At 42.5% G+C, this 72,089-nt stretch overlaps 1 protein-coding gene across 2 annotated transcripts; it reads right to left on the reverse strand.

Annotated features, from left to right (window-relative positions):
• Positions 1-11,067: 11,067 nt before the first annotated feature.
• Positions 11,068-53,633, reverse strand: eno4 (enolase 4). 2 transcript variants are annotated; one of them, XM_055917999.1, is made up of 13 exons: positions 53,340-53,633; positions 52,670-52,798; positions 42,375-42,574; positions 31,383-31,519; positions 30,758-30,927; positions 30,138-30,269; positions 29,644-29,712; positions 26,206-26,370; positions 25,992-26,117; positions 25,688-25,883; positions 15,195-15,256; positions 12,939-13,056; positions 11,068-12,376 (listed from the first exon to the last, which is right to left on the reverse strand). In XM_055917999.1, exons 1-13 carry the CDS (start codon positions 53,514-53,516, stop codon positions 12,312-12,314), a joined length of 1,746 nt encoding a protein of 581 aa, XP_055773974.1. In that variant the 5' UTR covers positions 53,517-53,633; the 3' UTR covers positions 11,068-12,311. The 2 variants fall into 2 exon arrangements, 1 of the variants encoding a protein (XP_055773974.1); XR_008758972.1 differs by lacking the exon at positions 11,068-12,376 and adding an exon at positions 25,069-25,176 and having other exon boundaries at positions 13,034-13,056.
• Between the last annotated feature and the right edge of the window lie 18,456 nt (positions 53,634-72,089).

Below are 72,089 nucleotides of genomic sequence, written 5' to 3' on the forward strand. Positions count from 1 at the left end.
AAGGATTACCATGGTGCAATTGATTTAAGTGAAATGAAATACTTTGTTCCCACAACCTGAGACTTTGTTCAAATTTCCTTAATGGTGAAGGTGAAGCCCAAATTATTGACAGTCTTTGTTTGCACTGAGAGGATCCGCCAGCCAGCTTTTGTAGCCTTGAGCATTTGCCAGAGCAAGTATGTCTTTTAAATTGGTCTGTCTAGACCAGTATTAACCTTGTAGCCTCCCAGTGAGCAATTACAGGGCACTGTGGCAGATTTTGTTTCCACTACTCCCCTCGCTCGTTACTTCCCCAGACCTTCATGGACCAGGATTTTTTTGGCCAATGGGACCTCTTGTATCAGGCTGTGCAGGTGTTATATGAAGTTGTTATTGTAAATATTTTTTATGCAGAATCAATTGGTCACTATTGGCCATTTCAAACGAAAGAATTTCAAGCATGTAATTCAGCGTCGCAGCTGGCAGTGCTGGAGCTTTAGAATTGAGTCAAATGTGAGAACTCAAGATGGCACCGATAGAGATGGCAGCTTCGCTTCAAGTCCTTGGGAAACTGTGCAGTATTTTGTTTTTTTTATGTATTATTTCTTACATTGTCAGCCCAGAAAACCTTAAGTGTTATTACATACAGCTGGGAAGAACTATTGGATATCAGAGAGACGTCAACTTACCAGCACAACCAGAACTACGACCAGGAATACGACTTTCTCAAAGCGGATCCTTTGTCTGCACCTCCCAGGGCATTTGAACTGATTCCAGAGGCCGACCCAAAGCAACGCCATCGGAGGAGACGGTGCCGAAGCGGTCCTCTAGTGAGGCTTCGGCTGCGCGCACACCACCCACCGCTTCAGAGTATATTACTCGCTAATGTCCAGTCCCTAGTTAACAAAGTCGATGAAATTAGGGGAAGCGTTGCTTTCAAAAGAGATATCCAGGATTGTAACATACTCTGTTTCACTGAGACATGGCTAGCTGGGGACATACTGTCAGAGTCCGTTCAGCGAACGGGATTTTCAGTGCATTGCGCCGACGTGAACAAACATCTCTCTGGTAAGAAGAAGGGCGGGTGTGTATGTTTCATGATTAACGACTCATGGTGTAATTGTGACAACATACAATAACTCAAGTCCCTTTGTTCACCTGACATAGAATTCCTCACAATCAAATGCCGACCGTATTATCTCCCAAGAGAACTCTCCCTTCGGTTATCGTCACAGCCGTGTATATCCCCCCGCAAGCAGATACCAAGACGGCCATCAAGGAACTTCACTGGACGTTATGCAAACTGGAAACCATAATTCCTGAGGCTGTATTTATTGTAGTTGGGGTTTTAACTAAGCTTATCTGAGAACAAGGCTACCTATCGATTGCAGTACACGAGCGAGTAACACACTCAAACCACTGCTACTCTAACTACCGTGATGCATACAAGGCCCTCCCCTGCCCTCCTTTTGGCAAATCTGACCATGACTCCATATTGTTGCTCCCCTCCTATAGGCAGAAACTTAAACAGGATGCACCCGTCCTTAGGTCTATCCAATGCTGGTCTGACCAATCGGATTCCACGCTTAAAGATTGCTTCGATCACGTGGACTGGGATATGTTCCGGGTAGCCTCAGACAATGACATTGACGTATACGCGAGTTTATAAGAAAGTGTATAGGAGATGTTGTACCTACTGTGACTATTAAAACCTTTCCTAACCAGAAACCGTGTATTGATGGCAGCATTCGAGCAAAACTGAAAGCACGTACCACCGCATTTAATCATGGAAAGGCGACTGGAAAACATGACCGAATGCAAACAGTGTAGTTATTCCCACCGTAAGGCAATAAAACAAGCAAAGCGTCAGTATAGAGACAGAGTGGAGTCGCAATTCAAAGGCTCAAAGATGAGACGTATGGGGCAGGGTCTACAGACAATTACGGATTACAAAAAGAAAACCAGCCCCGTTGCGAACAACGATGTCTTGCTCCCAGCAAATTAATTGAGGACAATACAGTGCCACCGACACGGCCCGCTACCAAAGACTGTGGGCTCTCCATCTTCGTGGCCGACATGAATAAAACATTTAAACGTATTAACCCTCGCAAGGCTGCCGGCCCAGATGGCATCCCTAGCCGTGTCCTCAGAGCATGCGCAGACCAGCTGGCTGGTGTGTTTACGGACATATTCAATCAATCCCTATCCCAGTCTGCTGTCCCCACATGCTTCAAGATGGCCGCCATTGTTCCTGTTCCCAGGAAAGCAAAGGTAACTGAACTAAATGACTATCGCCCCGTAGCACTCACATCTCTAATCATGAAGTGCATTGAGAGACTAGTCAAGGATCATATCACCTCCACCCTACCTGACACCTTAGACCCACTCCAATTTCCTTACCGCACCAATCGGTCCACAGACGATGCAATCGCTATCACACTGCACACTGCCCTATCCCATCTGAACAAGAGGAATACCTATGTAAGAATGCTGTTCATTGACTACAGCTCAGCATTCAACACCATAGTACCCTCCAAACTCATCATTAAGCTTGAAACCCTGGGTCTCGACCCCACCCTGTGCAACTGGGTCCTGGACTTCCTGACGGACCGCCACCAGGTGGTGAATGTAGAAAACAACATCTCCACTCCGCTGATCAACAACACTGGGGCTCCACAAGGGTGCGTTCTCCTCCCCCTCCTGTACTCCCTGTTCACCCACGACTGCGTGGCCATGCACGCCTCCAACTCAATCATTAAGTTTGCAGATTACACTACAATGGTAAGCTTGATTATCAACAACGACGAGACAGCCTACAGGGAGGAGGTGAGGGCCCTTGGAGTGGGGTGTCCGGAAAACAACCTCTCACTCAATGTCAGCAAAACAAAAGAGATGATCGTGGACTTCAGGAAACAGCAAAGGTAGCACCCAACTATCCACATCGACGGGACAGCAGTGGAGAAGGTGGAAAGTTCCTTGGTGTATATATCACCGACAAACTGAAATGGTCCACGCACACAGAGAGTGTGGTGAAGGCGCAACAGTGCCTCTTCAACCTCAGGAGGATGAAAAAAATGTGGCTTGTCACCAAATCCCTCTCTAACTTTTACAGGTGCACAATCGAGAGCATCCTGTCGGGCTGTATCACCGCGTGCTATGGCAATTGCACCACCCACAACCGCAGGGCTCTCCAGAGGGTGGTGCGGTTTGCACAATGCATCACCGGGGGCAAACTACCTGCCCTCCAGGACACCTACAACACCCGTTATCACAGGAAGGCAAAAAAGATAACCAAGGACAATAACCACCCGCGTCACTACCTATTCACCCTGCTTCCATCCAGAAGGCGAGGTCAGTACAGATGCATCAGAGCTGGGACAGAGAGATTGAAAAACAGCTTCTATCTTGAGGCTAATAAATGGAACTCTAGTCACTTTAATAATTCCAATTTAATAATGTTTACATATCTCGCATTACTTATCTCATATGTATATACTGTATCCTTCACTATCTATTCTTTACTATCTATTGCATCTTAGCCGCTCTGTCACTACTTATCCATATATGTTATACTTATATATTCTCATCCCATTCCTTTACTAGATTGTGTGTATTAGGTTTAGTTGTGGAATTGTTAGATATTACCTGTTAGATACTGCTGCCCTGTCGGACCTAGATGCATAAGCATTTCGCTACACTCACAATAACATCTGCTAACCATGTGTATGTGACCAATAAAAGGTGATTTGATTTGATGTTTGGCACATCAGCTAGAGGTTAAGCTGTTATGCTAGGTGTTTCTTAACGACCAATTGGATTGGGATCAACCTGCCCTCAGAACGCCACAATGACCATCATGCTTAGTTGACCATGAGAATGGGCTTTTTTGTTTCCCCTCACCTGCACAGATTTGTTGGACTATTTTTGAAGTGAGGGGGAAATTTGAGAGCTAGTGTGACGTCCCGTAACCATTGTGTGGGGCAGTAATTGAGGATTTGGGCCTCATTTGCCGCTAAGGCCCAATTTCCACTTGGAGCACAGCTGAGAGAAAGGTGAAATCTCCCAGGATTGTGTAGGAAATTCAATGTAAGTGACTTTTCTTTCTGCCATATTGTTTACATGCATGCAACTTACCCCCAAAAGCCTATATGAGGATAAAGTGTCCTGTGTTAGATTTATCTTGCAGAGGCCTCAAGGGGCTCAGACTTCATCTTAAGACCGATTGGCTCTGCAAATTCATTCCTCAGCTGACTGCCCCTAAATACAGACGACGCTACAACATTGTTGGAAGAGGAAGTCACTTTTTAATTTTATTTAACTGCAGACTTCCCCTCAACAATGGTCTTGCAGAGAGAGGGAGCCGTGGAAAAGGGGACTTTGCATGGACCAAGGACTCGGAATTGTGCAAACTGACATGTTTTCTTATGGCCCTCCATTTTTTGTCATGTTGAAGGAAGAGGAGGTTAACTAAGACTTAACTCAGATAACGCCCAATGAGATGAGTGTCATTGAGCAGCAGACCTTGCTTGAGCAAGCCGCTCTACGTGCTGGACGGAAAGCGAGACAAAGAGAGAGTAGAGGGATGGAAAGAGAGAGAGAAAAAGAGAATTCTTTAGTAATAATAGATATTATAGCAGAGAATGGTGCCACAGGCTGAGATTCAAACAATCTTTGCACTGTGATCCTGAATCAAAAGTGTAAAATATTTCCTTGTTTCCAAGTGTGTTAACTGTCAAAATGCCTATAGAATATGTGTACAACCACTTGATTAATTTATATACAGTTGTAACGGCAGACTAAGTCTTCTCCTCAGACGAGTAGAGGCGAGAAGGATCTGAGGACCAATGTGCAGCGTGGTAATTTTCCATGATTTAATTAACACAAAACAAGACACTATACAAAATGACTAAAAAAAAAAAAAAAAACGTCACAGTCCTAGCTGGTGCAGACAAAACAAAGACAGGAAACAACCACCCACAATCCCCAACACAAAACAAGCCACCTATATATGATTCTCAATCAGGGACAACGATTGACAGCTGTCTCTGATTGAGAACCATATTAGGCTGAACACAGAAACAGACGAACTAGACACACAACATAGAATTCCAACCCAGCTCACGTCCTGACCAACACTAAACAAGCAAAACACATAAGAACTCTGGTCAGGACGTTACAACAGTACTAGTCAAAAGTTTGGAGACAACTACTCATTCAAGGGTTTTTCTTTATTTGTAAAATTTTCTACATTGTAGAATAATAGTGAAGACATAAACACTATGAAATAACACATATGGAATCATATAGTAACAAAAAAGTGTTAAACATAATAAAATATATTTTATTTTGGAGATTCTCCAAAGTAGCCACCCTTTGCCTTGATGACAGCTTTGCACACTCTTGGCATTCTCTCAACCAGTTTCATGAGTGTCACGCCCTGGCCTTAGTTATCTTTGTTTTCTTTATTATTTTAGTTAGATCAGGGTGTGACATGGGGGATGTTTGTGTGTTTTTGTCTCATCTAGGGTGTTTGTATTGTCTAGGGGGTGTTTGTAGAGTTCATGGGGTTGTGTTCATTGTAGGTGTTTATGTAAGTCTATGGTTGCCTAGATTGGTCCTCAATTAGAGACAGCTGTCTATCGTTGTCTCTGATTGGGAGCCATATTTAGGCAGCCATAGTCATTAAGTAGGTTGTGGGTGATTGTCTATGTCTTTACTTAAGTTGCCTGTGTTCTGCACTTGTCGTATTATAGCTTCACGTTTGTTGTTTTGTTTTGTTTGTTTTAGTGTTCTTCGTCTTTCTTAAATAAATACAATATGTAGTTATATCACGCTGCGCCTTGGTCCTCTCTTTCACCCGAAGACGATTGTGACAATGAGGTAATCACTTGCGTGTGTGATCTGTGTAAACGTCTAGATCAAACCCCCTGGTCTGCCACAAGTGATGGAGAATGAAGGAAATCTGACAACGTGGTCAGACCAGGGTTGACGTTTATGCAGTATCATCATGGACAAGTTGATAGCTCAGTTTGTTCGGGCCCAACAAGCGCAACAGACATTCAGGAATGAACGTTGGAAGAACAGCGTCTGCAGAATGTCTGCCTGCTTGAGGAAGTCAGAAAGCTGCGAGAAGAAACACAGACCGAATTGCATCACATTCTTTTTTTATCAAGCTAAAGGAGGATGACAACATTGAGACCTACCTCTGCACGTTCGAACAGATAGCACTCCGGGAAGGATGGCCCAAGGCGAAGTGGGTGAGTCTGCTGGCTGCGTTCCTGTCCGGAGACGCCCAAAAGGTGCATTGTGACCTCAACACTGAACAGGCAGCTAACTACGACTGTCTCAAGAGGGAGGTACTCAGCCGCTACGGTTACAGCCTGGCTCTTCATGCCCAACTGGTCCACGACTGGAGGTTTGTGGCCGATGCGTCCCCCCGAGCCCAGATGAGCGACCTACTGCGCATCACCAGAGCATGGCTCCTAACCGACGTAGCCACCCTCTCTGATATTGACAATGTGGTCATGGATCACTTCTTCCCGACATGAAGAGGGCGGCGAGCCTACGCGTGCCCCAGACCTTGGATGACCTCTTGGGAGCCGTGGAGACGCCCCATTATACCAAGTCCCTGCTGAAGAGGACACAGGCCGAGTCTGAAAGCTGTCGAAGGGGACGGAAGGACGACCCCACCACGTACTCCCCAATCCGACAGTCAGCCAGGCTAAAGGACTGCAGACCCGCGGAGAGACAGCCTGGGGAGAGTTGACCCGCCGCCGCCGACCCCAGGTAAATGGAGACCAAAGGAGGTGTTGAGTGTGGTGCCTGGGGACACATTGCATGGCATTGTCCGGGTTGAGAGGAGTCAAAGCCATCAGCGGGCCCCGGAGATGAGCCGGGCCACGCAGTAAACTATATGACCTCCTGTTGGACCCACAGGAAGGTCATAGTGCGGGACGGGAAGAACTGGGACCGGCTACTACCCCACCTAATGTTCTCGATCCGAGAAGTGCACAGGACTCCACGGTTTTTCCCCTTTTAAACTCCTCTACGGGAGGAGACTACACAGTCTTCTGGATCACACCAAGGAGGTGTGGGAAGCCCAGCCGACCCCCTTTATGCAGCGTGGTGGAACACAGAGACAACGAGGGAGCGGATAACAACCATATGGCTAGTAGTAAGGGAACATATGGAGAAGGCCCAGCGCACCCAAGCCACGGTCTACAATTGGGGTACACAGCCCTGAGAGTTCCATATGGGTGACAAGGTGCTAGTTTAAGTGCGTCCAGGTGGAACTGGACGCACTCAGGCAAGCCGTGTTGACAGCGAATGCCAAGAAATGCAAGCTGGGGTTCGAGGATGTGGAGTACCTAGGGTATTTGATCAGATGGGGGAACGTCAAGCCCCTGGAGAGGAAGGTCCAGGTGGTTTGTGACTGGTCCGTTCCCCGCACCAAGAAATGGCAAGTCCTTCAAAAAACAGTGAAGTGGTCGGATGAGGCCGAAGCGGTGTTCCGGCGCCTGAAGGAAGCCTTGTGCCCCCACCCGATTCTCGTGACACACAATTTCCAGGTACTGATGCTGGTGCAGACGGATGCCTGCGACACGGGACTAGGGGCCATCCTGTCCCAGGTACACAATGGGGAGGAACACCCCATCATGTACGGAAGCCGGAAGTTGATACCTGAGCAAAGAAGTACTTGATTGTCAAGAGAGTGTCTGGTGGTGAAGTGGGCGCTAGATACTCTTAAGTATTACCTATTGGGCACCCACTCACCCTGGTCACAGACCATGCTCCTCCGGCCAGGACTAACCGAGGCTGATTGAGACTGGTGAGTAATCAAGGGGCTGAATGCTCACCAGCCATACGGGGCCCATAAAGGTGCCAGGAGTGCAACATACGGGAGGGTTGGAGGTAGCGAGAGGTTGTGTGGAGGATGAATCAGAATTAGTTGTGTAACATAGATAAATAAGATGTTTTATTTACATAATATGCTTATGTGAGATACTTGTCATTAGAATGTCTCCTTTTGGACTATACTGTTGGCAGTTGCACTTTTCCCTTCTCAGCTAGGGAAAAGTCACTTGGGGCCCAGAGAGGGGAGAGGTCAGGCTTGTCTTTTACATGTCTGGTAATATGCAGAATATCAGAAAGGGAGAGGTCAGAATGGAACATTGTCTTCATATGTGAATGTATCTGTTAAACCATGTGAAGGGATGGCGTGATTAAGGGGGAACCAATTATCTCTTGGCTCCACAATGTCTGTGCGCAAGTCACTCCCCTTAGTGAGCTTGTCCAGGAGTGGGGAGAAGAGGGGGTTTACTTGAGATGGGAGAAAATAGAGTTGACAATTGAGTTATGCCTTGGATGAGGTAATGTTTTGGTACTATGAAGTACCAGGAACGAGATTAGAACCTCGTCTTAGAGACCAAACTGAACAATAATGTACAGCTAATGCTATCTGGCTATGGGATACTCCTTTCTCAAGTAAAAGGCCATTTGTGAAGTTTTTCTAAGATCTGTGGTTTGTCATGTAAGTTGAGAGGGGTGTATCTTGGCTATAAAAGATCTTAGTATTCTTTTATAGGCACTCTCAGAATTCATTATAGACACTGAATTGATCTGAGTCAAAGGGCGTTTTTAAAGCTCACATATTATTAAAGATGAAATTTAAGTATAACTCTGACTGGTGTGTGGTTTGTAACTCTCCTCATTTGGTAATACAGGAAATTGCCACGACAGTTTCTACCAGATAGACGTCCTCACACTCTGCTAGAACCAAGGGGCTAGGTGTTCTACCCCAGGGGAGACAGCATTACCCAGAGCCCAGAAGGCGTTAACCCAGAAGAGGTCTCCTGGAGGAGACAGGTTTCTTTTCTTTTTCTTTATTGTTTTAAATAAACATCCTTGAAACTGAGGTATCACACTTGTGTCCTTGTCTGATCTGTGTAAACATCTAGATTAAACCCCCTGGTCTGCCACACCAGTCATATGAAATCCATAGATTAGGTCCTAATCAATTGACTGATTTCCTTATATGAACTTTAACTCAGTAAAATCTTTGAAATTGTTGCGTTTTTATATTTGTGTTCATTGTAGAAGTCACCGACAGTATCACCGACTATGGCCAGCTGATACTTGCTCTCCTTGGAGCTGTTGTTTTCAGCCCGTGGACAGTTCAACAGTTCAGTGTTGAAACAGAGTTGATGACCTGGTCAATACCTTTCCCTGCTTCCTTTTCAGCCATCTGCAGTCTGACATTGACTAACAAGCAGTAAATATTCTGCCGATCAGGCCGGCCATGTAATTAACCGGAGCCATGCTGTGTCCCTTTTTTCTATTTTGGTGGGAGCCATCTTTACCGCTCTCAATTTCTGTTGCCATCAGCCAATACAATGCAACGTTTTGTTGTTTTTCCCCCCAGTGGGATTGGCATTTAGGAATCCCCTTTTTAGTGTGTTTAGGAAACACTTAATTTAGCCTATTTTGTCTGTCATTTCATTTATTTTCCAAACAGAGTAATTGCCTGGTAGGGAACCATGGCTGCTCAGGGCCAATGTGCAGGACTGCTTTGTCTGGCTAACCACACTCATTGATTAGAGGATGTCTGTAAATATCCCGTGTGCTCACCATCTCTTTCTTTCTCTCCTTCCTTGGTTTGTTTGGAGGTTCAGTAGATGGCTGTATGAACACACAGAATATTCTCAAATGTTTAGCAACAATTTCTACTACATACATACATACCATAGTAGACGAAGCAATGCTGAGCCAAGCACTTTGAGACCAAGTGAAATCCAGTCTATTATGATACTTAAATCGATTTTTTTGTAATTTGATATTTCAATTAAATTAAATTTTACTCACGCTAAAATGTTGCAATTACACAGGTATGCTTGATAATAGGAGTAATTGTGCTTTGTGCAGCTATTACGATAGGCCTACGTAAGCTAAGTTAAATAAAATTATTAATTGAATTATGGAAAAAATATCCCTAAATCATAAATCAAGTAAATTGATAGGTGAAATACAGTAATTAATGGATCATGTCGCTAAATCAACGTTATCTTTCGAGTTGAAAAGAGGCATGAATGAAGGAAAACCCCTTTGACAGGCTCATTGATGCAGGCCATAAGTGCTCCAACACAGTTGTGTGCTGGTTCTCCCTGTCTATTGGTGCACAAAAGCAGCTTTGAACTCTCTACTTCCCACTGGAACAACTTCCCCCTCTGTTACACTGGCGCAGGGGATGCCACAACTGTTTAGACCAGTGGTTTTGTCTTTAAAAAGGTCTTAATTTCCTCTAGAAACTGTATTGTGGGGTCAGATGAGAATATGACAAATTATGAAGGGGCCTTTTCTCAGTGTGTTGTCTTTACTTGGTAGTCCGCATCGAGTTGCTGTATTCTTGAGGAAGTTTAGCATTCCTTTGCGTCGGCTCTTTCAGTCTCATCCGACATCCTCTCAACATTGCTTAAAAACATGTTTCCTCTATAATAACTTATATCAGCACTAACATGTTACATAAAGACATTGAGTAATAGTGAGTGCAACTAATATAAAATATTTTTCTGTCAGTATCAAACTATTCCAGTACTCCTACTCGGGGTCCACCTGCTTTACGCTTAAATGCCCAAAGCAGCTCATTTAAATCTCAATATTAAATCATTTCTCGGTAACAATTGGGTAACCTTATTGTAATAGATCTCCATTCAAATGTGCAAAAGTATCTTTTTAGCAAAAAAAATATTTCTCAAGCAAGAATTTAGCTAGGACTGTTTGGGAGTGGACTGAGTGGGGAGGGGAAACTGAAAATTAGCTGTTTGGAACTCTCTTTATTGATCTATTAACCAATTCACCGCATGGTGTTGTCACTATGGAAAGCCAAAAATCCCACCTACCCAAACCTGCTGATTGGAAAGTCCTGTGGAGATTGTATTTTCAATCAGCAACTATCAGGAATTAACACTGATCACACGTTTACAGTATTCGTTTCATCAGCTGTTGTACAATATATAAAACACTGGGCCGTTAAAAGTGTTGAAATCCATGGTCTTGCTCAGTGTCTCATCTATACTGAGCAAAAACTATACATTTAACAATTTCAAAGACTTTACTGAGTTACAGTTCATATGAGGAAACCAGTCAATTTAAATAAATGCATTAGGCCCTAATCTATGGATTTCACATGACTGGGAATACAGATATATGATATGCATCTGTTGGTCACATAAACCTTTAAAAAAATGTGCATTCAAATTGGCATCGATAAAATGCAATTGTGTTCGTTGTCCGTAGCTTATGCCTGTCCATACCATAACCCCACCCCATACTGCCTAATTCTCTAAATTGACATTGGAGATGGCTTATGGTAGAGAAATTAACATTACATTTTTTGGCAACAGCTCTGGTGGACATTCTTGCAGTCAGCATGCCAATTGCTCTCTGCCCCAAAACTTGAGACATCTGTGGAATAGTGTTACGTGACAAAACTGCACATTTTAGAGTGGCCTTTTACTGTCCCCACCACAATGTCCACCTGTGTAATGATCATGCTGTTTAGTCAGCTTCTTGATATGCCACACCTGTCAGGTGGATGGATTATCTTGGCAAATGAGAAATGATCACTAACAGGGATGTAAAAAAATGTGTACACAAAATCTAAGAGAAAAAAGTTTTTTGTGCGTATGGAAAATGTCTGGGGTATTTTATTTCAGTTCATGAAACTTGTGACAAACACTTGTTGTGTTTATATTTTTGTTTGTATGTGCCTTTCTATCTATTTATCTTCATACAACAGACCTGCATCTGTCAATGCTGCAGTCAGCTCTCTGCTGAAGGAAAGAAGACCTCAGAATACAAAGCCCGTCTGTTGTCCACACTGTATTATACCAATAATGGAAAAATATTAATAAACCACACCAAGAACTATGGTTATTATATGGTGACCACAGCACAGTGCCTTACATTGAATTAGATGTATTTAAAAAATATATGTATATTCTTTGGAATTTGAAAATATATGTTAAAATATAATTTTCAGTTTATTTCAGAGTTTGCAATGCAAACAAATTTTGATCAATTCAGTTTTGTTGCTAAAATACAGTAAAAGACAGTAAAAAAATACAGACCAAGACTTCATTTGGTTAGAGTGAAACCTATTTGCACTAAGTGAAGGCTGAAAATCCATTCAAAAATGTAATGGTGTATCATTTAAATAGATTGTATGAGCTATTCATTTTAAGTCCTGTAATTACATTATATTGATGTGAACATAAATAGAAAATGTAATTTGGAATAAAAACATGGTTTTTGTTTAATCCTTGTTCCCGAGAATATTATGTAGATGACTGCTCCTCCGTTTCTCCAACAAAGAGAGGGGATGTGTGTTGTTTTCTTGAATCTGCAGACAGGAAAAAAAAGTGGAATAAGTTGAATGGACAACAAAGACTTTAAAAAGGCCAGAGAGAAACTATCCCCTATATGACAGTCTATTGAACGAGTTCTGTAGAGGTCTGTGTACATTGAACATGCCCCTCCTTGCTCCAGGCCCCACTATTCTAGGTCTGTGATGTTTTCTACTGCTTTGACAGTACTAAAAATATATATTCCACAGAGCCAGAACCAAACAGTATACAAGAGTCCTGTATATGCAATTGGTGCACAAGTTAATTCTTTATTTTATACAAAGATGAACTTGCTTTTCAGCAATTGTCCAATGTCCCTGTCCCTTTATGGGGGGGGGGCGTAATTATGTGGCCAATTAACAGAACCAAGGTAGATTTTTTTTTGCCAGCTCCTTTCCCCCCCCCCCCCCCCTTCATGATTCCTGACACACAGTTTCCTTTCACGGGCAGGGAGAGATGTGTTCTCACCAGCCAACCCATTACTGCCTCTCCTCCCCATAGCTTTGTCTAGCCTCCTCTTTCTACCGGCTGAAAAGACAAGAGAAGAAAAAGCCATACCCAGTATTCCCTGCTGGGCCAATTCTTCCTCTATAGAAATCAGACGGTTGTATTTAGTCAGCCGCTCTCCACGACTCAGACCTCCCAGTTTGACATACCCAACTCCCAGGCCTACGACCTGAGGGAGAGAGCGAAACGCACAATAACAACAGTTTACAGGCATTAGAGCGCCAACATGCAACTGCTCATCAGCAAGGGAAGGACAAGACGCCGTCAGTTAGCTTTGTTGTAGTGTGAGTACACAATGACAGGCAAACGGTTTATGATATCTCTTCAACAGAGGTTATTTGGCCTTGTAAATACACACACTTGTATTGTCAAACTCGTGCAGAACAGAATACATACATAATTCCTGAGTTACTGCAATTGATTGTGGGTCGTTCTACAAAATGAGTGCATTTTGCGTCCCTTGGATATTTTAAGAAATTGTGTGCAAATATTTAATTTAAAAATCCTGTTATATAAAATGAAATGCCCTTTAATATAGACCATTGAATATTCAATAAATCAGATTTTTTTTATATAATTAGACTTACTAAAGAGCCCAAATATTGACATCTCTGTGACTTCTAGGAAGATTAACCCAATTAACCCAAACACTTCTCCAAGTTTTCACCATCATTCTAAAGTTATTTGGATGGGATAAAAATGTTTCAACAACTTTTTTGTGAAACTTGGATTCAATTGTTCCTGCCAGTTGCACACAACAAGCTTCCATTCGCCATGTTACAAGGGGATTTATGGCTGATTTAAGATAAAGTTGTCAACCCGGTTATGGTCAACCCCGTTATACTTATTAGGCACTTACTATAGTTCGTTTTTTATTTAACCACTTGTGATGGAAAAATGTGTTTTTCAAGAAGTTGAACATGTGCTTTTTATGACAGAAAGTAAAAAATGTGGTATAATAAAATTCCACTACGTAGCCCTTTACACCCGTACAGGTTGAAAATGGAAGATTTGGGCACTGGTAAGCTCCTAAATTGGAACGCAGTGGCTGTACAGTAACATGCTACACATGACGTCAGAGCTCAGGCTCTACACTTCATTCACAGCATTCTTGGGTTTTGACTGACAGCCGTTCTGAACAAGATGTTGCCTCAATCCCTCCGACTAATTGGTCAACTTTTGCACATGTTTTGTAGTCCGAGTCAGGGAACTGCTGTAAATTAAGAGGACTCTATGTATTTTGAAAGACGAGACGTTGAGGATTATAATAAACGCCCCTTTGATGTCATACGAGCAAGCCAAACACCCGTGAGTCCAAATGTGCACTTCACATTTCCATATCATACAACTCATGTCATTTACAGTGTCAACATTTATGATCACTGTTTCATGTACAGTTACAAGATGACATGGTGTCATAACCTCAATGCACTCATGACTCCTTTCTAAACACACAAAAATAACAATCAGTTTTTTAAATTGCCCCATATGATCCTATTTTATAATGTAGGCAATAGAAAAAGCTTGCAAATTATGCCTACCTGACCCAGATTGCGATTTATAATGGGCCGTTTTTGGTAATTGTGTGGTAACAGTATTTGTGTGATGGCGGGGAAGCAGGGTTGTGTTCCAAACAAAACAACTACAAGTGTGCTTCCTCTAGTTCCTCAACGGCACAGCTAGAAGAGCTCAAAAGCACCTTATAGTTGAAGACTTCTTTAAGTCATAAAAGTGCATTGAAATGATTTAGGAACTGTGCACACTTTGGAGAGGTGTGTGTGGCCACTTGGAGACACCAGTTAGTCCTCTCACTCAAACCCTTGTACCTTTTTTGGTCTTATGTCGCACCTAACCCACATTTTCCAGGAATATTCTGATCATGCTACTGAATGTATCCAGTGTATTTTCAGATTTGCTTATTAGCTAAAGCGGTGAAAAGTACAGTAAATGTAAAATGCACATAAAATCAACAGTGTCATGTTTGGATTCAGTTTTGTGTCCCAGGTGAAATGTTGTGTCCTTAACTTTGTTCTAAAACGGTTCCCTTTCAATTGCTACCATGCTTACGCATATTATTAGCATATTTCTTCTGTAAGAAACATTTCAATTGAGCCCTATCCATATATGCCAATTCCCACGAGTGTAAAGGGATAAAAAGGCACCTAATTGGTGGAACGACCCTTGTCAGACTTACAAAAGATTTTCAGTCAAACAGATTGATAGATAAAGACACAGAGAGAGATAGACATGTAAACATATAGATGTAAAGAGACACACAAAGCCAGGGAGTAGATGACTAAACCTCACCACATCTGAGAGGGCGTCGTCACTGCAGGGCTCACCGCACGTCGTTCCAATTATCACTGTACCTGACATACAAAAGGTGACACACACACTCAAGTCATTTACTGTACATGACCAGGTCAATTAATCAACTCTTTACACTATCTGTCAATACAGGGGTTCGTTCCCTCTTGAAATACACTGCATTCCCCAAAATAAACATTGACAAACTAACAAACCTTGGTTTCATATAGAAAAACATTTCATTTGAGTGAGATCGTAAGAACAAAGGCAAATCTCCGAAACCCAGAACTAAAATCTTGCGAAATTGTGTCAGACGCTCGGTTAAATCCTGAGGGGAGACATGTTAGAAAATAGACTAACGAGACTAACGAAGCCTCAACCCCTCTAAGTGGAAACTATCGCGGTGAATCCCAAACAAGCCCCTCGGCCCTACCAGAGATACTGCATATAAAGGTTGCGTTCCTCTGCTCAGACATTGCATGCATCAACCAATGGTTGCATGCCACGTCATTCGACTGTACCGTTGGGCACCAGATTGCTATAACATATGATGTGGTTAGCTGATACTTAAAAATACCTATCCAGACTAGGGTTACGGAGATTTACCAAGAATTACCGCCCAAACCACTCCCTTTTCCCGGGATAAATCACTTAAAGAAACCGGTAAATTATAATAAATTATTTATATGAACAGCATGACGTGAAATGGAACTGTTTAATTATATGCAATGTCTCAATCGCTGCATGATCTCTCTGCATGATCAATCATCAATGCTCAGGGTGGGGACAGACAGTCCATCTCAGTATGGTCCGCAGTTGACAATGCACGTCGACCTATCATCTCATCATGGTAACTTTTTTTCTTGTGACAGGTGGGCCTACGTTTTCTGCAGCATAGCCTATACTACAGTAATATAGGGACCGAATGCGCCTCTAATTTACACATCTCCATCTGGCTTTTGGGGGTCACATTATTTGTTACATTTTAAAGATATATTTTTTTAAGCAGCCCATCACTTGAATATCGTTGCTTTAAAGTAGTGCACGTGCGAGCACTCTTGAAGCATTTCTCTATCCATCAGTAATAGACAATCCTGTTCAATATATTAATATAATATATATATATAAATATAATATATATAAATATTATATATATATATATATATATATTTATATTAAATACAATAAATACATATATACACACACACACACACACAGTACCAGTCAAAAGTTTGGACACACCTACTCACTCCAGGGTTTTTCTATATTTTGTACTATTTTCTACATGTAGAATAATAGTGAAGACATCAAAACTATGAAATAACACACATGGAATCATGTAGTAACCAAAAAAGTGTTATACAAGTCAAAATATATTTTATATTTGAGATTCTTCAAAGTAGCCACCCTTTGCCTTGATGACAACTTTGCACACTCTTGGCATTCTCTCAATCAGCTTCCATTAACAGGTGTACCTTGTTGAAAGTTCATTTGTGGAATTTCTTTCTTTCTTAATGTCTTTTAGCCAATCAGTTGTGTTGTGACAAGGTAGGGGTGGTATACAGAATATAGCCCTATTTGGTAAAATACCAAGTCCATATTCTGGCAAGAACAGCTCAAAAATGCAAAGAAAAACAACAGTCCATCATTAGTTTACGACATGAAGGTCAGTAAATCCAGAATATTTCAAGAGGATAAGTTCATTTGGCTTAACTGCCTCAGAAATTGCAACCCAAATAAATTCTTCACAAAGTTCAAGTAGCAGACACATCTCAACATCAACTGTTCAGAGGAGACTGCGTGAATCAGGCCTTCATGGTCGAATTGCTGCAAAGAAACCACTACTAAAGGACACCAATAAGAAGAAGAGACTGTCATGGGCCAAGACACACGAGCAATGGACATTAGACTGGTGGAAATCTGTCCTTTGGTCTGATGAGTCCAAATGTTAGATTTTTGGTTCCAAAGGCCGTGTCTTTGTGAGAAGCAGAGTAGGTAAACGGATGATCTCCGCATGTGTGGTTCCCACCGTGAAGCATGGAGGAGGTGTGATGGTGCTTTTCTGGTGACACTGTGATTTATTTAGAATTCAAGGGACACTTAACCAGCATGGCTACTACAGCATTCTGCAGCGATACGCCATCCCATCTGGTTTGTGCTCATTTGTTTTTCAACAAGACAATGACCCAACACACCTCCAGGCTGTGTAAGGGCTATTTGACCAAGAAGAAGAGTGATGGAATGCTGCATCAGATGACCTGGCCTCCACTATCCCCTGACCTCAACCCAGGTGAGATGGTTTGGGATGAGTTTGACCGCAGAGTGAAGGAAAAGCAGCCAAAAAGTGCTCAGCAGATGTGGGAACTCCTTCAAAACTGTTGGGAAAGCATTCCAGGTGAAGCTGGTTGAGAGAATGCCAAGTGTGCAAAGCTGTCATCAAGGCAAAGGGTGGCTACTTTGAAAAATCTCCAATATAAAATACATTTTGATTTGTTTAACACTTTGTTGGTTCTACATGATTCCATTTGTGTTATTTCATAGTTTTGATGTCTTCGCTATTATTCTAAAATGTAGAAAATAGTAAAAATAAAGAAGAACCCTGGAATGAGTGGGTGTATCCAAACTGGTACTATATATACTGCTCAAAAAAATAAAGGGAACACTTAAACAACACAATGTAACTCCAAGTCAATCACACTTCTGTGAAATCAAACTGTCCACTTAGGAAGCAACACTGATTGACAATAAATTTCACATGCTGTTGTGCAAATGGAATAGACAAAAGGTGGAAATTAAAGGCAATTAGCAAGACACCCCCAAAAAAGGAGTGATTCTGCAGGTGGTGACCACAGACCACTTCTCAGTTCCTATGCTTCCTGGCTGATGTTTTGGTCACTTTTGAATGCTGGCGGTGCTCTCACTCTAGTGGTAGCATGAGACGGAGTCTACAACCCACACAAGTGGTTCAGGTAGGTGCAGTTCATCCAGGATGGCACATCAATGCGAGCTGTGGCAAAAAGGTTTGCTGTGTCTGTCAGCGTAGTGTCCAGAGCATGGAGGCGCTACCAGGAGACAGGCCAGTACATCAGGAGACGTGGAGGAGGCCGTAGGAGGGCAACAACCCAGCAGCAGGAACGCTACCTCCGCCTTTGTGCAAGGAGGTGCACTCCCAGAGCCCTGCAAAATGACCTCCAGCAGGCCACAAATGTGCAGGTGTCAGCATATGGTCTCACAAGGGGTCTGAGGATCTCATCTCGGTACCAATTGGCAGTCAGGCTACCTCTGGCGAGCACATGGAGGGCTGTGCGGCCCCACAAAGAAATGCCACCCCATGACTGACCCATCGCCAAACCGGTCATGCTGGAGGATGTTGCAGGCAGCAGAACGTTCTCCACGGCGTCTCCAGACTCTGTCACGTCTGTCACATGTGCTCATGTGCTCAGTGTGAACATTTACATTACATTTAAGTCATTTAGCAGACGCTCTTATCCAGAGCGACTTACAAGTACATATATTCAAACTTTTTTTGTACTGGCCCCCCGTGGGAATCGAACCCACAACCCTGGCATTGCAAGCACCATGCTCTACCAACTGAGCTACACGGGAACCTACACAGCGTTCATCTGTGAAGAGCACAGGGCGCCAGTGGCGAATTTACCAATCTTGGTGTTCTCTGGCAAATGCCAAACGTCCTGCACGGTGTTGGGCTGTAAGCACAACCCCCACCTGTGGACGTCGGGCCCTCATACCACCCTCATGGAGTCTGTTTCTGACCGTTTGAGCAGACACATGCACATTTGTGGCCTGCTGGAGGTCATTTTGCAGGGCGCTGGCAGTGCACCTCCTTGCACAAAGGCGGAGGTAGCGGTCCTGCTGCTGGGTTGTTGCCCTCCTACGGCCTCCTCCACGTCTCCTGATGTACTGGCCTGTCTCCTGGTAGCGCCTCCATGCTCTGGACACTACGCTGACAGACACAGCAAACCTTTTTGCCACAGCTCGCATTGATGTGCCATCCTGGATGAACTGCACCTACCTGAACCACTTGTGTGGGTTGTAGACTCCGTCTCATGCTACCACTAGAGTGAGAGCACCGCCAGCATTCAAAAGTGACCAAAACATCAGCCAGGAAGCATAGGAACTGAGAAGTGGTCTGTGGTCACCACCTGCAGAATCACTCCTTTTTTGGGGGTGTCTTGCTAATTGCCTATAATTTCCACCTTTTGTCTATTCCATTTGCACAACAGCATGTGAAATTTATTGTCAATCAGTGTTGCTTCCTAAGTGGACAGTTTGATTTCACAGAAGTGTGATTGACTTGGAGTTACATTGTGTTGTTTAAGTGTTCCCTTTATTTTTTTGAGCAGTGTATATGTATACATATATATCAGATATATACGGTGCATTCGGAAAGTATTCAGACCCCTTGACAGAGATGTTAGTTCGGGTTCAAGTCCGGGCTCTGGCTGGGCCACTCAAGGATATTTAGAGACTTGTCCCGAAACCACTCCTGCATTGTCTTGGCTGTGTGCTTAGAGTCGTTGTCCTGTTGGAAGATTAACCTTCACACCAGTCTGAGGTACCTAAGCGCTTTGGAGTAGGTTTTCATCAAGGATCTCTGTACTTTGCTCCGCTCATCTTTCCCTCAATCCTGACTAGTCTTCCAGTTCCTGTCGCTGAAAAATATCCCCACAGCATGATCCTGCCACCACCATACTTCACCATAGGGATGGTATGGCCAGGTGATGAGTGTGACACTTGGCTATCAGACCAAAGAGTTCAATCTTGGTTTCATCAGACCAGAGAATCTTGTTTCACATGTTCTGAGAGTCCTTTAGGTGCCTTCTGGCAAACTCCTAGCGAGCTGTCATGTGCCTTTTACTGAGGAGTGGCTTACTTCTGGCCACTCTACCATAAAGGCCTGATTGGTGGAGTGCTGCAGAGATGGTTGTCCTTCTGGAAGGTTCTCCCATCTCCACAGAGGAACTCTGGAGCTCTGTCAGAGTGACCATCGGGTTCTTGGTTACCTCCCTGACCAAGGCCCTTCTCCCCTGATTGCTCAGTTTGCCTGGACGTCCAGCTCTAGGAAGAGTCTTGGTGGTTCCAAATGTCTTCCTTTAAGAATGATGGAGGCCACTGTGTTCTTGGGGACCTTCAATGCTGCAGACATTTTTTGGTATCCTTCCCCAGATCGTGCCTCGACACAATCCTGTCTCGGAGCTCTACGGACAATTCCTTTTACCTCATGGCTTGGTTTTTGCTCTGATATGCACTGTCAACTGTGGGACCTTATATAGACCGGTGCCTTTCCAAATCATGTCCAATCAATTGAATTTACCACAGGTGGACTCCAATCAAGTTGTAGAAACATCTCAAGGATGTTGAATGGAAACAAGATGCACCCGAGCTCAATTTTGAGTCTCATAGCAAAGGGTCTGACTACTTATGTAAATAAGGAATTTCAGTTTTTATTTTGAATAGATTTGCACGCATTTCTACAAAAATGTTTTTGCTTTGTCATTATGGGGTATTGTGTGTAGATTGATGATACATTTGTTTTTATTTAATCCATTTCAGAATAAGGCTGTAACCTAACAAAATTTGGAAAAAGGGAAGTTGTCTGAATACTTTCCGAATGCACTGTACATGTATTGGATAACGATACAATCATTTGGGATTTTTTGGGCTTGTGCTCATAAAATGTCTTTAATGTAGGGCTCATAAATGTATTTAATGTATGGCTCATCAGGCTCAGGTAGCATCAGGCTTGAATCTTCATTTAAAGCTCTAATCAAATCCAGACAAAGGCCTATTTATATGCTTAATATGCTTGTGAATGACACTTCCGGTTTTGGAGGGAAATACAAGGTTACCCCTGAGAAAGGCGATTTCTTTTCAGGATGGAACATTTGTAAAATACCGGGAAAATATTCAACCCTAATCCAGATGTTGCAAGATCTGGCGTGTGTCCGCAACGCCTGGGCAAAGGAACACGCCAAATGACGAGATGCTTGTGTCTCCACCCTAACAATGGGATTCGTTGACCACAGAGTATTATTGGTATATTTTTTTGAATATTTGATGAGAGGTGTTGATGTCAACTCCCTGTATTCTATGCTAGCCTCATGAATTTGCATAGACCGTCTCGAATTTCAACAGGACCAACTACGATAGTGTTTTTTCTCAGAGTTGCCGGGACGTCACGTACATCACACTTATATCAGTACACTCGTAACATCTTAAGCATTATGAAACTTCTATTAGATCCAATAAGCCTCACTTAACAAAATAGCCATTTATTTGTATCATGACAAAACTCAACATTATCATTGCCCCGATACAAAACGCCACATTTGTCGTTTTGAAAGTAGTGTTCACGAGCCAAAAGCGGTCCCCACGTTGTATGTACTACGTCATTAAAATTGTGTACTACGTCATCAATTTCGTATGCTATGTTACATCCTGCAAAAATGACAATGATTATTTCTAGTTTTTATTCGTATATGTTACGAATCCAATTCGTACAATATGTTACAAATTTGTTGCGTATAAATTCCTGGAGTGTCTCTAACATGTACAGATTTTGGGCCCTTACCAACTTCGGAACGCACTCGTGATTTGAATGATGCAATTCATGTTCCACATTTAAATAATAACATTTGCATGAAATTCAAATTAACAAATTCCCCCTGTCGTTTTACAATATATAAATCTGTTACAGTGAAATGTTTTACTTGGGATGGATTTATTTTGTTACATGTATCAAGCCTCTAAATCAAACACAAACAAAATGCACGTGGCTCATTAATTAGATTAAATTGCGCAAAACTCCAAACATATCACAGTGCATGTTGGGATAGTATTTGGCTCTGGAGCCAGCTGGCTCAGTCGAAGTGGCTATCAGATGGTCTAATTAACCCCTACAACCTCATAATGTTCACTCCCTCAGCTTTGAGAAACTTGTGCATACGGCAGAGGCGCGCGTGAACAAGGAAATGGAGGGTCGACAGGCGAGGCGAATGGGAAGGGACTGATTTGCGATTCATCCCAATTAGTCGTCGCATCCCAATCTCTTGACAAATGCTAATAGCATTTATGTTACGCACATCTGTCCACGAGAGATTAGAACAAAGGTAAATCGATTGAACATAATCTTTGGTCCCATGACCTATTACGGTATAAAAATATCATGGGGTTGCATCATTTGACAGACAGCTGGCTCTCCCGGATGACATTGATTTGGCTCCCTGTGATCTAAGCTTCAATTCGGCAGCATGCAAACGGGGAAATCTTCCCACTAAGCATTTACCGATGTCTTCATTATCTTTTTTTTTGTGCAAGCCTATTGGCCCAAACAGGCCTTTTTGGCCCAGACTGGCCTTTTTGGCCCAAACATAGATGTCTATAATTCATTCAGATTGGGCCTGGTCTGTACCGGGCCAAATCTGAACCAATCATAGACATCTACAGGTAATTGCCAAAATAAAGGATACACTAACAAAGTGTCTTAATAGGGCGTTGGACCACCATGAGCCAGAACAGCTTCAGTGTACCTTGGCATAGATTCTTCAATAGTGAAGGGCATGAGTTAGAGTACTCGAGTATACAAACGGATGTCAAAACTCAATCTTTAACCAGAGATTACATTTTTGTGCTTTGTGGCTGCCCGAACGAACAAGTGAAATTTGGTCCACATTCTGTGTCTGGAGCTCTATTGGAAGAATGTGACACCATTCTTCCACAATAAATTCCACAATTTGGTTTTATTGATGGAAAACGCCGTCTCCGGCGCCTCTCAAGAATCTCAAGTGTTCAATTGGATTGAGATCTGGTGATTGAGATGGCATATGGTTTACATCATTTTCATGCATCAAACCATTCAGTGACCACTCGTGCCCTGTGGATGTGGGCATTGTCATCCTATGGGGGCATAGCCATGGTAGCAAAAATAATGGCCAACATAATGGCCTGTTCAGCATTTTTATACATGACCCTAAGCATGATGGGATGTAAATTACTTAATTAACTCAGGAACCACACCTGCGTGAAGCACCTGCTTGCAATATGCTTTGTATTCCTCATTTACGCAAGTTTTTCCATTATTTTGGCAGTTACCCGTATGTTTCACAAGTTGACAGCACAGTACAGTACTGTATAGTAAAGAAAAGTAGAGTAAAGTACAATACAGCAGAACAGAGTACAGTAAATAAAATAAAAGTCAAATATAGTGTACTATTGTACCCTACTATACTCTAATGTACTCTACTCTGCTGAACTACACTACTATACTGAATAAAACTCTACTGTCCTATACCGTACCATACCGTATTTTACTCAATAAAACTCTACTGTCCTATACCGTACTGTACTTTACTGAAAAAAAATACTGTCATATACCTTACTGTACTGAATAAAACTCTACTGTCCTATACCGTACCATACCGTACTGCATTGTACTCCACTGTGCTCTACTCTCCTAAACCGTCAGGCACTGTACTGTTCAAACTTGTGAAACATAGCCTAGACGTCTATGATTAGTTCAGATTTGGATCTGGTCTGCACTGACCAAATTTTGTTTGGGGGCAGAGCTCATTGGGATAATAGTGTTAGTTTCCATTCTTAGGCTTGTGTGCGGCTGCTCGGCCATGGAAACCCATTTCAATAAGCTCCCCGACAAAGTTCTTGTGCTGACGTGGCTTCCAGAGGCAGTTTGGAGTGTTGCAACCGAGGATAGGCGATTTCTACCTGCTAGGCTCTTCAGCACTCGGCGGTCCTGTTTTGTGAGCTTGTGTGGCCTACCACTTGTTGCTCCTAGACATTTCCACTTCACAATAACAGCACTTACAGTTGACTAGGGCAGCTCTAGCAGGGCAGACATTTGACAAACTGCCTTGTTGGAAAGGTGGCATCCTGTGATGGTGCCACGTTGAAAGTCACAGAGCTCTTCAGTAAGGCCATTCCACAGCCAATGTTTGTGTATGGAGATTGCATGGCTGTGTGCTCAATTTTATACACCTGTCAGCCATAGGTGTGGCTGAAATAGCCGAATTCACTAATTTGAAGGGGTGTCCACATACTGTACACCAGATATACAAAAGTATGTAACTGTTACTGAGAATGTTATTGTAGTTGAAGTGGTCTGTTGGTTTATTCTGTAGGTTTGACTACTATGAACATCATCGCTGCTTTTGAAAAAGCTAACATAAGTCCATGTGACAGATGTAATACTTAAAAAAATATATATATTCTTTTTTATTTCACCTTTATTTAACCAGGTAAGCTAGTTGAGAACAAGTTCTCATTTACAACTGTGACCTGGCCAAGATAAAGCAAAGTAGTGCGACACAAACAACAACACGGAGTTACACATGGAATAAACAAGCGTACAGTCAATAACACAATAGGGGGGAAAAGAGTCTATATACAGTGTGTGCAAATGGCGTGAGGAGGTAAGGCAATAAATAGGCCATAGTAGCGAAGTAATTACAATTTAGCAGATTAACACTGGAGTGATAGATGAGCAGATGATGATGTGCAAGTAGTGATACTGGTGTGCAAAAGAGCAGAAAAGTCAATAAAAACAATATGGGGATGAGGTAGGTAGATTGGGTGGGCTATTTACAGATGGACTATGTACAGCTGCAGCGATCGGTTAGTTGCTCAAGATAGCTGATGTTTAAAGTAAGTGAGGGAAATGTAAGTCTCCAGCTTCAGCGATTTTTGCAATTCGTTCCAGTCACTGGCAGCAGAGAACTGGAAGGAAAGGCGGCCAAAGGGGGTGTTGGCTTTGGGATGACCAGTGAGATGTACCTGCTGGAGAGCGTGCTACGGGTGGATGTTATGATGACCAGTGAGCTGAGATAAGGCAGAGCTTTACCTAGCATAGACTTATAGATGACCTGGAGCCAGTGGATCTGGCAACGAATATGTAGCGAGGGTCAGCCGACTAGAGCATTCAGGTCGCAGTGGTGGGTGGTATAAGGGGCTTTGGTAACAAAACAAAAAAACAAAAAAATATTCTGTTGCAATCTTCAGCTAGCTCCTCTTTCTTATATTAAGAGGCTTGAAAAAGTATTATTGTGATATAAGGCCATAAAATTAATGACAGAAAAAAAAACGTATTTTCAACATCTGTAAATTACGTATTTTCAACGTCCGGGAAATACGTATTTTCACCTCTCATTCAGCACCTAAAATGCACCGGATTTCAACATCTGGAAAGGACGTCTATAAGATTCATCCAACAGAATCCATCAGAGCAACCATGTTTGTCAGCGTGTCTCTGTGGTATACACCGTGTCTATTCAGTTTTGATGTTATGACGTCAATTAATTTAGGTCAATCTGGCCAATATGTAGGCTAATTCCACTAGCATGGCTTTGATTTCCCTCCATACAACCATGCATACTATACATTTGACTTACAATAGGACAATGAGTCATGTATTAGTAAACAATAGCTCTATGTAAAACTGACTCCATCAGTGGCTCCCTTACCTTTGTTCTCTGTGGTGACGTGGATCAGGTCGGTGACTGTGGTCTCATTGCTCTGATTGAGGATATACCCTCTGACCCCTGGAAGAGATGGGGCGTCTTCCCGTGAGCTGTGACACTGGGGCTTGGAGGAGATGTCAGAGAGCAGGCTACACGAGCCTCCAACCACACTGCTCAGTCTCTCCCACTGCTCCACATCCTTACACAGGGGTCACATACCGTGAGCTTCTACAAGCACCTTTGTACTCACCAACGCATGTCTTTCGTTTACTGCGGTATTGTGTTCAGAGCAGTGTTCCCGTCTTACCTCTTTTCGCAGAGGATCGATCAGAGCTACGACTGCTGGGTATTTACTAATCAAAGCCTCATACATGTCCACTAGTTCATCAGGAGACTTGGGTGTTCCTGTAATAACTTCATACTTTCCTTTTGGCTGTAGAGGAGCAAAGACAGAATTAATACATAGAATTGTACTCATTGTGCAAGGGCACACTGCATGTTTTAACATTCTGTTTACATACATAGTCCATTAGGTTGTGAGCAGCACAGTTTACTGCTAAATGTATCCCCTTTCCAAGTGCCAATCCAAGATTGTTAGATGCTTCAGTAATTAGATCGAGCGGCTGCTCAGGACGCTCATACCCAACAACTAAGGCTCCAGAGTCAGACACTGTTGTCAGTACAGGCTGCAAAGAGAGAAGGAATGTTTAGTCAGCCATCATAAATGTACACAAAGTGTCATTGTTAATAATATACCTATATCTGTGGAAAGAAGTGCTGGATCCTCTATTTGCAGTTTGATAGTGCAACTAGTGCTTAACCATAAACAGACGGCGTTGAATTGATTCAAGCCTTGAAAAATCTACGTTTTCATGTAATATATACAGTACCTTCAGAAAGTATTCATACCCCTTGACTTTGTAACACAACAAAATGTGGAAAAAGTGGGATTCAAATGGATTTAATTGTCATTTTTTTGTCAAGGATTTACACAAAACACTCTGTAATGTCAAAGTGGAATAAAAATTCTAACATTTGTAAAAAATAAAAAAATAAAACACTAATTTATCTTGATTAGATAAGTATTCCACCCCGAGTCAATACATGTTAGAATCACCTTTGGAAGGGATTACAAATGAGTCTTTCTGGATAAGACTTTTTCTAAGAGCATTCCACAGCTGGATTTTGCAACATTAGCCCAAATTCTTCAAGATTTGTCAAATTGGTTGTTGATCATTGCTAGACAACCATTTTCAGGTTTTGTAATAGATTTTCAAGCAGATTTAAGTCAAAACATTAACTCGGCCACTCAGGAACATTCACTGTCTTCTTGGTAAGCAACTCCAGTGTAAATTTGGCCTTGTGTTTTATGTTATTATCCTGTTGAAAGGAGAATTAATCTCCCAGTGTCTGGTAGATAGCAGGCTGAACCAGGTTTTCCTCTAGGATTTTGCCTGTGCTTAGCTCCATTCTTTTTTTTTATCCTGAAAAACTCCCAGTCCTTAACGATTACAAGCATAACATGATGCAGCCACCACTATGGTTGAACATATGGAGTGGTACTCAGTAATGTGTTTTATTGGATTTGCCCCAAACATAACATTTTCTATTCAGGACAAAAAGTGAATTGCTTTACCACATTTTTGCAGTATTACTTTAGTGCCTTGTTGCAAACAGGATGCATGTTTTGGAATATTTGTATTCTGTACAGGCGTCCTTCTTTCACTCTGTCAATTAGGTTAGTATTGTGGAGTAACTACATGTTGTTGATCCATCCACAGTTTTCTACTATCTGTACCGTTGTAGTGACTGGGTGCACACTACCCAAAGTGTAATTAATAACCTCACTATGCTCAAAAGGGATATTCAATGACTGCTTAAAAAAAAATATATATCTACCAATAGGTGCCCTTCTTTGTGAGGCATTGTAAAGCCTCCCTGGTCTTTGTGTTGAATCTGTGTTTGAAATTCACTGTTCGACTGATGGACCTCACAGATAATTGTATGTGTGGGGTACAGAGATGAGGAAGTCATTCAAAAATGTAAAAACTAATATTGCACATAGACTGAGTCCATGTGACTTGTTAAGCAGTTTTACTCCTGAACTTATTTACAGTAGTCTTGCCATTTCAGGTTTTCATTTTTAGTTCATTAGTAAAAAAGGTTAAAATCATAATTCCACTTTGATATTATGGGGTATTGTGTGTAGGCTAGTGACATAAAATCTCAATTTAATCAATTTTCAATTCAGGCTGTAACACAACAAAGTTGGAAAAAGTAACATATTCAGTCTTAGAAATAAATCAAAAGATAACATATTTAAACTCAGCAAAAAAAGAAACGTCCTCTCACTGTCAACTGCGTGAATTTTCAGCAAACTTAACATGTGTAAATATTTGTTTGAACATAACAAGATTCAACAACTGAGACAAATTGAACAAGTTCCACAGACATGTGACTAACAGAAATAGAATAATGTGTCCCTGAACAAAGGGGGGGTCAAAATCAAAAGTAACAGTCAGTATCTGGTGTGGCCACCAGCTGCAATAAGTACTGCAGTGCATCTCCTCCTCATAGACTGCACCAGATTTGCCAGTTCTTGCTGCGAGGTGTTACCCCACTCTTCCACCAAGGCACCTGCAAGTTCCCGGACATTTCTGGGGGGAATGGCCCTAGCCCTCACCCTCCGATCCAACAGGTCCCAGACGTGCTCAATGGGATTGAGATCCGGGCTCTTCGCTGGCCATGGCAGAACATTGACATTCCTGTCTTGCAGGAAATCAAGCACAGAACGGGCAGTATGGCTGGTGGCATTGTCATGCTGGAGGGTCATGTCAGGATGAGCCTGCAGGAAGGGTAACACATGAGGGAGGAGGATGTCTTCCCTGTAAAGCACAGCGTTGAGATTGCCTGCAATGACAACAATCTCAGTCCGATGATGCTGTGACACACCGCCCCAGACCATGACGGACCCTCCACCTCCAAATCGATTCCGCTCCAGAGTACAGGCCCCGGTGTAACGCTCATTCCTTCAACGATAAACGCGAATCCGACCATCACCCCTGGTGAGACAAAACCGCGACTCGTCAGTGAAGAGCACTTTTTGCCAGTCCTGTCTGGTCCAGCGACGGTGGGTTTGTGCCCATTGGCAACGTTGTTGCCGGTCATGTCTGGTGAGGACCTGCCTTACAGCAGGCCTACAAGCCCTCAGTCGAGCCTCTCTCATCCGATTGTGGACAGTCTGAGCACTGATAGAGGGATTGTGCGTTCCTGGTGTAACTTGGGCAGTTGTGGTTGCCATCCTGTACCTGTCCCGCAGGTGTGATGTTCGGATGTACCGACCCTGCGCAGGTGTTGTTACATGTGGTCTGCCACTGCTTGGATGATCAGCGGTCTTTCCTGTATCCCTGTAGCGCTGTCTTACGCGTCTCATAGTACGGACATTGCAATGTATTGCCCTGGCCACATCTGCAGTCCTCATGCCTCCTTGCAACATGCCTAAGGCATGTTCACGCAGATGAGCAGGGACCCTGGGCATCTTTCTTTTGGTGTTTTTCAGAGTCAGTAGAAGGCCTCTTTAGTGTCCTTGACCTTAATTGCCTACCATCTGTTATTTGTTAGTGTCTTAACGACCATTCCACAGGTGCATGTTCATTAATTGTTTATGGTTCATTGAACAAGCATGGGAAACAGTGTTTAAACCCTTTACAATGAAGATCTGTGAAGTTATTTGGATTTTTACTAATTATCTTTGAAAGACAGGGTCCTGAAAAAGGGATGTTTCTTTTTTTGCTGAGTTTATATCCACCAAAATGTATTTGCTTTCTTTTCTAGAAGGTAGAGTAAGAAAGACAACATGTACTGTAGACCCTGACTCAACTGTGAGTTATAATACACAAATAGAGCCCTATACTGTACAGTAGATCCAATATACAAGGATCGGCCGCAATGTTCCTTACCCCTGTTTTTGAAGCAGCGTTCATTATTTTCATCATCTCCTTTTGAAGCTCAAGTACCATTGTAATGATCTGTTGGGAGAGTGCACAGATTGTCTTCGATACATGTTTCTTTAAACTATGTAATACCAAAGCTTGGCAGAGAAAATGTGCTACGTTGGAAAACAATCAGGAACATTGGTTGACTCGACACTCAAGACTAGTATTTAGTAAGTCCTGTATGGTCGTGTGCGGTGTAGTTGCTAGAGCACGGAGCTTGCAACACCAGGGTTGTGTGTTCCATTCAAGCGTGGGATCAGAATGAATGTATGCACTCACTACTGTAAGTCGCTCTGGATAAGAGCGTCTGCTAAATTACTTAAATGTGTAAGTGTCCAGATAGAACACAAAGAATGAACTTGAGTTTTGATGGACTCTCCCAGTAAAACTGGGCAGATCGAGAACAAAGTGTGTAACTTGAAATTGGAGAATAAAGGCTGAAAATATTGTGTCAATACTTGTTTGAGTCTTTGTCCAGCTTTAGGGATGACAATGACTTCCTCCAGTAAATTGAGTTTTCCTGGGGACATCTTGCCACAGCTCAACAAAGTTACCAAGGGCACAGGGATGTGCATCTCATTTGGACACGGCTGTTAAAATAAAGAAAAAGCATAGTAAAGCATTTGGTGTTTTACAAATGTGACCCGTTTCAAGAAGCGAGGCGTATGTCGCACGCCACTACTTCACAAGAGTGGCATTTGAACGTTTTATATTAAAAAAAAAATCTAAATGCGTTTTTTGGCAGAAATGCCTTCTGGAACATAAAAGACTTGGTGAGATATTATTGAACACTTTAGTTACAGAAGCAGATTTTGGACATTATATGCCCAAGTCAAGAGAAGATGGTCAATAATATTACTCAGCACTTCTGACACTTTTTAAAAACTACTCGCTACATGTTTTGTATGACAACTACCGGTAGATGAAATAGCCTCCCTACACCCACACATACTGTATAGTATCTGGTATTGCCTTTAGGCCTATCATTCCTGATCAATGACCTATATCACATTGCATGACATTGCATGGTGTGTTTGTGTGTGTGCAGGTATGTGTGTTGAAGGGGGGGCTCACTGACTTGTTGGTTTCGCAGAGCTTTGATGTACTTGTACAGGGGGATGCATTGCAGTAGAGCCCCAGTCTTGGCCACAGCCAAGGACACTGAACCAATGGCCATGCTGCCAGGCAGGACCAGCTCTGAGGGCTCTGGAGGCGGAATGGGCTTCTCTGTGCTGTTGCCTTTTTTGCCTGGAAAACCAGAAACAAACTTTATCTGCCTCAATGTTGTTACACAACTTGAGAGGAAGAAGAATTTCCCCCCGTGACTGACTGAGAGGCCAGGCCTCCCACAGGGACTCTCGTACAACACACAGTGGGCTTTATCTGTCACTAGAGAGAGGGGAGGAGACGGTTTACCACAGGGGGGGCCACTAGGGAAATAAGCACGAGAGATGAGTGCATTGGACCACTGCTTCAACCGAGACTTCTCTATGGAGCTGGGACCTAATACTGGCAGAGCTCTTAAAATAACACCATCTCAATGTGTCTCCCAGGCGGAAACGTCAGTGTAACATTTAAGGGTCCCCGCTGCTGTATTTGATTGAGAACAAGCTAATGTTTTGAAAGAAAATCATCCAGTCATGGTAATATGATGTGTGATGTCAGATTATCTGGCAGGCTGGCCCAGGGGAGAGGTTCGTTACCTTTGTCTCCACCCTTCTTGTCTTTGGGGGGTGCGGTGGGAGGGGATGGCTCAGGCACAGGCACACTAGGTGGCTGGTTCTCCTTCTCTCTGTTCCGAATGTCCTGGTCCTCCAGGTAGCGGGCCATGAAGAAATCACTGCCACACAAGACAAATACCACTTGGCCTTCCACAGGAGCAGCATAGAGTTATCGAAAGCAGCATGCATGATACTATGGGGTTGATCAGGACAATGGTTTATTTTACCCTTGGATGAGCCATTGTATAATAGGAGAAATGTCAGATATTGACCAAAGAGGTACTGATGGAGAATGGAACACACTCCTTCTGTGACACCAGAATTACCAGAGCATTGTATTTGAGAGAGCACAGCAAACTATGTTCTGTCTCTGCTATTACAAAGCCATCATACATTTTTTTTATTATTTCTGAATTAGGTACAGAGTCAACAAGCTTGCTTGATTGGCTATGTAAAAACAAAGCACTGGGTCTTACTTTCAGTTTATACATTTTAAACGTGTAGGCTAATATTTTTGGAGGCTGTCATGTAAAGTTGGGAAGAACAACCGAAAATGATCGACACCGACAAACTAACCACCTATCGTGGATATTTTTCTGATAGTGTTCATTACGAAAAATAGCCTATTTGAATAAATAACCCTACTAGAGAAATGTGAAGTTTGAAATTAGAAAAAGTTTGCTAATATGGGTGATTGTTAATGGGACAATTGATAGCTACATCGTTCAAAGTAGTAGGTATAGTTTTAAGGGTAATATAAATAAAATAACTATGGTGCACAGTTATTGTTATAGTTCAGTAAATGTATCATGATATGGATTTTTGTCTATATCGTCCAACTCGACTGTCATCCTAATACCACATGGCCTAATGTGGTATGATCATAACTAACAGGAGGCAAAAGGCTCCGGTCCATCCCAAACTATGTGCAAAGGCAACCCTGCTGTTACTTCAATGAAATAGAATAGGTTGGATGACCCTTCTTGGATTTTCCAAGAAAGGTTGGCCAATAGGCCTATGTAATGGCCTTAATAAAAACATCTAGCCATCTAGCTGAATCATTTTACAGCATATTGATTGACTAATGAGAGAAATTTAAATGTTAGACACATTCAATAGCTTTTGTTGAGTTATTGATATACAGCAGGGATCATCAACTAGATTCACAGATTTTTTCTTGAGTGGATGGTTGGGGGGCCGGAACATAATTACAAATAATTAGTAGACTGCAAATTGACCGCAAGAAGCCCAAACAGCAGGGCCGGCCCGCTTAGAGGAAGGATTAGGCGGCCGCCTATGGAGGCACATTGACGAGGGCGACATTTTCTGAGCTAAACTGACCAAGACGCGCCTCCAACAACACATAAAACCTCACATAATACTTCCCAAAACCAGAAAATTTCTCTCAACCAGTGGCATATGGGCTTTTGAGCGCTGAAGCCGCCCTGAGATAAGCAGTGCCCACTTTGTCAAAAGCAGGGATGCAAAATATTTATCATGTCCATTCCCAGCGTGCATTTCCAGGGTGCTGTTGGATAGACACATCACTGCAGCGCTCCACCAACATTCTGTCCAAAAAACAAATCTAACAAATAATATAGCAGATATAGCATATCGTAGAAAGAGTATGGGCCCTTTTCTGTAGCCTACAGGCTGGAGATAAAATGTCTGACAATAGCCTAACCAAATAAAAAATGCGCTGACGTGTTGACAAACAACATATCCTCAAAACAGGACAGGTCAAAGTAAAATGGACAATCAGGCTACTCACAACTGACGTCCTGTCATCCCATGGGCTAAACAGTCATGATCAGTGGTTTCAAGTTTGTCTGTCAAGTTTGTCTCTAAATGTTTGACGAGCTGATCATAGTGAAAAACAAAATCCTTCTGCATTTCCCGCTGTGTAAACACATTGAAAATAGGCCCAGGAAAACTACTCCTTATAAAAGTTGGGTAGCTGATATTCAGAGCTTAAATAGACAAATTAATTAGTCACAGGAATCAGGACTAATAAAGCCAACGCAACAGCCTGTTTCAGAAACCGTGGGCCTAACAGATCCATGGGCATTCAGGCAATTTATTGCCATTCATACAATTCCATTGTGGCCTACATCCCAGTCATTTTTTATTTATTTAACTAGGCAAGTCAGTCAAGAACAAATTCTTATTTTCAATGACGGCCTAGTAACAGTGGGTTAATTGCCTTGTTCAGGGGCAGAACAACTGATTTGTACCTTGTCAGCTCAGGGATTCGATCTTGCAACCTTTCAGTTACTAGTCCAACGTTCTAAGCCCTAGGCTACCTGCCACCCCAAAGCACAGTCAACGTCTTTTTTTGGTGTTTTACAAATGTGACCCATCACAAGAAGCGAAGCATATGTCGCACGTCACTACATCACAGGAGAGGCATTTTAACATTTAAAAAATAAAAATCTAAATGCATTTTTGAGCAGAAATGGCTTCTGGAAAATTTGAACTTTCATGTGCCTGAATAACAAACTTGTATGTCATCTGTAAATACAAATAAAATGGTTAAGTCCCTAGATGGTTTAGCCAAGAAAAAAGACAGGAACCTTCCCGCCAGCCATGATTGGCTGAGATAATGGCTGGGCTGAACATGCCGAAAGATGAGTTCGGATTGGTCTGCATGTAGCATGCCTTCGTCTATAACATGAGATGCTCAGTATGTGTAGATAAGCCTTGCTACCGCGGCTTTTTTGAAAGATATAATGTTAGCCATAGAGAACTGCAGAATTTAGCAGGCGCTACCGACAAAGATCAGTGGGAAAAAAGATGTGAAGGACAAAAGTTATTTTCTGCACACGGTTGACCAGAGTGACTTGACACAACAATGTGCCATACAAGCTGTAACTAGCTACAAACCAAACGGAAAAGACACGCTGCTGTGAAGCGTTCATCCATGTATCCATGTAAGAATCTAGCTACATTTTCAGATATTATACTTTTCCAATTTATCAGAAAGTAGTTTTCATTAGCTAGATAGCGATAACATTATGTGTATGATCTGTGTAGTAATATTATTCGTATCTCAGAAGTTGCATTGCTAGTTATATCCTAATTTTAGCTAACGTTAGCTAGCTAACATAGAATCTAGTTGGTTTGCTTTAGCTACCTGCAGATTCATACTCCAGCATTTCATGGATGGTAGCTACCTAGGCCAATCTGTTTGTACTGTAGCTATGGGTTGGGATTATGGTTAATAGTTTAGCTAGCTAACTAGCTACATGTCTAAACAAATGACTCCACTCCGCAAAAGAATGATTACATGACCCATCAAGTTAGCCAGGTGTGTCTGGGGGTGAATATGGCCATCTATTGTATTTCATGAATATGTGTACATGTCTAGACAATAGTGACACATCCACTTAGCTAGATGTAGCTGTGGGGTGGTTATAGCATTTCACATGACCCATTAATTTAGACACGTGTCTGGGTAAGCATTATCAAATAATTATACAATATTTCTATCTGGACACTTTCAAAGTCATATTAGGAGACAGGCCAAGGACTAGATAAACTGTTTTTACCTGGAGTTTTTCCATATTGTAGGCTACTAGCTTCACCACTTTGAGTCTTGAAGTCTTTGGTTGTTTACCTTAAAGAGATGAGTGTGGCTAAAGCTTAAGAGGGTGTGAACGACTCTGAATAGGTGTAGACAAAGAATCAAATCAAACTTTATCAATCACATGCGCCGAATACAACATGTGTAGACCTTACCGTGTACATGTAGGTAGGGGTGAAGTGACTATGCATAGAAAATAAACAGCAAGTAGCACCAGTGTAAAAAACAAATGGGAGGGGGTGTCAATGTAAATAGTCCGGTAGCCATTTGTTTAATTGTTCAGCACTCTTATGGCTTGGGGGAAGAAGCTGTTAAGGAGCCTTTTGGACCTAGACTTGGTGTTCTGACACCGCTTGCAGTGTGGTGGCAGAGAAAACAGTCTATGACTTGGGTGACTGGTGTCTGACAATTTTGGGGGCTTTCCTCTGAAACGCCTAGTATATATGTCCTGGATGGCAGGAAGCTTGGCCCCAGTGATGTACTGGGCCATACGCATTGCCCTCTGTAGTGCATTACGGTCAGATGCCGAGCAGTTACCATACCAGGCGGTGATGCAACTGGTCAGGATGCTCGATGGTGCAGCTGTAGAACTTTTTGAGGATCTGGGGACCCATGCCAAAACCTTTCAGTCTCCTGAGGGGGAAAAGGTGTTGTCATGCCCTCTTCACGACTGTCTTGGTGTGTTTGGACAATGATAGTTCGTTGGTGATGTGGACACCAAGGAACATGAAACTCTCAACCAGCTCCACAACAGCCCCGTCGATATTAACAGGAGCCTGTTTGGCCCGCCTTTTCCTGTAGTCCACGATCAGCTCATTTGATTTCTCACATTTAGGGAGAGGTTGTTGTCCTGGCACCACACTGCCAGGTCTCTGACCTCCTCCCTATAGGCTGCCTCATCGTTGTTGGTGATTAGGCCTCCCACTGTTGTGTTGTCAGCAAACGTAATGATTATGTTGGAGTTGTATTTGGCCATGCAGTCGTGGGTGAACAGGGAGCACAGGAGGGGACTAGTGTTGAGGATCAGCGTGGCAGAAGTTTTGTTGCCTACCCTTACCACCTGATGGTGGCCCGTCAGGAAGTCCAGGATCCAGTTGCAGAGGGAGGTGTTTAGTCCCAGAGTCCTTAGCTTAGTGATGAGCTTTGTGGGCACTATGGTGCTGTACGCTGAGCTGTAGTCAATGAACAGCATTCTCATATAGGTGTTCCTTTTGTCCAGGTGGGAAAGGGCAGTGTGGAGTGCGATTGAGATTGCGTCATCTGTGGAAAATCTGTTGGGGCAGTATGTGAATTGGAGTGGGTCTCTAAATTATCCGGGAGGATGCTGTTGATGTGAGCCATGACCAGCCTGTCAAAGCACTTCATGGCTACCGACGTGAGTGCTACGGGGCGGTAATCATTTAGGCAGGTTACCTTCGCTTCCTTGGGCACAGGGACGTGGTGGTCTGCTTGAAACATGTAGGTATTACAGACTCGGTCAGGGAGAGATTGAAAATGTCAGTGAAGACACTTGCCAGTTGGCTCACGCATGCTTTATGTACACGTCCTGGTAGTCCATCTGGCCCTGTGGCTTTGTGAATGTTGACCTTTTTAAAGGTCTTGCTCACATCGGCTACCGAGAGTATTATCACACAGTTGTCCAGAACAGCTTGGTGCTTGCCTCGAAGTGAGCATAAAAGGCATTTAGCTCGACTGGTAGGCTCGCGTCACTGGGCAACTCGCGGCTGGGTTCTCTTTGTAGTCCGTAATAGTTTTCAAGCCCTGCCACATCCAACGAGCGTCAGAACCGGTGTTGACGCTTTGCTTGTTTGATGGTTCGTCTGAGGGCTTAGTGGGATTTCTTATAAGCATCCGGATTAGTGTCCCGCTCCTTGAAAGCGGCAGCTCTAGCCTTTAGCTTGATGCGGATGTTACCTGTAATCCATGGCTTAGGGTTGGGATATGTACGTACGATCACTATGGGGACGACGTCGTCAATGCACTTAGTGATGAAGCCGATGACTGAGGTGGTATACTCCTCAATGCCATTTGATGAATCCTGGGAACATATTCCAGTCTGTGCTAGCAAAACAGTCCTGTAGCGTAGCATCCACGTTATCTGACCACTTCCGTATTGAGCGAGTCACTGTTACTTCCTGAATCAATCATAGACTTTAGAGATTTAGCGCACACATAGACGTCTATAAATGACATATTTTCAACATTCATTCAGAACCAAAAATGAACCTGATTTTAACATCCGGGAAAATACGGATTTTAGACGTCTTTTCAACATAATTTTGCTTACTGGGACTATTGGCAATGTTTGGGGTCAGGCCAAGGGATGTAATGGCCAGGACCAGCCCTGCCATGTTTGACTAAAAACATAATAATTTCAAACGTTGTTTACATTCGGGGCAGCAGGTAGCCTAGTGGTTAGAGCATTGGGCCAGTAACCGAAAGGTCGCTAGATTGAATACCGAAAGGTTGCAATAACCGAAAGGTTGCTAGATTGAAAAGGTAAAAATCTATCATTCTGCCCCTGAACAAGGCAGTTCTTAGGCCGTTATTGTAAATAAGAATTTGTTCTTAACTGACTTGCCTAGTTAAATAAAAAAACATTTGTATACAATAACATATGCAGTATTTCTCTATGCGTGGCAATACTTTGGAACAGACTTCCCAAATTAAATCTACTTGGAGCTGATTTCCTGGTGTTTTTAGTCTTTTATGTCCAACAATCAAAATTCAGAAAATGTTCCCCCCAAAACATTTGGCTCAGAAAACTTGGGAGGGTGAAATTAAACCACCCGCGGGACGCCAGTTGGAGAACCCTGATATGCAATATACAGTGCATTCGGGAAGTATTTAGACAACTTGACTTTTTCCACATTTTGATACGTTACAACCTTATTCTAAAATTGATTACATTCTTTTTTTCCCTCAATCTACATACAATACCCCATAATGACAAAGCGAAAACAGGTTTGAGAATTTTTTTTCAAAACAGAAATACCTTATTTACATAACTATTCAGACCCTTTGCTATGAGACTCAACATTTTGCTGTTTCCATTGATCATCCTTGAGATGTTTCTACAACTTGATTGGAGTCCACCTGTGGTAAATTCAATTGATTGAAAATTATTTGGAAAGGCATGCACCTGTCTCTATAAGGTCCCCCAGTTGACAGTGCATATGTCAGAGCAAAAACCAAACCAAGCCATGAGGTAAAAGGAATTGTCCGTAGAGCTCCGAGACAGGATTGTGTCGAGGCACAGATCTTGGGAAGGGACCCAAAACATTTCTGCAGCATTGAAGGTCACCAAGAACACAGTGGTCTCCATTTCTTAAATGGAAGAAGTTTGGAACCACCAAGACTCTTCCTAGAGCTGGCTGCCCGGACAAACTGAGCAATCGGGGGAGAAGGGCCTTGGTCAAGGTGACCAAGAACCTGATGGTCACTCTGACAGAGCTCCAGAGTTCCTCTGTGGAGATGGGAGAACCTTCCAGAAGGACAACCATCTCTGCAGCATTCCACCAATCAGGCCTTTATGGTAGTGTGTCCAAACTGAAGCCACTCTTCAGTAAAAGGCAGCCCGCTTGGAGTTTGCCAAGATTGAACAGAGAAACAAGATTCTCTGCTTTGATGAAATCAAGATTGAAATCTTTGGCCTGAATGCCAAGCGTCACGTCTGGAGGAAACCTGAAAAGCCAGAGCCCAGACTTGAACACGATCTAACATCTCTGGAGAGACCTGAAAAGTAGCTGTGCAGCGACGCTCCCCATCCAAACTGACAGAGTTTGAGAAGGATCTACAGAGAATAATGAGAGAAACTACTAAAATCAGGTGTGCCAAGCTTGTAGCAACATACCCAAGAAGACTTGAGGTTGTAATCACTGCCAAAGGTGCTTCAACAAAGTACTGAGTAAAGGGTCTGAATACTTATGTAACTGTGATATTCATTAAAAAAAAAATATATATATATACACTTTTGCAAACATAGCTGAAAACCTGTTTTTGCTTTGTCATTATGGGATATTGTGTATTGATTGATGAGGGTAAACAATAATTTATTCCATTTTAGAATAAGGCTGTAATGTACAAAATGTGAAAAAAGTCAAGGGTTCTGAATACTTTCCAAATGCACTGTATACGCTGAGTGTACAAAACATTAGGGACACCTGCTCTTTCCATGACATAGACTGACCTGTTGAATCCAGGTTAAAGCTATGATCATTTATTGATGTCACCTGTGTAGATGAAGGGGAGTAGACAGGTTAAAGAAGGATTTTTAAGCCTTGAGACAATTGAGACATGGATTGTTTATTTGTGCCATTCAGTGAATGAAGAAAAAATATTTTAAGTGCCTTTGAACGGGGTATGGTAGTAGGTAGCAGGCGCCGGTTTGAGTGTGTCAAGAACTGCAATGCTGCTGGGCTTTTCACACTCACATTTTGCAGTGTGTATCAAGAATGGTCTACCACCCAAAGGACATCCAGACAACATGACACAACTGTGGGAAGCCTTAGAGTCAACATGAACCAGCATCCCTGTGGAATGCTTTTGACACCTTGTAGAGCATACCCCGACAAATTTAGGCTGTTCTGAGGCCAAAAGGGGTTGCAACTCAATATTAGGAAGGTGTTTCTAACGTTTTGTACACTCAGTGTATACCAAATAAAGACTTTTTCAGAAACAACCCAGCTGAAAATTGTATGATTTCATGTTTGTGTCACTAACGCAATACCCTTTCGGCAAGGGTATCTAATTCGATATTGCAGCTCTGCCAAGAGGAGCGAACGACAGCAGTTCAGCAGAGGACAATACCATGCTAGGCTTTGGCATCTTGGCACAGTATGCGCTGAGGGCAGGGGTAAAGCTAAGCAGTGACCCCTCCTCCCTCTAACCTAGTGCCCTCGTGACTCCCCAGGGATGCCAATCTCTGTGAGATCATATTATGTGATCATTACAGCTAATGCTGTCACTTGGAGAAGTGCCATGCCTTTCAAATAATCTAATATGCATGCACTGCTATACAAGTATTGGCATTACAAGCTATGCCATCCAACTTGAGGAGAAAAATATGAAATATATTCCTCTAAGACAACTGGAATTTGCCTTTATTTTCAGTTATGAACAACTTCTTATTTACAATGAAAGCCTACACCGGCCAAACCCAAACAACGCTGGGCCAATTGTGCGCCGCCCTATGGGACTCCTAATCACAGCCGGTTGTGTTACAGCCTGGAATCGAACCAGGGTGTCTGTAGTGATGCTTCTAGCACTGAGATGCAGTGCCTTAGACCGCTGCGCGACTTGGGAGGCATAAGGATTTGCTGGATGGAGATTCAAGTTCTTTATTATTTAATACATTTGTCTGGGAACATTTATCAGACATTTGATATATTTCACTAGGATTTAGCACAAGCTACTTCTTATCGGCAGTCCCTGGTTCTAGAACAGGCAAACCTGTTTCATTTATTTAATTTTGATTGTTATTGATCTAGTTTTGTCTTTTGGGGCATTCTATAAAATAACTAGAATGATATAGTTAATTAACTAGAAGATACTCTTAAAACGTTGCAGCCCTGACACATCTTTCCCGTGACACGCGCAATGATTTGTGTTGTCAAATCATTTTGGCCCGCTTCCATGTCGCCCCTGATGCTCTACACTACAAGTCACCGCAAGTACTGCCAAAGTACTGCCAATGCGCTGCCAAAAGGCAGTGCCACACACACACCCCACTCCTCCCAGACCCACACAACCTAATCTCCTACCGGACCGAAACTTTAAACATGGTGTAGGCTAAATGTTCATGCCAAGTTTCTGTTCTAACAGGTCATTGCTGAAAATGTCATCTTGATTGTCAAAAAGCTATAAAATAAAGGATTCGCACGCAGACAATAGGACACACAGCGAGTATAAATAAGTAAACAGCTGAGTCATCTACTTTATGGAATTACAGCCTGATGCACTTGCATTGGGTGAATGCAATGTCAATTGCGCTGCTTTCGTGTGTCCTGTTTACAGCACGCAGCGGAAGGAAAGTGTACAGACAGCTTGGATTTTGGCATCTAGGCTACTAAAATGTTGCAGTCTGGCTTCATTCTTTTAAAGCTTGACAAGAAATAACCAATAACCAACCCAGGCCTATTACAGCAACATTTGAGCAGTGGCCTAGGCTGGCTACTCAACTACAAGACATATTGAGCGCACCATACAGCAATGCTGCATTCAACCTATGATTGCTATTATTTATTCAACACTGACCTTGACTTAAATTTAACCCTCCTGTTGTGTTCGTTTCATGTTAATTAATGATGTGTTCCCGGTCCAAAATGATATATAATAATACATATATTATCACCTAATGTTGTGTTAGATCTTTTTATCAATTTAAGTTCTTGTGAACATTACAAGTTTTGAACTTCTATTTGCTATTTATAGCCTGTATGCCTCATTGACCCGAGCTCATACAACTCATTTGAGTAAAAAAAGCATAATGTATGGATTATTTTGACTACAACAGACACTCAGATGAAACATATTGTGCTATTTATCACAGACTATTTTGTGTCAAAGTTTAACAAGGACTCTCTCCTCCTCACCAGTGTCATGATCAAAGATATGATCAAGAGCCTCACATACAGTATATCGTTTGGTCATTGTGGTGTCACAGAATTAATTGTGAGCAAGGCCTCAAAAAAGCTTTATATACCAGAGCTGCGAGAAAAGTTGTATATATTATTGAAACAATGTTGCAATTGTTTGTGAGAATGCAAATAGGTGTGGTTCCCGTGGGGGAAATATTCTATTGGGGAAAGGTTCCCGTGGGGGTTGCCATGGAAGAGTGAGGAGTGAGGTGTGTATGTGTGTGTGCGTGCTCAAACACACATGTATGTGGGGGTTTGGGAGAGGAAGTGTGTCCATCTGATGAATGGGCATGTGCCTGAACTAAATTTTATACACTAATTGTAGTCTCACCCATTAATTTCTAATGACCGGTCCGGGAACACCACAGCTGTACAAAAGTTAAATAAAACACCCAAAATGTTATGAAAATCATCAAAATGTATTTTGTGTGTTCAGATGCCCTGAGTGGACAAAGTCATGGAACCTTATGACAATCAGATCAAATTATCTACATTTTTCAAAACTTGTAAATCGGTCCAAATCTACAGGAACACAGCAGGAGGGTTATTATTAGAGCTGGAGGTATTTCGGAAAGGTAGTTTTTATAGTTATTAGTTACATATCCAACAATACCGGTAAAAAAAAAAGTATTATTTCTACACTCTGCTAATAATATCTGATAATCATTCATCACCAATATCTTGACTTTCAGTATCGACAACTATTGGTTTCGCAAACATGTCTGTGCAAAGAACTTTAGAGAGGATGCGTACCTAAGTACTTTATCCACTCCTGTCTGGTCGCAGGGATCAGAGCCCTTTAGGATTGTGTTCAGTGATTCATGGATCCAGTGGAGAGCGGCCATCACAGAATCCCTCCTCTTATCATTGTTGATATTGGTCACACCACTTGGGTCCTGGAAACTGTTGTCGAGGACCTCACTGTGGCTTGATATCACCGCAGAACATGTCGTCTAACCACAAAGACAAGGGGGAGGAGGGTTTTAGCAAGAAAAAGCAGTGGGTGGACAATGTGAGGCAAAACCTACTATGGTGCCTTTTAGAAGAATGATGATGCTGTCTACTACATAATCTACTATAGTCCTAGGAATACCATGATACAGTGCCTTGCAAAAGTATTCATCCCCCTTGGTGTTTTTCCTATATTGTTGCATTACAACCTGTAATTAAAATTGATTTTTATTTGGATTTCATGTAATGGACATTCACAAAATAGTCCAAATTGGTGAACTGAAATGGAAAAAAATTACTTATTTAAAATTATAAATAAATAAAAACGTAAAAGTGGTGCGTGCATATGTATTCACCCCTTTTGCTACGAAGCCCCTAAATAAGATCTGGTGCTACCAATTACCTTCAGAAGACACATAATTAGTTCAAGTCCACCTGTGTGCAATATAAGTGTCACATGATCTGTCAAATGATCTGTCAAATGATCTCAGTATATATACACCTGTTCTGAAAGGCCCCAGAATCTGCAACACCACTAAACAAGGGGCACCACCAAGCAAGCGGCACCATGAAGACCAAGGATCTCTCCAAACAGGTCAGGGACAAAGTTGTGGAGAAGTAAAGATCAGGGTTGGGTTATAAAAAAATATCAGAAACTTTGAACATCCCTCGGAGCACCATTAAATCCATCATTAAAAAATGTAAAGAATATGGCATCACAACAAACCTGCCAAGACGCCCACCAAAACTCATGGACCAGGCAAGGACGGCATTAATCGGAGACGCAACAAAGAGACCAAAGATAACCCTGAAGGAGCTGCAAAGCTCCACAGCGGAGATTGGAGTATCTGTCCATAGGACCAATTTAAGCAGGACACTCCACAGAGCTGGGCTTTAGGGAAGAGTGGCCAGGAAAAAAAGCCATTGCTTAAAGAAAAACACGTTTGGTGTTTGCCAAAAGGCATGTGGGAGACTCCTCAAACATATGGAAGAAGGTACTCTGATCAGATGAGACTAAAATTGAGCTTTTTGGCCATCAAGGAAAACGCTATGTCTGGCGCAAACCCAACACCTCTCACCACCCTGAGAACAACATCCCCACAGTGAAGCGTGGTGTTGGCAGCGTCATGCTGTGGGGATGTTTTTCATCGGCAGGGACTGGGAAACTGGTCAGAATTGAAGGAATGATGGTTGGTACTAAATACATGGTAATTCTTGAGGGAAACCTGTTTCAGTCTTCCATTGATTTGAGATTGGAGCGGAGGTTCACCTTTCAGCAGGACAATGACCCTAAGCATACTGCAAAAGCAACACTCGAGTGGTTTAAGGTGAAACATTTAAATGTCTTGGAATGGCCTAGTCAAAGCCCAGACCTCAATCCAATTGAGAATATGTGGTATGACTTAAAGATTTCTGTACACCAGCAGAACCCATTCAACTTGAAGGAGCTGGAGCAGTTTTGCCTTGAAGAATGGGCAAAAATCCCAGTGGCTAGATGTGCCAAGCTCTTAGACATTTTTTTTTATTTCACCTTTATTTAAAAACAGGTAGGCCAGTTGAGAACAAGTTATCATTTACAACTGCAACCTGGCCAAGATAAAGCATAGCAGTGCGACAAAAACATCAACACATAGTTACACAGAAACAAACGTACAGTCAATAACACAAAATAAAAGAAAAATAGAAAGATCTATGTACAGTGTGTGCAAATGAAGATGAGTAGAGAGGTAGGCGATAAATAGGCCATAGATGCTAAAACAATTACAATTCAGCATTAATACTAGAGTGATATGCGCAGATGATGATGTGCAAGTAGAGATACTGGAGTGAAAATGAGCAAGAGGGTGAGTAATAATATGGGGATGAGGTAGTCGGGTGTGCTATTTACAGATTGGCTGTGTACAGGTACAGTGATCGGTAAACAGCTCTGACAGCTGATAGTTAGAGAGGGAGATATAAGACTCCAGTTTTAGAGATTTTTGCAATTTGTTCCAGTCATTGGCAGCAGAGAACTGGAAAGAAAGGCGGCCAAAGAAAGTGTTGACTTTGGGCATGACCAGTGCTGGAGCGCATGCTACGGGTGGGTGTTGCTATGGTGACCAGTGAGCTGAGATAAGGCGGGGCTTTACCTAGCAAATCCTTATAGATGACCTGGAGCCAGTGGGTTTGGCGACGGATATGTAGTGAGGGCAGCCAACAAGAGCATAGAGGTCGCAGTGGTGGGTAGTATATGGGGCTTTGGTGACCAAACGGATGGCACTGTGATAGCAAATTGGATGTAGTCTGAGTAGAGTGTTGGAGGCTATTTTGTAAATGACATAGCCAAAGTCAAGGATCGGTAGGATAGTCAGTTTTACGAGGGTATGTTTGGCGGCATGAGTGAAGGAAGCCGATGAAATAGGAAGCCGATTCTAGATGTAATTTGGGATTGGAGATGCTTAATGTGAGTCTGGAAGGAGAGTTTACAGTCTAACCAGACACCTAGGTATTTGTAGTTGTCCACATATTCTAGGTCAGAACCGTCCAGAGTAGTGATGCTAGTCGGGCGGGAAGGTGCGGGCAGCAAATCGGTTGAAGGGCATGCACTTAGTTTTACTAGCATTTAAAAGCAGTTGGAGGACACGGAAGGAGTGTTGTATGGCGTTGAAGCTCGTTTGGAGGTTTGTTAGCGCAGTGTCCAAAGAAGGGCCAGATGTATTCAGAATGGTGTCATCTGCATAGAGGTGGATCAGAGAATCCCCCGCAGCAAGAGCAACATCATTGATATATACAGAGAAAAGAGTCGGCCTGAGAATTGAGCCCTGTGGCACCCCCATAGAGACTGCCAGAGGTCCAGACAACAGGCCCTCCGATTTGACACACTGAATTCTATCTGAGAAGTAGTTGGTGAACCAGGCGAGGCAGTCATTTGAGAAGCCAAGGCTATTGAGTCTGCCGATAAGAATGCGGTGATTGACAGAGTCGAAAGCCTTGGACAGGTCGATAAAGACGGCTGCACAGTACTGTCTTTTATCAATGGGGGTTATGATATCATTTAGGACCTTGAGCGTGGCTGAGGTGCACCCATGACCAGCTCAAAAACCAGATTGCATAGTGGAGAAGGTACGGTGGGATTCAAAATGGTCGGTGATCTGTTTATCAACTTGGCTTTCGAAGATTTTAGAAAAGAAGGGCAGGATGGATATATGTCTATAACAGTTTGGGTATAAGCTGTCTCCCCTTTGAAGAGGTGGATGACCGCGGCAGCTTTCCAATCTTTGGGGATCTCAGATGATACGAAAGAGAGGTTGAGTAGACTAATAATAAGGGTTGCAACAATTTCGGCGGATAATTTTAGAAAGAGATGGTCTAGATTGTCTAGCCCAGCTGCTTTGTAGGGATCCAGATTTTGCAGCTATTTCAGAACATCAGCTGTTTGGATTTGGGTGAAGGGGGGGGGGGGGGGCAAGTTGCTGCAGGGGGTGCTGAGGTGTTGGCCGGGGTGGGGGTATCCAGGTGGAAAGCATGGCCAGCCGTGGAAAAATGCATATTGAAAATATCGATTATTGTAAATTTATCGGTGGTGACAGTGGGAGGAGGTGCTCTTATTCTCCATGGACTTTACAGTGTCCCAAAACCTATTGGAATTAGTGCTACAGGGAGCAAATTTCTGTTTGAAAAAGCTAGCCTTAGCTTTCCTAACTGACTGAGCATATTGGTTCCTGACTTCCCTGAAGAGTTGCATATCGCGGGGACTATTCAATGCTAATGCAGAACGCCACAGGATGTTTTTGTGCTGGTCAAGGCCAGTCAAGTCTGGGGTGAACCAAAGGTTATATATGTTCTTAGTTCTATTTTTTTTTTATGTGGAATGCTTATTTAAGATGGAGAAGAAAGCACTTTTGAAGAGCAACTAGGCATCCTCTTCTGACGGGATGAGGTCAATATCCTTCCAAGATACCCGGGCCAGGTCAGTTAGAAAGGCCTGCTCGCCGAAGTGTTTTAGGGAGCGTTTGACAGTGATGAGGGGTGGTCGTTTAACCGCGGACCCATTATGCACGCAGTCAATGAGGCAATGATCGCTGAGATCCTGGTTGAAGACAGCAGAGGTGTGTTTAGAGGGCAAGTTGGTCAGGATGATATCTAAGAGGGTCCCCATGGTTACGGATTTTCAGTTGTACCTGGTATGTTCCTTGATCATTTGTGTGAGATTGAGGGCATCTAGCTTAGATTGTAGGACGGTTGGGGTGTTAATCATGTCCCAGTTTAGGTCACCTTACAGTATGAACTCTGAAGATAGATGGGGGGGCGATCAATTCACATATGGTGTCCAGGGCACAGCTGGGGGCTGAAGGGGGTCTATAACAAGCGGCAATGGTGAGAGACTTGTTTCTGGAAAGGTAGATTTTTAAAAGAAGAAGCTCGAATTGTTTGGGCACAGACCTGGATAGTATGACAGAACTATGCAGGCTATCTCTGCAGTAGATTGCAACTCTGCCCCCTTTGGCAGTTCTATCTTGTCTGGAAATGTCATAGTTCAGGATTTTTGAAGGCCTTCCTAAGCCAGGATTCAGACACAGCTAGGACATCCGGGTTGGCGGAGTGTGCTAAATCAGTGAATAAAACAAACTTAGGGAGGAGGCTTCTAATGTTAACATGCATGAAACCAATGCTTTTACGGTTACAGAAGTCAACAAATGAGTACGCCTGGGGAATGAGAGTGATGCTGGGGGCTGCAGGGCCTAGGTTAACCTCTGCATCACCAGAAGAACAGAGGAGTAGGATAAGAGTATGGCTAAAAGAACTGGTCGTCAAGTGAGTTCGGGAACAGAGAGTAAAGGGGGCAGGTTTCTGGGCACGGAAGGAAAGATTCAAGGCATAATGTACAGACAAGGGTATGGTTGGATGTGAGTACAGTGGAGGTAAGCCTAGGCATTGAGTGACGAAGAGAGGTTTTGTCTCTGGATGCACCATTTTAGCCAGGTGCGATATGTGTGTGTGTGGGGGCTAGCTAAGGCATATTGAGCAGGGCTGGAGGCTCTACAATGAAATAAGACATATGACTAACCAAAACAGCAATAGACAAGGCATATTGACATTAGGGAGAGACATGTGTAGTCGAGTAATCATAGGGTCCAGTGAGTAGCTAGGCGAGCTGGAGGCACGGAGATTCAGACAGCTAGCAGGCCAGCAGATGGGCCTTAGGGGGACGTCACAACGGGGGAGCCTGTTGAAAGCCCCTCGGAAGGTTACGTTGGCAGACCAGTCGTGATGGATCGGCGGGGCTCCGTGTCGGCAGCAAAGGGTCCAGGCCAATTGGCAAAAGAGGTAATTGAAGCCCAGGAATTGCTTGATAGAACTATTCGGCTAGCCGGGAGATGGGCCTAGATTCGAGGCTAGCTCCAGGCTAACTGGTGCTTGCTTCGGGACAGAGACGTTGGCCAGGAGTAGCCACTCGGATAGCAGCTAGCTAACTGTGATGATTCGGAGTAAAGGTTCAGAGCTTGCGGTAGGAATCTGGAGATATGGTGGAGAAAAGCAGTCCAATATGCTCTGGGTTGATATCGCGCTGTGCAGGCTGGCAGGAGTTGACCAGGCTGAAGCTGGCAGATGTCCCAGTTAATGGTGATGGCTAACTAGCAGTGGCTAACTGACTACTAGCTAGTTAGCTGGCTAGCTTCTGAAGGGGGTTACGGTTCTCAAGTGTAAAAAAATAGCAGATCCATACCGCATTGGGTGAGGCGGGTTGCAGGAAAGTATGTTCAGTCCGTAGATGGAAAAATTAGATTGAAAATATATACGAAGAAATAATCGATATATACAAGGGACGGGACAAGACATATCCCAAGAGACTTGCAGCTGTAATTGCTGAAAAAGGTGGCTCTACAAAGTATTGACTTTGGGGGGGGGGTGAATAGTTATGCACGCTCAAGTTCTTCGTTTTTTTTGTCTTATTTCTTGTTTGTTTCACAATAAAACGTATTTTGCATCTTCAAAGTGGTAGGCATGTTGTGTAAATCAAATGATACCAGCCCCCCCCCCAAATAAATCTATTTTAATTCCAGGTTGTGAGGCAACAAAATAGGAAAAAAAGCCAAGAAGGGTGAATACTCCTCGCAAGCCACTGTATACAGTAACGGTCTGTAACAAGTGTTACCATAATAAACAGAGACGTTACTCAATCCTTGTGCGAACATAACATGGAAACCAGAAAAATCACTATGGTCACACCTCCAATACCAACAAATTATGGGGGGAAATTCCGACCCAAGTTAAGTGTGCATAAATGGAACATAATTAACTTTTTATGCACTTTTATCTCCACGCATATTCTGACCTTGAGTTTAAGCATGTGAATAGCATGCTATCACCATCATATATATTTCATTTTCTGTCCTCTGTCACGTTCGTGTGGTAGTTCCTGAGGACCGCTAGCAACAGTGGATCCTATTAGACTAACGTATTACGAATTGTGCAATAATTTGGGACATGTAGCCTATTTTAATCATTATATAACGCAGACCATACATAGCAGTGTAAACCTGGAGCCTGGGGTACACTGTTCACGACGACTGGACCGTTGTCATCACAGTTCCGTGATTAGGGAGGATTATTAGGGTAGATTTATAGGACTACTGTTCAACTCCTCTTGTCCACTTTTATAATTAAAAGCTACACCAAATTTAAAGGGACGGCTTCAGATAAATGTACTGAAAGCCCTATTGAATGAAAACTCCATGAGAACATCTGTTGTCTGGTAAGCGGGAGGGTTTCAGCAGTTCAATTACATTTATACAGCATGTGCAAGAGAACAATGCCTGAAAAGCCCTTTACGCACCTATAAAAGGTTAGTCTGAATTCCAACTACTAAGAAGTATGAAGGAAAGGCACATGAAAGGCATACATTTCCTACGTCTGAATCGGGCCCAATGTCAACAAACAATAGAGATTTGTTTTGGTTCAATTAGGGGGGAAATATTTAGACATTTAACCAGAGTGTCACAGTGTAATAAGTCAAACAAAAACAGCATCCGTCAAAAGCATTGCCACTGACTGAGTTAACATGGCTCAAGGTGTGAAACAATCCAAATATTGCACTGTGGCGGGACAGTGAAATAAAGGTTTGTTTGGATTTGTGCCTCCCTCTGCCTCGGCTGCCATCTTAGTGTGGTCCCAGACTGTGATGAGCACTAAGGTATGCAGCGCTGACACAGGCATCTCCCACTGACCTGAAGCCAGCAGCATGGTTAGAAGGTGGAATATCTGAGTTAATTATCCACTCTCTTCTCTCTCTCCCCCTTTAGGTTCAACCACTAGCCTCGCTGTTCCCTGTTATGGCAGATTACCATCAGCCATCTCACTGTATCTGCCAAGTGGGCATGGTAATAATCCAAGAGCATCACTTTAAAGGCTGCGTAAGCCACTACTCTGTCCCTTACGCCAACATTTTTCTTTGTCGACTGTGAGACAGGTTTCCTGTGTCGGATCTATACTGAACAAAAATATAAACATGTAAAGTGTTAGTCCCATGTCTCATGAGCTGAAATAAAATATCCCAGAAATGTTCCATACACACAAAAAATCTTATTTCTCTCAAATGTTGCACACAAATGTTGTGCTTGGGACCATAAAAGGTTGCTCTAAAATGTGGAGTTGTGTCACACAACACAATGTGCCAATCATACCCTCCTAAAACTGACTATCCTACCGATCCTTGACTTCGGCGATGTCATTTACAAAATAGCCTCCAACACTCTACTCAGCAAATTGGATATAGTCTATCACAGTGCCATCCGTTTTGTCACCAAAGCCCCATATACTACCCACCACTGCGACCTGTATGCTCTCGTTGGCTGGCCCTTGCTTCATATTCGTCGCCAAACCCACTGGCTTCAGGTCATCTATAAGTCTTTGCTAGGTAAAGCCCCGCCTTATCTCAGCTCACTGGTCACCATAGCAGCACCCACCCGTAGCACGCGCTCCAGCAGGTATATTTCACTGGTCACCCCCAAAGCCAATTCTTCCATTGGCCGCCTTTCCTTCCAGTTCTCTGCTGCCAATGACTGGAACGAACTGCAAAAATCACTGAAGCTGGAGACTCTCCCTCACTAACTATAATTAAGCACCAGCTGTCAGAGCAGCTCACAGATCACTGCACCTGTGCATAGCCCATCTGTAAATAGCCCATCCAACTACCTCATCCCCATACTGTTATTTATTTATTTTGCTCCTTTGCACTCCAGTATCTCTACTTGCACATTCATCTTCTGCACATCTATCACTCCAGTGTTTAATTGCGATATTGTAATTATTTTGCCACTATGGCCTATGTATTGCCTTACCTCCCTTATCCTACCTCATTTACACACACTGTATATAGACTTTTTGTATTGTATTATTGACTGTATGTTTGTTTATTCCATGTGTAACTCTGTTGTTGTTTGTGTCGCATTGCTTTGCTTTATCTTGACCAGGTTGCAGTTGTAAATGAGAACTTGTTCTCAACTAGCCTACCTGGTTAAATAAAGGTGAAATAAAAAATACATGTAAAAAAGTGTGCAATTGGCATGCTGAGTGCAGGGATGTCCAACAGAGCTGTTTCCAGGCAATTTAATGTTAATTTCTCTACCATAAGCCACCTCCAACGTTGTTTTAGAGAATTTGTCAGTACATCAAACCGGCCTCACAATCGCAGACCACGTGTAACCACGCCAGCCCAGAACCTGCGGGATCGTCTGAGGAGGGGGAAGGGGGTGCTGAGGAGTCTCTGTCTGTAATAAAGCCCTTTTGTGGGGAAAAACTACTTCTGAATGGCTGAGGCTGGCTCCCCAGTGGGTGGGCCTATGGCCTCCCAGGCCCACCCATGGCTGCGCCCCCTGCCCAGTCATGTGAAATCCATAGATTAGGGCCTATTCATTTATTTAAATTGACTGATTTCCTTCTATGAACTGTAACTCAGTAAAATCTTTGAAATTGTTGCATGTTGCGTTTATATTTTTGCTCAGTGTAAAACTGCTGGCCTCTGATGACTGCTGGATGTAAATGAATTCCCAGGCGTTGTAGAGGCGACTGTTTAGTAAAAACTGATAGTTCATGATTATGTTTCTTTGCCCAGACTAAAATACTGAAAAACTGAAATGGCAAGGGGCAGGAGTCAGTGGTTGTCCTCTGATGACTACCCTCCTAGCCTGCTTGTTTCCCCAGCTGCATCTTCACATTAGAGCTCCCTGAATGGCCAAAGAGCCCAGATAATGTCATGTCAAACATTACCATACTGGTAATTCCAATTGAAAACCTTAGCAGACATTTTTTTGTCAACAATGCCCCCACTTGATAGCAACAAATACATTTGATTGAATATCCATAATATGACAGATGAACAAACTTTTCCTGGACTAGTGCTAGAAATTAGGTTACATTACGAACCTACTGCCAGTGGTGTAAAGTACTTAAGTAAAAATACTTGGAACTACTACTTCAAGAGTTTTGGGAGGGTATCTGTACTTTATATTTTTGACAACTTTTACTTCACTACATTCCTAATGCCAATGATGTCATTTTTACTCCATACATTTTCCCTGATACCCAAAAGTACTTGTTACATTTTGAATGCTTAGCAGGTCAGAAATGTATCTGCCTGACTGACTAAACATGCTTCATTTGTAAATGATGTCTTGATGCAGCGTGCCTAGAAACTAAAAACTAGAAAATGGTGCCATCTGGTTTGCTTAATATAAGGAATTTGAAATTATTTATACTTTGACTTTTTACTTAAGTATATTTTAGAAATTACATTTACTTTTGATACTTAAGTATATTTAAAACCAAATACTTTTAGACTTTTACTCAAGTAGGATTTTACTGGGTGACTTACTTTTACCTGAGTCATTTTCTATTAAGGTATCTTTACTTTTACTCATGTATGACGATTGGGTACTTTTTCCACCACTGCCTATTGCAACCTCTACAGAAATTGATCACAGATTTGGCTATATGAAATGAACATTTGGGAAGTGAGTGGGCTACTTAAATTTCCAACAAGGAGAAGATGCACAAAACTGGAAAGAACCTCGTACAAGGAAAAAGGAATTCGCTAGCTAGCTTCCTCATGAACTTACCTTTTCTTCGTTTTTGATGATGCAGAGGACCTGTGCCTGCAGGGATAGTTGACCCTTTCCATCATACGTTTCTTTCCCCAATAATCTGCTTATCACAGGTGGCGATGATAATTTTGAGAAGTAATTTGCCTAGAAAATGTTATAAAACGTTTAATAATCACAGCAGAAAGAAACAGCAACCTGGATATTGGGACCACAACAGCCGGTGCACTGCAGTGCCACAGCCCAGCAGGATTACTGATTCAATTAAGCCTAAACAAGGGCATGATTTGGTCATCAGTGCTCAGTAACACTAGTACTCGACTAGAGCCAAAACTAGCTAACGTTAGATAGCTTACCATGTAAACAAAAAACAGCTAAAACTAAATAACGTTACCATTAAGTCAGCTACAGAAGCTAATTTAGCTAGCCGACTAAACTCAACTCTACGATGGAGTTGTGCAGCCACTACTAGGGCGGACTGGAGCTCAGACATCACATACAATTTAGTTTTTATTTAAAAAACTACTAATTTCAGCACCCAAACACTTGCCAGCATTTACACATGACTTCTGGCTCCAGTAAATTAGCGGATTAATTTAACATTGATTTAGCAAACTAGCTAGATAGAAAGCATGATAATATGTTGGTCAGCCGTTTTAAGGAATCAATACATCATTGTCAATCATACCAGGTAACCATAAATATCATCGGGCTTATCAAAGAACATGTCGTTCAGGACACCCTCCATCTTCTGTGGGACGCCGTTTGCCCTATAATATTCAGCAGCTTTAATTTTTAAATCATAAAACTCCTGCTCTTCTTTGGAGACACGACTGTTATAATTTATAAAGCCTTTATAAGACATAGCTATAACGTTCTGTCGGAGTGTTGTAGAGAAAATAAGGCTTGTATTCGCAGTCGCCACATCCAGAGAAACGAGCTACCGACAGTACTGTAGCTACTGCTACTGTTCACTTACATGGATACTACACCAAGCAAACTGTCAACGGAGCCTTGTCTTTGTGTACAATACTGGTTGCTTAGCAACTTAAATATGACATAACTTCCTACATTGAACGATATCATTTAAATGTTTCATCAGAGAGAAAAGAACGTAACAAGATCGTTAGGAAACAGATCTGGTTACACTTTCATCTATAACCTGAACTATAGAAATGTGGAGAGAAATCGCTGGTGTGCATTTAAGCCCGGAACAGGGCCTGACAGGCAGCCTGGTCTCCCAGGCTGCGTGCCGCCCGAAGACCAGCGGAGGAATAACGAGTAAAGACCCTGAGGTGTCAAGGAACAATGCGCTATCAAGCCACATTCAAACAGCCAGAATCCTGAAGCCTAGAGGGGAAAAAAATATTTAGCTAACACCTTTCTAAATTGAGGCAACTTTATACTGATATGTCACAGATATTATATCAGACTGATTTGTTGTAGATTAACCATATTTGTGTGTTTTTCGGTAGCTTGCTTGCTAGCAGGGCTCCTAGTCTTGTGAGCCAGAGTTTCCCAAAATCGGTCCTGCCCCCTCAGGTTTTTGCCTTAGCAGTGCTAAGTTAGCACTACACAGTTGATTCAAATAACCAAAGCTTGATGATGAGTTGGTTATTTGAATCACCTGTCTAGTGCTCGGGAAATAACAAAATGTGCACCCACGGGGTGCCCTAGGACCCAGTTTTTGGAACTAGCTAGGTAGTCTTGTGAGCCATCTAGGTAGTCTTGTTAGCTAATTAGTTATCTATGCTGGTTGTTAGCTTGCATAACTGATCTGTGTATAATTATAACAGACACTTCGTGTTTTGTGGTTAATATTTACATAAACAGTGCTCCATTCCTGACAAGCTGATCAGATTAGCTCTTAGCCTCGGAGCTTGATCAGATTGTAGGCTGTTTAATGAGCAAAGCTCCTTGCAGACATATAAGCAGTCAACGTGCCTTATAGGCTAATGCATATGATCCAGTGGGTGAGTGCTATTCCTGGCAGGCGGATCAGATTCAATAGCAGCCTCAGAGGCTGATAAGTCAATATTCTGCAGGCTGTTTCATGAGCAAAGCTCATTGCAGGTATATTAGCAGTCAAAGTGCCTTTTAGGCCTACTGAAATTACTGATACTTTTAAGAAATACTACGAAGACCTCTACACTTCCCAATCAAGCGATGATCTATCAGAGATCGACTCCTTTCTCTCCACTCTCAACCTCCCATGCCTGTCAGAGGAAGACAGAGAGCGCCTGAGTGAACAGTTCTCAGTTCCTGAATTGTTGGAGGCCATTAAATCCTTACCTTCTAATAAATCTCCCGGGGAGGATGGCTTCCCTACAGAGTTCTATAAAGAATTTAGGGAGCTGTTGGTCCTCTACCTCATGGAGGTACTTAAAAAAGCCGGGGAAGACAACTGCTTTCCAGAGTCTTTCTCTCAAGCAGTGATTACTGTAATCCACAAGAAAGGGAAAAACCCGCTAAAGTGCGCCTCCTATAGACCAATCTACCTCCTTAAACACGGATTGTAAACTGGTCACCAAGATGCTACCTAAGAGACTGGAGTCATGTCTTCCCCTGTTGGTCAACCCAGATCAGACTGGTTTCATAATTAATAGATTGTCCTCCAATAATCTCAGAAGGTTCTTTGATATAATTCACCTTGCTAACAAAAACAACATACCTAGTGTCGCAGGCTCCCTCGATGCTGAAAAGGCCTTTAATAGGGTTGAATGGCCATACCTCTTTCGCGTCATGGAAAAGTTTGGTTTAGGTACCGTGTTTGTAGATTTGATAAAATCACTCTACAAATCTCCTAAAGCTAGGATTGCTACCAATGGGATTACTTCCTCCTCTTTCCCTCTCTATAGGGGAAACAGACAGGGTTGCCCAATTAGCCCCCACCTCTTTGCCCTCGCCATCGAACCGTTGGCTGAGGCTATTAGAATGTGCTTTGACAAACATGGGTTTGAGGTGAGCCCCCATACTCATAAATTGTCACTCTTTGCGTTAATCTTATTTCTAACAAACCCAGAACACTCCCTCTCTCACTTGCAGATCCTACTACAGTGTTATAGTTCTTTCTCTTGATATAAGATCAATTTTGATCAAAGCGAAATCTTATCGTTGTCTGTCTTTGACCACCATACCATTAAGCACAAGTTTCCTTTTAGATGGTCGCCTATGGGCTTCACATATTTGGGCATAATGGTGGTTGGTAACCTGAGCAACCTATATAAACTCAATCTGGCCAGTTTGTGGCAAAAGGTGGAGGGTGACCTTTGTAAATGGATGGACTTGCCTCTCACTCTACCGGGTAGAATAAATGTAATTAAAATAAATGTCCTGCCCAGATTTCTATATTTGTTTCAATCTCTCCCTATCCCTGTGCCAGCAGCATTCTTTTCCTCTCTCGACAAGCTGACCAGGCGGTTTATCTGGCACGGCAAAACCCCTAGGGTTGGCCTGGATAAACTGACCCTTGATTACGGTCAAGGGGGCTTAAACCTCCCCAATTTTAGAATGTACTACTGGGCTGCACAGTCTAGGTTTCTGGTTCAGAGGTTTGACAATGGTCCCCTCCCTCATGGTTGAACATTGAAAAGTTAAACACAGTTAGACACTGGGGCAGAATTGTTTTACAAGTGGGACAGAAAATCTATAAAAACCATCACAGACAACCCTTTAATCATACATTCTGTCCTGGCATGGTGCAAACTGCATGAGCTGTTCAGACGAGGGGGATTTCTTTCCCCTAAAACCCCTTTATGGAACAATAGATTGATTCCTATGTTTTTCCAGAATAGTAACTTTAGACCATGGTCTGATAAGGGTATCACTCATCTGGAACATTGTTATGAGGAGGGAGTTCTTATGTCTTTTGATCAGCTGAAACAGAAATACCACTTGCCTAACAGGGACTTCTTTAACTTCCTACAACTACGAAACTTTATTAGGGTGACTCTCAAGGGACAATGGAACCTACCTAAGATGTCACCTATTTAACAACTCTGCCACGCAGACCAACCACTGTTCAAGACCATTTCCCGTGTTTACGATGCTCTTATTTCAGGACTAACACTGCCTGAGCTAGATAAACCCCGACTTAGATGGGAAAAAGATCTGGGTATTGATCTTGATGAGGGTCTATGGAGTGACCTATGCAGGGATGGTGTTACATCCACATTGAACTCCAGATACAGACTGATCCAGTTTAATTTCCTCCATCAGCTCTATATCACCCCATCTAGACTGCAGAAGTTCAACCTTGATATCTCCTCCCTATGTTTTAGATGTGGCTCAGATGAAGGAACATTCCTCCCTTCCACTTGGCAGTGTTCAAAACTACACGGTTTCTGGCAGGGAGTATGCGATACCATATCCTCAATTCACGGGGTTGCATTCCCTTTAGACCCGGAGGTCTGTCTACTGGGTAACTTTACTAACTCCAATCTTAGGCAAAGCCATACTATAAAGCTAACAGAAATATTGCTAGCGATTGCCAAGAAATGTATTGCCAAGAAATGGAAATCGGATTCCCCCCTGCCAGTTGCAAAGTTAATAGCTGTATCCCACTGGAGAAAATCACTTACTGCTTGAGGAATAAGTTAGACATTTTACAGAATTTGGCAACCTTCTATTGACTATATGGAGAATCTCCCCTCACATTGATTGAACCTCTATTTAACCCTTATATAATGTTTCTGTCACGGCTTTCGTCGGTGGAAGGAGAGGAGGACCAATGTGCAGCGTGGTACGGATCCATATTTATTTGAAAACTTCTCAATATAGAACAAAACAATAAACAGACGAAAACCAACGAAGCTACAGTCCCAAACTAGTGAACACAGACAAAACAGGAACACACGAACAGGAAGAATCACCCACAAAACACACTACAAAACAGGCTACCTAAATATGGTTCTCAATCAGAGACAACGCAAAACACCTGTCTCTGATTGAGAACCATATCAGGCCAAACACAGAAATAGACAAACCAGACATACAACATAGAATGCCCACACAGATCACACCCTGACCAACCAAAATATAAAACATACAAAGCAAACTATGGTCAGGGTGTGACAGTTTCACACGTAATGTATAATATGTAGCTTACGGCAGGTGACCATATGATCCAAGGTCTCATTATTATTATTTTACTCTTTATTTTGACTTATTTATTGTATGTTTGTATAAACAATTATTCTTTTTGATTTTACGCTCATCTGTTACTGTCACTTTGTCCTATTGCTGTCTAATATCTTTTCACTTTTGTTTTGAATGTTCTTAATTGGAAAATGCAAAAATAAAATATTCAACAAAAAATGCATATGATGCACATGATCCAGTGAGTGAGCTTTATTCCTGCCAGGATGATCAGATTCAATAACAGCCTCAGAGGCTCATAAGTCAGGACGCTGACATTCATGCTCCTTGTTGACTCAATTAACCCCTTCCGTCCTCTCTGTTAGCTCCCTGAACCAATCCAGACTAGCCAGGTCTCTCAACCTGGTCTCAGAACATTTAGTATTATTCTGTATGTCAATCAGTGACACTTCATTTCGTATGATATGTGACATTTCGTATGGTTACATAAGACAGATGATTACTGAGGACAAAAATTAAAGTAGTGTGGTTGGTCAAGGTGGATGGGTATAACGCGAACATCTAGCAACCCAAAGGTTGTGAATTCAAGTCTCATCACGGACAACGTCAGCATTTTAGATAATTAGCAACTTTTTAACTACTAACTACTTTTTAGCTACTTTGCAACTACTTAGCATGCTAGCTAATCCTAACCTTAACTTTTCACTAACCCTAACGCCTCGATCACACCGACAGCTTCATTGCGTTTTGGTACACCAGAAGTACATTCATTTCCAATGGAACGATGCTTTTGCCTTGCAGCATTGTGTTAAATATAAATATATTGCATTTATCGAAGGTATGCATCAACCTATGCGTAGACGGCTTGACAGAAATGGTAGCAGGCCTCCTGAGTGGCGCAGCGGTCTAAGGCACTGCAGTGGTTGAGGCGTCACCACAGATCCGGGTTGAATCCCGGGCTGTGTCACAGCCGGCTGCGACCGGGAGAACCCATGAGGCGACATACAAATGGCCCAGAGTCGTCCTGGTTAGGGGGAGGGTTGTCCTTGTCCCATCGCGCTCTCGAGACTGCTGTGGTGGGCCGGGACACATGCACGATGACACGGTCGCCAGTTGTACGGTGTTTCATCCGACACATTGGTGCGGCTGGCTTCCTGTCACGACTTCCACCGAAGTCGGTTCCTCTCCTTGTTCGGGCGGTGTTCGGCGTCACCGGTCTTCTAGCCATCGTCGATCCACTTTTCATTTTCCATTTGTTTTGTCTTGTTTTCCTACACACCTGGTTTTCATTTCCCTCATTAATTGTTGTGTATTTAACCCTCTGTTCCCCCTATGTCTGTGTGTGGAATTGTTTGTTGTAAGTGCTTGTGTACATGTTTACTGGTGCGCGTCAGGTTCTGTACCCGTGGTGGTTATTTCTTTATGCTGTTAGTTTTACAATTAAACTGCTCCGGCTATTACCTAGTTCTGTTCTCCTGCGTCTGACTTCCCTGCCACCAGTTACGCACCCCTTACACTTCCGGGTTAAGCAAGCAGTGTGTCAACAAGCAGTTCGGCTTGGCAGGGTCATGTTTCGGGGGATGCATAGCTCTCGACCTTCACCTTTCCCAAGTCCATACGGGAGTTGCAGCAATGGGACAAGACTGTAACTACCAATTGGGGAGAAAAGGGGGTTTCAAAAATGGCAGCAGAAGGTGAATGTTGAACTTTTGTTGCACACATATCCAGTTGACACTGTCATTATCATTGAGGCGTAACCCTAACCCTTTTAATTAACTTCTTAACTTTACCCTAACCCCTAGCGTAGCTAATGTTAGCCAGCTAGCTAACGTTAGCCACCTAGCTAGAAGTCATAACATATCATACGTTTTTTGCACACATTTGTTTACATCCCTGTTAGTGGGCATTTCTCCTTTGCCAAGATAATCCATCCACCTAACAGGTGTGGCATATCATGAAGCCGATTAAACAGCATGATCATTACACAAGTGTGCCTTGCTGGGGACAATAACAGGCCACTCTGAAATGTGCAGTTTTGTCACACAACACAATGCCACAGATGTCTCAAGTTGAGGGAGAGTGCAATTGGCGTGCTGACTGCAGGAATGTCCACCAGAGCTGTTGCTAGATAATTTAATGTTGGTATTCCCATACTGGGGGGTACGCGCAATGCAGGGTACGCCAAATAAAGATTTAATTAAAAAAAAATTCACATTTTCAAACTGAGTATTTATATTTTCCAACATTTGGGTGAGGTTTTTTTCTCACCTGAGTAGCCTCATTTCACTGCCAGAAATACAATTTTACCATCTAGTGTTCAGCGAAATAACAACACAATGTCAAATACAGGTAGCCTAGTCAAATAATTAACATCCAATCACATTAACAGTTACTCTCTCGCGGGAAACCGTCCCTCTTTCGCAGACATTTAGAAACGAAACATGACAATTTCAAAAATAAGGCCCCTGAACTCGTGTATTTTCTGCATTATGCAATGATATGGGCAGTAACCATGTAACGTTTTTACAACATACAGAAGTACGCTGGCTATCAAGGGGCAAAGTTGACACTTTGTTTTTTTAAATTTTACTCCCTTTTCTCCCCAATTTCGTGGTATCCAATTGTTTTAGTAGTTACTATCTTGTCTCATCGCTACAACTCCCGTACGGGCTCGGGACAGACGAAGGTCGAAAGCCATGTGTCCTCCGAAACACAACCCAACCAAGCCGCACTGCTTCTTAACTCAGCGCGCATCCAACCCGGAAGCCAGATGCACCAATGTGTCGGAGGAAACACCGTGCACTTGGCGACCTGGTTAGCGTGCACTGCGCCCGGCCCGCCACAGGAGTTGCTAGTGCGCGATGAGACAAGGATATCCCTACCGGCCAAACCCTCCCTAACCCGGACGACGCTAGGCCAATTGTGCATTGCCCCACGGACCTCCCGGTCGCGGCCGGCTGCGACAGAGCCTGGGCGCGAACCCAGAGTCTCTGGTGGCACTGCTAGCACTGCGATGCAGTGCCCTAGACCACTGCGCCACCCGGGAGGCACGACACATTTTTTAAAATTGAGACAAGTTTAAAGTTTTCTTTACTGACCATCATTTTCACTTGTCTGACCGCTTGCATGATGACGAGTTTCTCATACGACTGGCCTATCTGGGTGATGTTTGTTCTTGCCTGAATGATCTGAATCTAGGATTACAGGGACTCTCCGCAACTATATTCAAAATTGAGCCTATGATTAAGAAGTTGGAGCTCTTTTCTGTCTGCATTAACAAGGACAACACACAGGTCTTTCCATCGTTGTATGATTTATTGGGTGCAAATGAACTGAAACTTACGGACAATGTCAAAAGTGATTTAGCGAAGCACCCGAGTGAGCTGAGTGCACAATTACACAGGTACTTTCCCGAAACGGATGACACAACTGGATTCGTTATCCCTGTCATGACCTGCCTCCAGTCCACTTACTGATATCTGAACAAGAGAGCCTCATCAAAATTGCAACAAGCGGTACTGTGAAAATGTAATCAGAAGCGACTGCCAGGTTTCTGGATAGGGTTGCGCTCAGAGTTTCTTGCCTTGGCAAATTGCGCTGTTAACAAACCTCTCTAGGGTACGTGAGACAGTAGCGTCCCACCTCTTCAACAGCCAGTGAAACTGCAGGGCGTCAAATTCAAAACAACAGAAATCCCATGATTAACATTCCTCAAACATACATGTATTTTACACCATTTTAAATATACACTTGTTGTAAATCCAGCCACAGTGTCCGATTTCAAAAAGGCTTTACGACGAAAGCAAACCAAACGATTATGTTAGGTCAGTACCTAGTCACAGAAGAACACAGCCATTTTTCCACCCAAAAAGAGTATTCACAAAAAGCAGAAATATAGATCAAATTAATCACTAACCTTTGATGATCTTCATCAGATGACACTCATAGGACTTCATGTTACACAATACATGTATGTTTTGTTCGGTAAAGTTCATATTTATATCCACAAATCTGAGTTTATATTGGCGCGTTACGTTCAGAAGTTCAAAAACATCCTTTGATTTTACAGAGAGCCACATCAATTTACAGGAATACTCATAATAAACATTGCTAAAAGATACAACTCTTATGCATAGAATTTTAGATGCACTTCTCCTTAATGCAACCGGTGTCAGATTTCAAAAAAGCTTTATGGAAAAAGCAAACCATGCAATAATCTGAGTCGGCGCTCAGAGCCCAATCAAGACACAAATATATCCGCCATATTGTGCAGTAAACAGAAGCCAGAAATAACATTATAAACATTCACTTACCTTTGATGATCTTCATCAAAATGTACTCCCAGGAATCCCAGTTCCACAATAAATGTTTGTTTTGTTCGATAATGTCCATCATTTATGTCTAAATTCCTCCGTGTTGTTCTAGCATTCAGTACACTTCCCAAACTCACGACGCGCGGACAAAGTACAGACAAAAAGTTAAAAAAGTTATATTACAGTCCGTAAAAACATGACAAACGAAGTATTGAATCATTCTTGTTTAGGATGATAATTCTTCAATAATTAATTAATATTAATAATTAGTTCCTTTGTCTTCAGAAGTGCGTTGGTGTGTTTACGGACATATTCAATCAATTCCTATCCCAGTCTGCTGTTCCCACATGCTTCAAGAGGGCCACCATTGTTCCTGTTCCCAAGAAAGTTGAGGCAACTGAGCTAAACGACTATTGCCCCTTAGCACTCACTTCAGTCATCATGAAGTACTTTGAGAGACAAGTCAAGGATCATATCACCTCCACCCTACCTGACACCCTAGACCCACTCCAATTTGCTTACCACCCCAATAGGTCCACAGACATGCAATCATAATCACACTGAACACTGCACACTGCCCTAACCCATCTGGACAAGACAAATACCTATGTAAAAATGCTGTTCATTGATTACAGCTCAGCATCTAACACCATAGTACCCTCCAAACTCGTCATTAAGCTCGAGACCCTGGGTCTCAACTTTCTGACGCCCCACAAGGGTGCGTTCTCAGCCCTCTCCTGTACTCCCTGTTCACCCATGACTGCGTGGCCATGCACGCCTCCAACTCAATCATCAAGTTTGCAGACGACACTACAGTTGTAGGCTTGATTACCAACAACGACAAGACGGCCTACAGGGAGGAGGTGAGGGCCCTTGGAGTGTTGTCAGGAAAATAACCTCACACTCAATGTCAACAAAACAAAGGAGATGATCGTGGACTTCAGGAAACAGCAGAGGAAGCACCTGTCTATCCACATCAACGGGACAGTAGTGGAGAAGGTGGAAAGTTAAGTTCCTCGGCGTACACATCACGGACAAACTGAAATGGTCCACCCACATAGACCTCAGGAGGCTGAAGAAATTTGGCTTGTCACCGAAAACACACAAACTTCTACAGATGCACAATCGAAAGCATCCTTTCGGGCTGTATCACCGCCTGGTACGGCAACTGCTCCGCCCACAACCATAAGGCTCTCCAGAGGGTAGTGAGGTCTGCACAACGCATCACCAGGGGCAAACTACCTGCCCTCCAGGACACCTACACCACCCGATGTCACAGGAAGGCCAAAAAGATCATCAAGGACAACAACCACCCAAGCCACTGCCTGTTCACCCCACTATCATCCAGAAGGCGAGGTCAGTACAGGTGCATCAGAGCTGGGACCAAGAGACTGAAAAACAGCTTATATCTCAAGGCCATCAGACTGTTTAACAGCCATCACTAACATTGAGTGGCTGCTGCCAACATACTGACTCAAATCTCTAGCCACTTTAATAATTCAAAATTGGATGTAATAAATGTATCACTAGTCACTTTAAACAATGCCACTTTATATAATGTTTACATACATATGAGATGAGTAATGTAGGGTATGTACTGTACTCATACCATCTACTGCATCTTGCCTATGCCGCACGGCCATCACTCATCCATATATTTATATGTACATATTCTTATCCATTCCTTTACACTTGTATGTATAAGGTAGTTGTTGTGAAATTGTTAGATTACTTGTTAGATATTACTGCACGGTCGGAACTAGAAGCACAAGCATTTCACTACACTCGCATTAACATCTGCAAACCATGTGTGTGACCAATAAAATATGATTTGACTCTCTACACTACAACCCAACATTGCAGAATTATGTGCATCCTTTCAAGCACACCTTTCTCATTAACCTGTGGTGAGTTATTCACAATTTTTGATAGCCATCTTACATATAAAACCTTATTTGTCTAACTAAAGAGCAAAATGATAGATTATTATTATATTATTATTTGTGCCCTGGTCCTATAAGAGATCTGTCACTTCCCACGAGCCGGGTTGTGACACAAACTCACACTCATTCTTATGGTTAATAAATGTATATTATAGTGTGTGTGGCAGGCTTACAATGATGGCAAAAAAAAACATTTGAGAGTACACTGACCCTGGTGCTAGAGGCGGTACGCAGCTTGAGGTTGGATGTTTGAGGGAGTACGGGACTATAAAAAGTTTGGGATCCACTGTTTTAGAGAATTCCAACTGGTCTCACAACTGCAGACTACATGTATGGTGTTGTGTGGGTGACCGGTTTCTGATGTCAACGTTGTGAACAGAGTTTTCCATGGTGGGATTATGGTATGGGCAGGCATAAGCTAAGGACAACGAACACAATTGCATTTTATCCATGGCAATTTTAATGCACAGAGATACCGTGACTAGATCCCGAGGCCCATTGTCGTGCCATTCATTCGCCGCCATCACCTCATGTTTCAGCATGATAATGCACGGCCCCATGTTGCAAGGACCTGTACACAATTCCTGGAAGCTGGGATGTCCCAGTTCTTCCATGGCCTGCATACTCAGACATGTTACCCATTGAGCAGGTTTGGGATGCTCTGGATCGACGTGTATGACAACGCGTTCCTGTTCCAATCAGTACTGGTTTTCTGATCCACGCCCCTACCTTAATTTCCCTCCTAACAGACGCATTGTGTCCAGAGGACGGAAAACTCTGTTCTTTACAATCAATGCGCTTTATGAGACTATGGTATCAATTTCCCTTCTCTCTCCTCTTTCATCGTACGTCTCACTGCTCTGTTCTATGCTGTTGTGTTTGTGTGCGAGATTTGTCTCTACTCAACCTCTTCTCGTAGTTGCCCACATGTCCTTAATTAAGATTGGAATGGACAGACTGTATGCATAGTGAACTCTTGCATATGGTGTCATTCTTAGTTGTTAATGGAAAGAAGACCATGTACTATTATTGAGGTTTTGTATGATCTGTATGTCCCTTTTATCTCTGCCTGGGAGTAACTGTGTCCCTTCAGTCAATCCATAACCATGGCTAGAGCCTGGTGTTCCGGAAGCCTGGTGTTCCGGAGTTCTACATGAGTCCAGTCTACCTACAGCTCCTGCAAATTGAGATTTTGCTTTAATTTCTTTAGAGTGGTCTGGGTTCATTTTTACTTGAACCAGTCCAGTCAATGTTGATTAAGGGATGTTGAGGAAATCTGATGTCTCTAATTGGGAATAGGAAGAACGAGTTATCAGATATGATGAAGATGTAAACCGTGTTTGGTTAGTTTGCAATTAAATTTGCCAACCCTTTTTTAACAGGGCACTTATTTTTTTAGATTTCACTGTTTATATAATGGAGCAAAAGTATAACATAAAGGGTGTGTGTGTCTTAAAACACTTGATTCCCTGTATAGTGCACTACTAGTCCTGGCCATAAGTAGTGGGAATAGTGTCATTTCAGATGTACATACTCGTTGCCTGCTTGTTTAAGTACTAGTAGAAAGATGCCATAGCAGCCCAGAGTGATCCTGAACTAACTAACATGTCAATCTACTTGAAGGTCCTTCTGAGCTAGGCACTGCTCAGATGTCTTCTTAACCTTTGTATGATATGAGTTCATGCCCAGTTGTTGGGAGTTGAGGTGTTTTGTAGATTAAATCCTTTAAGAAAAGCCTAGCTCAAGTAGGCAATCTAGAACAAGCACAGTCTCTACTCGGGGTATGCTCTTTTGAGACCATCTTTCAGAATGTTGCAGATGGAAATGTAACACAAAGAAGAACTTCTACGATTCCACTCTCTGGAATAATCGATGGCATTCTGCACTGTTGTGTTTCACTTAAAATGCCCCAGATTTCTTTAATTCTCCAGGGAAGCTTCCAGTCAGATGTCTTTTTTGCTGAGCTGCTGTACTTAAAAAGTACTAATTCATTGTTTTCAGTATATCAAATGACTTATTTACAGTTTAAATATTTTTGTATTTCTTTTGATCCTTAGTAATCAATATAACATACAAGATGTTCCTAAAAGGGCTTCATCTCATTCATGATTATCATGCAATGAATATCTGCTCAGAGAACATGAAATATACCAGCCTTTTTAAATAAAATACCACCACTTATACTCACCATTGTATTTGAAAGTTATTTACTTTGAACCAGATTCTGACGTGTCAATTATTAAAGCATGGTGACATCCTGTACAAAAACACCTATATTTTCTGTTCATGGGCACCCTTCGCTTTTCACTGCTCACAATTTTCCAAGCTTTGTGCATGTAATCTTGAATTCTGTACATATATTGTATACTTCACAGCTGGATAGTGGTTGCTGATCACAGGAGAGTATGTTTTTCCTGTTCTTAAGCTGTGTTTACACAGGCAGCCAAACAGATTTTTTGCAACAATTTGATCGGATTGGTCAAAAGATCAGAATTAGGACTGTGTAAACACAGCCCTAGTGTTTGCTGTGATGAGTGATCTGAATGTTCAGCCTGTAGCTGTACATCTATGAAATCACTACTGAGAGACACAATGTAGAACACCCCTAACTGTAACTGGTAAGACTCAAGTGTGTAAAGGACAAAACAGACCAACTCAAACAGTCAGCCGTGTGCAGCCTGGTGTCGACGAATGGTGGTCATTCATGGAATCATTGGGAAATTATCAGAAAATGACTGCCAATATTCTATGGTCCGAGGCTGCGCAACTGCTGTGCAAGGCCGACGTTAGTGTATTTTGTATTTGTATTTATTATGGATCCCCATTAGGTGCTGCCAAGGCAGCAGCTACTCTTCCTGGGGTCCAGCAAAATTAAGGCAGTTATGAATGTATTGTAATGTTTTTAAAATGTATAACAGATTTCACAATACATTAAGTGTATGCCCTCAGGCCTATACTCTACTACCACATATCTACAACACAAAATCCATATGTACATGTGTGTATAGTGCATATGTTAGCGTATGTTTGTATGCATGCGTTTATGTTGCTTCACAGTCCCCGATGTTCAATAAGGTGTATTTTTATCTGTTTTTTAAAATCAAATTTTACTGCTGGCATGAGTTACTTGATGTGGAATTGAGTTCCATGTAGTTATGGCTCTATGTAGTACTGTGCGCCTCCCATAGTCTGTTCTGGACTTGGTGGCATGTCTTGTGGTGTATGCATGGGTGTCCGAGCTGGGTGCCAGTAGTTCAAACAGACAACTCGGTGCATTAAATTTTGAGCCAGGAGAGATTGACATATGCTTAATGTTAGCTCTCTGTGTACATCCAAGGGCCAGCCGTGCTGCCCTGTTCTGAGCCAATTTCAATTTTCCTAAGTCCCTCTTTGTGGCATCTGACCACACGACTGAACAGTAGTCCAGGTGCGACAAAACTAGTAACCTGTAGGTGTCACGCCCTGACCTTAGAGAGCCTTTTATTCTCTAATTTGGTTAGGTCGGGGTGTGACTAGGGTGGGTACTCTAGTTTTTTTATTTCTATGTTGGCCTGGTATGGTTCCCAATCAGAGGCAGCTGTCTATCGTTGTCTCTGATTGGGGATCATACTTAGGCAGCCTTTTCCCACTTGGTTTTTGTGGGATCTTGTTTATATATTGTTGCTTGTGAGCACTGCATAGCTTCACGTTCGTTTTGTTCTGTATTGTTTTTGTGAGTTTAAATTATTAAACATGTGGAACTCTGCGCACGCTGCGCCTTGGTCCGTTTATTCAACACACAATCGTGACAGTAGGACCTGCCTTGTTGATAGGGCTGTTAAGAATGCAGAGTAGCACTTTATTATAGACATACTTCTCCCCATCCTAGAGTAGCTACTGTTGTATCAATATTTTTTGACCATGACAGTTACTCCAAGCAGTTTAGTCTCCTCAACTTGCTCAATTTCCACATTATTCATTACAAGATTTAGTTGAGGTTTAGGGTTTAATGAATGATTTGTCTCAAATACAATGCATTAAGTTTTTGAAATATTTAGAACAAACTTATTCCTTGCCACCCATTCTGAAACTAACTGCAGCTCTTTGTTTAGTGGTGCTGTTATTTCAGTCACTGTGGTAGCTGACGTGTGTAGTGCTGAGTAATCAGCATACATAGACACACTGGCTTTACACAAAGCCAGTGGCATGTCGTTAGTTAAGATTGAAAAAAAGTAAGGGGCCTAGACAGCTGCCCTTCCTGATTCTACCTGGATTTTGTTGGAGAGGCTTCCATTAAAGAACACACTCTGTGTTATGTTAGACAGGTAACTCGTTATCCACAATATAGCAGTGGGAAAAGCATGATGAGACAAGCCATCAACATCACCAGCGCATTTCTTGTCACAGGCCTAATTGAACATTTCCTTCATAGTGCTTCTATCAGAAAACAAGCCGGGAGGAGAAATAACACCAAAATGTACAAAATAACCGGTGTGTTGGAATAGAAAAAATCCAAACAACAGTGCTTAAATAAGAGTTCAAGTGCAACCCATTTCACCAGGAGGCAAATGTCAACAGGGGGAATCGTCGTCTTGGTAAGCTAAGCCACTGGGCACAGACGTCAACTCAACATTTATTCCACGTTGGGTCAATGTAATTTCATTGAAATGACGTGGAAACAACTAGTGTGTGCCCAGTGGGAAGGCAGAGAAGTCCTCAGCGTGGTCTGTGTTTGGCGCTAGGACATACGCCTGGAGAGAAGCACAACAAGACATATGAACTTAGGATAGGATTTTAATACAAAAAAAAATCTCGAAAGAGTTTACCTCACAAAATGGTCAGATTTTTTATGGTTGTCTTGTCATTGTCTTGTCTGTATTTCGTTTAATATATTATTTTTTTCTAAGGTCAAAACCGTTGCCAGCCATGTTCACTTAAAAATACAACTGCACTGTATAAAACTAATATAAAAACCCTCTGCCCTAATGTAGTTGGTTTCCAACATCTTGTCTAAAAGAGAGGATACCAGCCCTGTGAGTCTTCTCTGCTCTTTAATGGCGACTAGTTGTTCCCCCTTTTCTCAATTTCTTGTGAAATTTCATACCTTTTTAAAACCATTACCAAAGAGAGACTGTCAAAGAACACAGCAAAGAGATGCTGTTTTTATGAGTGAGTTCATGTCTAAATATTTATTCAGCACCATCAAAACTTTTATTCAAATTTTTTTTTAACATAAAACGCACTTCTTCCTACATCCACTTGTGCGGCAATGAAAGAGTAGCCATGTGTGCCCTGCATTTTTGTTATTATTAGCAGCTCGTTGTGTCTATTTTAATATCTATGAATATCTCAATTTCTCTGGTCATAGGAACAACATGAATTTATGCATGAGATGCGACTCAGGTTTTTCCATCAGGTGGAAGACGGTGCCCACTCTCTGGTCAGTCTCACTGGAGAAAAGAGGAGATAGCAGGAACCGGGAGAGGCCTTCAACCGCTCTCTCCCTCCACCGAGACTGCCATGTTCAAAACAACTGGTATCTCAGAATTCTCTGACTTCCGAGCATTTAAGACATATGGCACGTCACGCTGCTTGCTTAGAGAGTACCACTTCCTACCTATTCGGCCCATTCCTGGCCCGAACTTGGAACCTCGGACTCACAAACACATCGCGCCACCTCAAAAGCTAGCTAACGAGGCTGAGGAGTAAGTTTCACACATCCCAAAGTTCACCCCTCAAACTTACTCAACCAAAAAATTTTAACTTACATTTTTTTTACTTTTTTTACCCGATTGGTAGGTACAGTCTTGTCCCCTCACCGCAACTCCCGTATGGACTCGGGAGAGGCAAAGGTCAAGAGCCAAGCGTCCTCCAAAACACAACCCTGTCAAAAGTCCTCCGAAACACAACCCTGCCAAGTCACACAGCTTACTTAACCCGCCAATGTGTCGGAGGAAACACCGTATAACTGGCAAACAAAGTCAGCCTGCATGCGCCCGGACCGCCACAAGGAGTCGCTAGAGCTCGATGGGACAAGGACATCCCGGCGGGCCAAACCCTCCCCTAACCCAGACTACGCTGGGCCAATTGTGCACTGCCTCATGTTTCTCCTGGTCGCGGCACAGCCTGGGATCAAACCCTGGTCTGTAGTGATGGCTCAAGCACTGCAATGCTGTGCCTTAGACCACTGCACCACTCGGGAGGCAACCAGGGATTTTCTCTTGATAAGTCTGTGAATTTGACAATTTTTCTGTCCTTCTAAGCATTCAAAATGAACCGAGTACATTTCGGTGTCAAGGAAAATTTATGGAGTAAAACATATATATTTTCTTTGGGAATGTAGTGGACTAAAAGTAAAAGTTGTAAAAAATATAAATAGTAGCACAGCGGTCTAAGGCACTGCATCTCAGTGCTAGAGGTGTCACTACAGACCCTGGTTTGATTCCAGGCTGTATCACAACCGTCCCATAGGGCGGCGCACAATTGGCCCAGTGTTGTCCTGGTTAGTGTTTGGCCGGGATAGGCCGTCAGTGTAAATAAGAAATTGTTCTTAACTGACTTGCCTAGTTAAATAACATTTTGATCAAATAAATGAAAGTACAGATACCCCAAAAAACTACTTAAGTAGTACTTCAAAGTATTTTTACTTAGTTACTTTATACCACTGTCCAAAACCTAATTCAATATGACTATCCCCCATGGATAAATAAATGTGTCAGTAACAATAAAGTTCAAACCTAAGAAAATAAATGATTTCAGCTAACTGTGGTTAAACATGTGACCCCCAAATAGAACAGTATGACCATAATACAACTGTAATGAATTGCATAATAAAAAGCTACTTAAGCACAAGCAAACACATTTCCTATCATTAATGATTTATTATTATTTTTGTTATTACTATTACTGTTATTATTAATAGCCTACTGTTATTAAAATGATTAATGTATTAATATTAGTATTATTAATATTAGAAACAGCATTGGGAGCTGAGGCTTATATGTCTTGAAGGGTCAGAAAACGATGGCTACAGTGTTCATTAGCCATGCAGCTGAGCCAGGTATCACTGCCATACAGAAACCAAATCCCAAAATGTTACAGTATAGGCCCCCATTGTTGGTAGAAATATCCATTCAAAGAATGAGGGGAATTATGTATGGTACTTTTGATAAACGAGTGCACAGAGCTGGAGACAAATGATTGAATAAAGAAAAATTATTCCCCATCCCAACTCCTGGCTTTAACCACACACACACACAAAAATGGGGGGGTGGGGGGCATTGGTATTTCACTCAAACCTCCACACAAAAAAAATCGATAATAAATTAAAGTTAGTTGATGAAGGCCTGATTGGAGTAGGCTAGGTCTAAACCATTGAACGCTTTGACTCTCATGTATAGTTTAGTAAAGACCCTGAGGTTGTATTAAGCTAACTTAAAATAACAACAAAGGAACATTTCAAGATGATCAGTAGATGATCTTTGGATTTCCCATTCTCACTTCTGCTCTTCGACCTTCGGGCTACTACTAGCACATCGGCATAATGTCCAATAATCTTTAACCTCATTCTGCTTGCCACATCTTTATTTTAGACTGCACTGCATCCCACTTTTCCCAAATCTGGCTTTAAATTTGTCTAGAAATATGGCAATATCTTTTGCATTATCCACATTTTGGCTATAATTTTTTATAATAACTCATGTCACGGAAGAAGGCTGTATACATAATTAGCCGAGGTAAATCTGGTGATTAATTGAGGTTATCCGTTAGATTATCCATAGACAATAGGTTAGATTATCCAACAGTCAACAGTCAACAGTAGGCAAACGTCTACTTTTCAATGGGTTTCCAAACCAAATTGAATTTAATGCAACAAAAAAATATATAACAAACCAGAAAACAATGCCTTACAGAAATGGTCATGCTATGCAGTTGAACGCTGCTATTCATTCTCAACCAACACTCATTTTGTTTAGACCATAGGAGCAACAGTTCATGGTCACATGGCTTGAGTCACTGGTGATAACAATACATCGATTAGTTTAAAAAAACAGAGGTTGATGTCTGTTTAATTACAATTCATAGCCAAATCAATGTGTCTATAGG

The sequence above is a fragment of the Salvelinus fontinalis genome, chromosome 1 (genome assembly GCF_029448725.1).
Source record: "Salvelinus fontinalis isolate EN_2023a chromosome 1, ASM2944872v1, whole genome shotgun sequence".
Lineage (NCBI taxonomy): Eukaryota > Metazoa > Chordata > Actinopteri > Salmoniformes > Salmonidae > Salvelinus > Salvelinus fontinalis.

Excerpts from the sequence above, each read along its gene's own strand:
- eno4 (XM_055917999.1), bottom strand. The coding sequence starts at position 53,516 with ATGTCTTATAAAGGCTTTATAAATTATAACAGTCGTGTCTCCAAAGAA. Across the intron at positions 30,928-31,382 it reads CAAGAAGGGTGGAGACAAAG|GCAAAAAAGGCAACAGCACA; the intron begins GTAACGAACCTC and ends CTGGTTTTCCAG. Across the intron at positions 30,270-30,757 it reads AAGCTCTGCGAAACCAACAA|CCGTGTCCAAATGAGATGCA; the intron begins GTCAGTGAGCCC and ends TTATTTTAACAG.